General features: G+C 31.4%; 2 protein-coding genes across 4 annotated transcripts; both read left to right on the forward strand.

The window, feature by feature from the left end:
- The first annotated feature begins 33,486 nt into the window (after positions 1–33,486).
- Positions 33,487–49,175, forward strand: LOC100242290 (U-box domain-containing protein 35). 3 transcript variants are annotated; one of them, XM_002266937.5, is made up of 10 exons: positions 33,487–33,725; positions 34,302–34,556; positions 35,290–35,411; positions 35,495–35,616; positions 41,984–42,180; positions 42,761–43,071; positions 45,691–45,792; positions 46,544–46,972; positions 47,449–48,192; positions 48,743–49,175. In XM_002266937.5, the coding sequence occupies exons 2-10, from the start codon at positions 34,355–34,357 to the stop codon at positions 48,926–48,928; spliced, it is 2,415 nt and encodes an 804-aa protein (XP_002266973.2). In that variant the 5' UTR covers positions 33,487–33,725; positions 34,302–34,354; the 3' UTR covers positions 48,929–49,175. The 3 variants fall into 3 exon arrangements, with proteins under 3 accessions (XP_002266973.2, XP_010662270.1, XP_010662271.1); XM_010663968.3 differs by having other exon boundaries at positions 33,544–33,725; positions 34,321–34,556; XM_010663969.3 differs by lacking the exon at positions 34,302–34,556 and having other exon boundaries at positions 33,546–33,725.
- Positions 49,176–57,260: 8,085 nt separating this feature from the next.
- LOC100264454 (acid phosphatase 1) lies at positions 57,261–66,465 on the forward strand. Its single transcript, XM_010663970.3, has 3 exons — positions 57,261–58,060; positions 59,776–59,985; positions 66,170–66,465. The coding sequence occupies exons 1-3, from the start codon at positions 57,669–57,671 to the stop codon at positions 66,345–66,347; spliced, it is 780 nt and encodes a 259-aa protein (XP_010662272.1). The 5' UTR covers positions 57,261–57,668; the 3' UTR covers positions 66,348–66,465.
- The last annotated feature ends 5,624 nt before the right edge of the window (positions 66,466–72,089 follow it).

Below are 72,089 nucleotides of genomic sequence, written 5' to 3' on the forward strand. Positions count from 1 at the left end.
AGCACTCCTTTCAGCTTTAAAGAGCCTATGAAACGGTATATTGTAGATGGAGACTTGGAGTCAGTTCTTCATGTATGAAACAATGATGGCAATATTATGCAGCAGTGGCTCAGGACCCAGAACTTGTTCCTATGTTGTGTTTAATGGGTATAAAATTTAACTTACGGGCCAAAATATGCAAAGACAAGAAGGCTACTTGGTTCGAAGACCAGAAAGTAGTCCATAGGTTAAGTAGTGGAAATGTGAAGCATGTCGAGAGGCAGCTGGGTTGCGTTTATACTATTGTTCTCACGAGTTTCTCATGAACCAGTTCTTGTGACCCGTGACAAAGGATCTTCACTCATTAACAGGCTGCAAGTGTGGACGTTGTTGCTTACCTTTTGAAGAACGATATATTAACTTTAGAGGCACTTTTCAGAGAGATGGGGATGTATTTGCCCACTACAGATAATATAATCCGTGCAAGAGATGGACTGGCAGATTGGAGAGCTTTGTGAGGTACACTCATTGGTTGCTTGGCATTAATGAAGGAGAGCAGAGCTGCATGGAAGACTGTACAGTCGCTGTTTATCCTTGAATCTGGAGAGCGGAAATGCCATCATAATCTGTAGGTAGAAAAGATGAAATCAGAGATGCTCAACCTATAATTCCAGTTTCAGAGGATGAGCACCAATTCGAACCGTGGTAAAACTTCTCCCAGGAATGAAAATCTAGAGAAGGCATTGATGACAATTACTTGTACTGTCTAGCTTCACATGACTTTTTAAAAGAGGAGGAAAGGCTTTGTTCCTGACCCAGGTTCTTCTAGCCTAATGAGGCCTGAGATCCACGACGAATCTCTGATTCCAAATGCCAACGACCGGTCTTGGAGTGCCTTCAAACCAGGGGTAATTCATGTCTTAGTAACAGGAAGTGCTGGCTATATTGGTTCACATGCTGCACTACGACTTCTCAAGGACTCATACTGTGTAACTATAGTGGATAACTTCTCGAGGAGAAAATTAAGTGCCATTAAGGTTTTACAAGAACAATTTCCTGAACCTGGGAGGCTTCAATTTATTTATGTTGACCTGGGAGATGTAAAAATTGTAAACATGATATTTTCAGAAAATGCATTTGATGCTATAATGTATTTTGCAGTTGTTGCTTATATTGGAGAAAACACCCTTGAACCTCTCAGGTATTATTACAATGTTACATCAAATACGTTGGCAGTATTGGAAGGTGATGACAGCCCATGGTATAAATACATTAATATATTCTAGCACATGTGCAACATATGGAGAAGCTATGAATTTTAACCTGAACAATTTCAGTACAGCAGTTAGATTCTGTGGAAGGGCCTGGCAGTGAGTCTTTGCAAGTGTCATTTGATTAAAAATCACGCACAAGTAATTCTGAAGCCTCAGTTCACAAGGAGTTACAGTGGATATCAATAACTGAATTCAAATAACCTCCCGTTTAGGCACCAGAATCTGCATACAAGGGCAAAAGCTGAGACACCCTCAACTTCTAGGTTGGGAGAAGTGGTGAAATCATTTGTGAAGTATCTGAATTTGAGTGTGGGTACAGTCACTGGTAGGTCTGATTTGGTTGAACATGGTGGGAAGCCAAGGTTGGATGATAATTGCAGGGATGATGATCAGCATGGTTCAGTTAGATCGATTGGTGTAGGGATCAGCAGTGATGCTGCTAATATTGGCAGTGAAGTACCAGAAAATTTGGTTGGAGGTAGTTGTGAAGAGGATTTGAAGTATTTTCATGATTATGATATTGGATTAAGACATTCTCAACAGGAATCTGATAAGAAATATACTGATAGATCAAAGAGGGTTAAAAGAGAACAAGTACCTGTGATTCTGATAAAGGAGTAATGAGAAATGATAAGGGTGTGTACCCAGGTGAAAAATCACCCAGATAGAGAATTTTCATTCCCCCTCTTCTGAGAAATGGGCAGTTGGTACAGGCAAGCTCTAGTAAATCTTTATGGTCAAATAATTGCAATGCTCCTGCCAGTGATGAAACCGAGGATTGCTTGAATGCTTTGATGAGGAATTTTGACATGCTTGCTTCATGGAGGCGGAAAAGCAATGATTCTTCACCTGTCAAGAGTTCTAAATACGAAAATAATGCTAATGTTGTTAGATCAGAGAACTCTTCTCCCTCAACTCTTTTTTATTATGGTTACAGTGAGCTAAAGTATTACGTGAATTTGGAAGAAAAGTGGAGAAGATGGAAAAATTGGGCCAACAAGATTTGCTCTCAGGAATGCGTGAAGCAGTATCCAATGAGAACCTTAGAGCAATAGATTCTAATATGCAGGCAGAAAAACTGAACTCAGAAGATGCAGCCAGTTTTAGGAGTTAGCGGATAAATTTTCAAACCTAAACTGGATCAAGAGCCGAATCTGTGGAATTTAGTTGTTGTTGATGTGATGCACAAGGCTAACTATGCAAGCTGAATTTGTCACTTATACTAACCTAATTGTGAAGCCAAAGTTACTGCTGTAGAAGGTCAGTATCAGATTGGAATCTACACTGTACGTCAAATTCAATATGGCGAGGAGATCACCTTTGATTATAATTCAGTCACGGAGAGTAAGGAAGAGTACAGAGTTTCTGTTTGTTTGTGTGGCAGCTAAGTTTGTCGAAAGGAGTTATTTGAATCTAACGGGTGAAGGGTCATTTCAAAAGGTATTGAAGGAGTGTCATGGAATCCTGGATCGTTATCAACTGATGATTGAGACTTATGAATTAAATGTGCATAGACTTGAGAAGGCTGCTGCTACTTTTTAAAGATGCTGACAGTGTCGTGCTTGAGAGGCTTGCTCAAGATGAAAGAATGTTTGAAGTACAGACCAGGCTGCACATTAATGAAAATGCTGATGCTAGTTTGAAGACTGGTATTTGTGTATCAAGAATCTGATGAGGAAGAATATAATCAATTCGACGAGGAATTCCCTCAAGACAAGAACTTAGCTAGTACAGATTGTGAGGAGATTATCGAGGAAGTGGCAGAAAGGATTGAGAAAGATTTGATTCTTCTCGCTGCCACTATTGTTGAAGACAAACTCCGAAATGGGGTTCTTGAATGCATTAACAAGCTTGCACAAGCTGGAAGGAAATTATGGGTTCTGACTGGAGATAAGACAGAGACTGCAGTAAACATCGAGTTTGCCTATAGCCTGCTGAGACGAGGAATGAAGTGAATGATAATAAGTTCAGAAATTCCAGGAATTAAAGCACTGGAAAAAGCAAGGGATAAGTCTGTTGTCAATAAGGCAGCAAAGGCAAAGGAAGTCACTCATTTATGCTCTGGAGGAAGACATCAAGGACATTGGTTGTGCATCCGTTATCCACCATCACTCATCACCTAAACAGAAAGCATTTGTTACAAGGCTGGTTGAAGTAAAAACAGGGAATTAATGCTGAAGCTCTTGGGAGTAAATCTGAATGTAGGGGGATTTCAAGGAATCAGAAAAGGCCTAAGAATGCAGTGATGTAAGGTACTTGAAAGCATGCAACAGAGTAAAAAGGGGAATTTAAACAGAATAACAGCAGCACCTGCAATCACCAGCAATGCAAACTTAGCTGTACTCCCAAGCTCCAGTTCATCATGGCTACCTTGCTACACACACCCTCTCCCCTATTTACTTCTGTGATTGGGAACTTACTGTTTTAAATTGAATTTTTGAACCATTGTTCAACTAAACATTCCCAGCTTTGAAAAATCCATCTTAGGAGCATCTAGGTGTAAAATCCCAATTTTAACATGCTATTTGCTGCCATTTTCCTCCGGGCTTGCACTTTCACTATTTTCTTTTATTTTCAACTATTTTCATGATTTTCTCGATTTTCTCAAGCACGAACAAACTCCATAATTCCAAGTCATGGAATTTATGGAATCAACTCGTGCGAAATTAATCAGGGCTTTGGTGGGGGCCCGACATTCATGATATCCTCTTCAATAGTGTTTGTTTGACATTTGATTAATTGTGCTTTCTCTTTGAGATACGTGAGATTATTATGCACCTATTATTAAGCAATCTTGTTTCCCATAGTGGCGTTTTAGCTTGCTATCCAGGTACGCTCCTTCACACCTATTTTTGAGAATACATGATGTGATTTTTGGATGTCTTGATATATGCCTGATTTGCTTGAATAAAACAAATGTTGTGTGCTACATTTCTACACTAACTTTTATGTTTTATGATAGCGCTTGAAGAGCGGTTCAGGTACGCACCTTAACTCTCCTTTATTGCAATTTGATTGTGTTTGGCATGCCACTCTCTAAAATCACCTAGCCTATGTAGGTATCTATAATTAATGGATTAATTGCCACAATTCCCTTAACTTTGTCAGTAGAGACCTTTTTAGGGCTTAGAGGGGTGCTACCTCCTAGAGGTACCTTCCCAATAAGTAACCTGATCCCCGGACCAAGACTTGGGTTTTCAAAGACACGCTTTTCCAAAAATTATGGAGTCATTTTTTTTAGGGTTTTATTTCTTGTTTTATTTTCCCTTCAAAAATAAAAATAAAATAAGTGGCGACTCCGACTTTTCTAAAAATTAATTTTTCACAAATTAAAAGCGAGTCTCGCTGATCGAGTGGGGACGCACGTGAAAAATGCGGGATCACAAAGGGATTTGGGGTAAATCTCACTATCCATTTTGTTATGTTTTGGAAAATATTTTTTAAAATATCAATCCATGTAGAGTGTCTAGTTGGACGGTGACATGTACATGAGTCATGTCATCGGCTTAAGTAAACAGCTGATTTGAACCTTGCTTATGTGACTTTTCCAAGCGGCTTATCCAACTAAGAGAGCTGTTAAAGTATCGGAGGGCATTTTTGGAAGGGCCTCAACATCACTATTATAGTATATGAAAGACCATTTATTTTCCCCAAAATCCCTTAAATTTGAAAAGTAAAAAAGCAAAGTTTCTAAAAGGCAAAATTTTACCCCTTGGTGTATGGTTACATAAATTTTCCAAAAGTATTTGTGTAGAAATAAGATAATTACCATACTTAAAAATTAACTTTATTTTATTAAAATATGTAAGTATAAACTAAGTTTTAACATTTCTATACCTTTGTTTTTTCAAAAATTACTTGATATAAGATGAGAAAAATATTGATGGAAGATGTTTTCATCCAAAAATATTATGTTGCATGTTTCTTAAAGATAGAAATTATTTTTTGAAATATGTGATTGTATTATTCTTTTAATCAAATAACCCTAATTATAATACATTAATTATAAATTAGAAAACTTTGGTTGGTTGAAATGGGTCCATTTTCTTCTTTTCTTATTTAATATTTTAAAATTAATTTTTTTATTTTTTATATCGTCAACAAATTTATGCAATAAATTTAAGCCACAAGATTATGTTTGACCATAAACATATTCCAAATGAAATACTATCAACTAATTTATTAAATGAATTTGAGTCATAAGATTATTTTTTACCGTAAACATATTCCAAATGAAATACTATCAACAAATTTATTCACTGAATTTGAGCCATAAGATTATGTTTGACCAAAAACATATTTCAAATGAAATACTATTTCTTCTCTTAGAAAAAAAAAATATATATATATATATATATATATCTTCAAAAGAAATACTATTTTTTTTCTAGTAATTTTATGATTAGTGGCAATTTTTATACCAAAAATGTCAATTTAGAAAAGTTTCCATTTATAATATAATCTAAACCTTTAACTACTAAAAAAATATCAAAATTGTTAAAATTGTATTAATATACAAGATTATATATGCTTTGGGATTAGATATTTCAATGAAATTGATCCCACTAAGAAAACAAACACAATTAAAAATGATTGAAAAGGATGGGAAAGTGTGGAATGAAATTTTGGAAAACATAATTCTTAGAAATTTCAAAGCAACTCATAATAAATTTAGTTACCAAAATCTCACAAAGAATCAATCAATTGTCTTTGATTGTGAAAGCCAGGAAATTTAATCAAGGTGGAGGATTTTATAATCAATATGCATTAGGATGACTATCACCTTTTATTTTATTTATCATATGAGTAGTTAAGTGTGGATTGAATTTCATTTTCATATTTCATCTTCAAAAATCATATTCTAGCTTGCTTTGGTATTGGGAATTATTTCTAAGTTAATATTCCAATGTTTACTCCAATAAAATTGAAAATCAAATTGTATTGAAAAACTAGTAAGGTTTGTATCTAAGACTTTCTTTTGTAATATGTGTCAAAGCTATTTAACAATTTTTTTTCTTTTTTTCAATCAATCAATTTGGTTTTCACGACATTGCTGCAAAATATTAAAATCATGGTATTTGGTTGATGTTATTTTCATGAGATACCTAATGACAACTACATAAACATTTTTTAAGCATGGGTGTTCATTGCTTTTGCATGATTGAAAACCTAATCGCTTTATCATCCACTATTAAAATAGATGTCTAGCTTCACAGCAAAAAGTATCATAGTAATTCGAATTTTTAATAGGTTGCAATGTTAAATGAGATATAGAGAATATTAACAAATATATTATTTAACTTGCATGGTTTATTACGGGTTAAATTAAGGTTAGGATTGTTTTTTATTCATTCTATTAAGATTTTTTTGAAGCAATTAACCAAATGGACTAATATTAATTTTTTTATCTTTTTATACTTGATAAAGTTGGCTTATATTTTCATCTGTTTATATTTTCTTAATTTCATTGTTGAATTTTGTTCTCTCTTTCCTTTGTTCACACTTAGTGTCTCGTTCACATTCATTCCTTTCATTTATGTCTTTTTTTCATACTTGTTTTCTTATTCACATTCAATTTCTTTCTTTTCCTCTATAAAACACTCAATTTCTTCTTCACATCCATTCCTTTCATTTATGTCTTTTTTCATGCTTAATTTCTTATTCATATTCAATTTCTTTCTTTTCCTCTATAAATTGAAACGTTGAAGGTTTTATTTTTATTATTAATGGTGAAATGCATCATATAAATAAATAAATATACTTTATTTTAAAATAAAATATTAAAATAATATTATTAAATTATATTTTTCATAAATGTTGTATCTAGGATATATAAGGTAGGTTTGTTTATTTATTAAATATGTTTTCAAATTAGATTGTAAAATTTACTTTCAATTCACTAATGATAAAAGGTAAGATGAGAATATAGGAATTATATAAATAAGTTTACAAATAAACTCCTTTATATAAGACCCAAATAAAACAAAATAATATATTTTTTTATCAGAACCAATATTTATAGATTATATTTCTTAAAAATAAAATCAACCATTTATCGAAAAATAAAAGTTTTTCCACATTACTTTACAAGTACCCATGGGCCCTCTCATAATAAAAAAAGATATTAGAAAAGTTAACAACAAATCATAAATTTAATGGAAAGATGCTCTAAGAATTAAGTCACGTCATAACAAAAACTATCTTTACAAAAAACAAAAACAAAAAAATCATAAATTCAATGAAGTGATGTTTTGAATATTTGATGTCATCAAGATCAACATTATAAAGTAAAACATTATCATGATATTTGAGAACATCTAAAAGATATCAACATTACCTAGTTAATTTTCTTTATCATTATTTGGTTGTATTTACATAATGAATTTAATGATTCCTACGGACCAATTTAATGATTCATATGTGTGTGTGTGCACGCATGCGTGCGTGCACGTGCGCATGTTAAAATGCAAATAAGGAATAGTCATATCTAATAATTGGTTGTTAAAATAAAGCTATTTCTATTTCTATTTCATTTCATTGTCTAAACATTATTAGTTTTCAATTGACCATGTACATAGCCATAGTCGGTCCAAAAGCTATGCCCACATGTCCAAGAGATATTATTTACATAATCAAGAAATGGAAACAAAAAAAAAAGATATGAAATTTATTTTTGGGATAGTCAAGAAAGGAAATTTGATTAATGAATTAGATTTTTAGACTTGATAATATTTATCATGCCACATCAATAGCAACTACCCTTATTATTTCCAACAACTAATGAATTACCCTTGAAAGGTTATCATTTAACAAACCCCAAAGGTCCAAAGTCATTGGGACTAGATTTAGATCTACTCATTACTTTAAAATTAGCTTCTCATGTGCTCCTGCCTACATGTTGTTCAAAGTAAAGAATTTCTACACAAATGTAAATATTTTACTACTTCTATTTTGGTTTTCAAGTATCATGTTTTACTTCTCTCCCAAATCCATAACTACCTTTTCAATAAGCTATTTTTCCTAATTTTTTTCTAAATTTTGAAAATGAAAAATTTTATTTTGACCATTAACATGGTGTGCTTGTAGCCTCCTGATTAATAGGCACCAAGAAGGTGGTATCATCTCCATAGAGAAATATATTTCAAGGCCACAATAATCTTTCTTAGAAATAAACCATGTAAGAATAAACAATTACCTAGGTATCAAGTGGGTAAATTTTGTAGCTTTCCGCAAATACTCCTGAGATTTCTCTATTTGCCTAAAGTTCCTTAAGAGCAAAAACAACCCAAACTACTCATGAAATCTAGAAGATGATGTATCATGTCTAAAAATGTTACTGCTAGTGAAGACTACAGTAACAACTTTAGACAAATCCCCTATCTATTGAAGGCATGTGCTTAGTAGTAGGAAGATCACAACTAACATGAGCCTAAACTAAAAACAACTTCAACAAGAGGGGAAATGGGTGTCATGGATCAATTCAATTGCAATTTACTATTAAAGTGGTTTTGGATGATGTTAATGTTGGAGAATCACAAATCATACAAAATGATTATAAAATCTAATCATCTAAATAATATGTACACCAAAATCTCATGTTAAATCTATACGATAATAATAATATCAAAAGACATACCTAAATCCATTGAGATTATGTACTTGGGTCTTGTCTTCCATGTCTGAAACGAATATTGCAGTCTTGAAATCACTCATTGATGGGATGTGAATAATTAGCAATTTTTCTATCTCCTCTCGTTTAAACTAAGGACCATAACCCTATTTATACCCCTTATTATTTTATTTTATTTATTGGCCCATCATTAATTAATAAAATAAAATTTGTCTTTACACATTACAAAGCCCATATAGTATATATATATATATATATATATAGATGCTTTAAAGGCCCATCATTAACTTAATTCATCACATTTAATTAGGCCCAAAAATAAGATAGCTTAATGTACAATGTGTTAATATGTAGGCCCATAATTACCAAAATATCTAACAATCTCCCACTTGGGCCACATATATCATTAAACAATTGAACATTACAAAAATGAGTTTAACATTTGCTAACTTAATTGTAAGCATCTCAAAACAATCTAGTCCATCAATTATACCAATATAGAACCAGAGCAATTTTGGTTACATGTTTCGTAACTAGACCCATCAATGATCACCACATTCATACAATCAACGACATAAATCAAGCATGGATGTGTAGCATGGAAATTTCATGTAATGTGATCTTATATCATGCCTATTTCTAACTCATCCAACTTTATAACTCAAAAGAGTTCAACACACTTTCAAACTTTATGCAAAACTGCAATGGAAATAATATAACTTTATTTCAGAGTTTTCAATAAGCAAAACAAAAATAATACTTAAATCTGATCATAAAAACATGTCATTAACTAATGATCATCAATTAAGAAGCTCCCACTACACAAGCATATCACCAAGATGAACCACACCCATACGAGCCATATGCTCATGAAACGCTTTAGGTGGTACACCTTTGGTAAGCGGATCACAATCATGAAGTTTGTACTATAGTATGTTCAGTAGACAGCTGAAAACTTTGAACTCTCTCCTTAACAACCAGAAACTTCAAGTCAATATGTTTTGATTTTGATGAGCTTCTGTTGTTCTTAGAATATAATTTTGTAGCTTTGTTATCATAGTTTATCCTTAATGGTTCCTCAATGCCATCAATAATACAAAATCCAATGATAAAATTTTGCAGCCATATTGCTTGGTTAGATGCCTTATAACAAGTTATAAATTCTGCTTCCATGGCGGAAGTAGCTATAAGTGATTGTTTAACACTCTTCCATGAGACAACTCCTTCAACTAACATAAAAACATAGCTAGAAGTGGATCTTTTGCTATCAATGCAGTCAACAAAGTCGGAGTTGGAATACCCTATGATCTCTAAATGATTAGATCTCTGATATGTGAGCATGAAATCTTTTGTTTTCTATAGATACCGCAAAACCTGTTTTGTTACCTTCCAATGGATCATTACTAGGTTACTTAAATATCTGCCAAGTATACTAACTATGTATGAAATATTCGAACGCATAGAACTTGAGCATATATGATACTCCCTACTGTTGATGCACAAGGGATGTTCCCAATCTCTTTCTTCTCAATTTTGTTCTAAGGGCATTTAAGCAAATTGAATTTATCATCCTTAGCAATGGGGGTATCTCTTGGTACACAATCCTTCATGCCAAATCAACTAAGCAATTTATCAATGTATGTCTTTTGTGATAAGCCAAGAATACCACGAGAACAATCTCGATAAATATGTATGTCTAACACAAATGATGCATTGCCCAGATCTTTCATTTCAAAATTATTTGAAAGAAATCTCTTAGTTTCATATAACAGGCCTATATCACTGCTTGCTAGTAGAATATCATCAACATATAACACTAGAAGAATAAATTTACTCTCACTGATCTTTTGATAAATACATTGATCAACAATGTTTTCCTTAAAACCAAAAAAGGTAATCACTTTATCAAACTTTCAATACCATTGATGAGATGCTTGCTTTAAACCATGGATGGATTTCTTTAATTTGCATACCAGATGTTTTGACTCTTTGGATTCAAAATTCTCTAGTTGCACCATGTATATGCTTTCTTCAATGTCACCATTGAGAAACGTAGTCTTCACATTCATCTAATGTAATTCCAAATGCCATAATGATTCTAAAAGATTCTTTTATTGAAACTATAGAGAAAGTCTATTTATAATCAATACATTCCTTTTGAGTGGAACCTTTGACTACTAGATGTGCCTTATATCTTTCGACATTGCCTTTTGAATCCTGCTTGGTTTTATAAATTCATTTACAACCAATCAATTTTGCTCCTTTAGGTAATTCGATAAGATCCCAAACATCATTGTCTTTCATTGATTTCATCTCATCTTTCATGGCTTCTATCCATTTATGGGAGTTTACACTTTGTTTGGCTTTACTGAAAGACATTGGATCATCTTCTAGTCTCATATCAAACTCATGTTCTTAGAGATACACAATATAATCATCTGGAATCGTTGTTCTCCTCTCCCTAGTGGATCTTCTTAATGGCACTTCCAATTGAGGTTGTTGTTGTTTCTCCTCGTGAATAGGAGAGGATTCTTCATTATGAGTAGGAGGTAACTCAGGAGTGTCTAGATTTTTTGGATTTGCATCTTGAATAATATTAGGCATAGTTACCTAATCATTTTCAATTGCAACTGTAGGAATAATAACATATTCCTCTTCAAAGACAAAGCTACTGAGTCCAGTATTCCCACCATATTCAACATCCTTAATGAATTTAGCATTGCTCGTCTCAAAAAAAGAATTGCTCAAGGAATCATAAAACTTAAAACCCCTTGACCTTTCTGAGTACCTAATAAAGTAGTAGCTTACTGTTCTTAAGTCTAGTTTTCTTTCATTAGGCTTATATGGCCTTGCCTCAACTAGGCAACCCCAAACATGAAGATGCCTAATACTAGGCTTCTTTCCAGTCCATAGCTTATATGGGGTTTTAGCTACTACTTTGCTTGGAACTCGATTAAGGATATAAATTGAAGTTTTTATGGCTTCTCCCCAAAGTGATTCTGGCAAAGAAGAATTATTTATCATACTTCTTACCATCTACTTCAAGGTTCGGTTTCATATCTCAGATTTACCATTTTTTACTTGAAGTCCCTAACATGGTGTATTGAGGAACAATGCCTCATTCTTGTAAGTATCTCACAAAAGGTCCTGGACGTTGTTCACCTGATCCATCCTATCTACCATAGTACTCACTACCACAGTCAAATTTAACGGCTTTAATTTTTCTTCCAAGTTGATTTTCAACTTCAGCTTCATAGGATTTGAAAACAGCCAAATATTGAGACTTCTCACAAATCAAATATAGGTACCCATAACATGAATAATCATCTATGAAAGTAATAAAAAATGTTGACCATTCCAAGAAGTCGTAGGGAATGGACCATAAATATCAGTATGAATTAATTCCAAGACACTTGAACTCCTATTGGCACCAATTTTTCTGACATTTGTTTGTTTTCCCTTAATGCATTCAATGCATATTTTCAATTCCGAAAAGTTAAGGGAATCAAGAATTCCTTCTGACATAAGTCTTTGAATCTTTTGTTTAGAAATATGTCCTAAACACTTGTGCCACAACATGGAAGAATTCTCATCAGTTAACTTACGATTTGTACCACAATTACTTGCATGCAAGGATTCATAAATATGTGAGACATTAATATCCCATTTATATAGATTATCAACCGAAGAATTTGTACCAATCATATTTAAATATTGAAAATGACTCTTTTTCCATTTCCAAATGAACAAGAGTAGTCATATTTGTCCAAACGAGAAACAGATACCAAATTTCATCTAAATGACAGTACATAAAGAGTCTTATCTAAATCCAAATAACAACCAAATTCCAATTGCAATCTAAATAAACCAATCACCTCAACAAGAGCTTTGTTGCCATTTCCCATATAGATGAATCTTTCAGTATCAATTGGCACTCGTCTCCTTAGACAACCCTACATTGTCACACTTATGTGAGTAGTTGCACCTATATCTATCCACCAAGTGTGATTTGGTATTAAAGCCAAATTAACTTCAGAACAAACAAAGTTGAGAAATTTTACCCTTTTTTTACGAGTCATTTTGTATACTTAGGACAATACTTTTTCACATGTCCATCTTTCTTGGAAAAGAAACAAGTGATGACCTTATCCTATTTTGTTGCACCTTAAGTTGTGAGGTCCCACTGTCTGTAGCTCCTTTTCTTTTTCTGTTACTATTCCTTTTCATTTTCCTATTGGCAACATTGTCATGAGAAGTAGTAGCTAAGTGAGCACTTTTTATATTTTCTTGTTTCAATCTCTCTTTCTTTTGCACACATTGAGCAATGAGCTCATTAAGAGTTCATTTTTCCTTTTGAGTATTATAACTTATCTTAAAAGGACTAAATTATGTAGGGAAAGAGATCAAGACTAGGTGCACAAGGATGTCATCAGACAACTCCAAATTTAGTGCCCTCAGTCGAGTAACAAGATTAGACATTTCCATAATGTACTCTTTTATGTTCCATTTGCCTTTATACCGCATTGAAACAAGCTTAGAAAAAATGGTGCTTGTTTCGACCTTTTCAAATCCAACGAATCGGTCTATTATTTGGCTTAGGAAACTCTTAGCATTTTCCTCTTCATACATTGCACTCCTAATGGTATTTGGAATAGAGTGCTTCATGATCATAAGACTCATGTGATTAGAATGCTCCCACTTTTCAAAGTTAGCCCTTTGTTCTGTAGTATTGTCATTAGTAAGGGCAAGAGATCGTTCAATCTGAATCGCATGGTCTAGATCCATATACCCAAGTAAAATAGTAATATGTTATTTCCATTTTTCGAAGTTAGTGCCATTAAGCACTGGAATGTTGTTTATGTTGGCAAATATAACGGAAGCATTAACTGTATGCAAAATAAAATAATAAGCTCACAATAAACAACAATGTCATTTACTTTACGCATATAAGAATCAACTATATGTATACATATGACATAAAAGCAATAAGATGGGCTTCTATAATATACCTAACATAACATTGATATTTAGTCATTGGACAAAAAAAACAATTTGAAAATGGTACTTTTATAAAATAAAAATAAAAAATAGTTAATAAATATTGATAACAAATCCTACCAATAATATGCCTATCTTTGGATCGACTTATTGCATGTATGGGCATCACCAAAATATCACATATTTACTAACACAAGTGTCTAAAATCTAGCAAAAAATAACCTTCCTTTAGGTCGATTATTTGATGCATAGATTTAGATACTATTCATAGAATTCCATAATAAAATTCGCATACTTCAAGATAAATAAATTTACATAATAGAGGTCACTTTAGTGACATATAATTTCAATTTAATTTATATTGAAATATTGGATTTTAAACATGCAAAGGTTTTTTTTAGTCAATGGTCAAAGTCAATAGTCAAAAGCCAACAGTCAAATGTCCAACTGGGTCAGTCAAACAGGTCAGTCAAAGGTCCAACAAGGTCGATCAAATGGGTCAGTCAAAGGTCTGACCCTACCCATCACTTGACCCAACTTAAATGGACTTGGGTTCAACAATCCAAATGACCCAATATAATGACTTAGGCCCAATGTCCAAATGACCTTATTCAAAGACTCAGGCCCAATGTCCAAATGACCTTATTAAAAGACTTAGGCCCAATGTCCAACTAACCCTATTAAAAGACTTAAGCCCAATGTTCAAATGACCTTATTAAAAGACTTAAACCCAATATTCAAATGACCTTATTAAAAAACTTATCAAAAAGTAACAAGATAATGACGAAAAAATGGGTCATTGTCACCCAACCACTTCATCTTTATCCCTAAAATTCTTAAAAAACACTTATATTTTATCTTGAAAAATATGCAAACAATTCGAGAGAAAATATTTTTGATAAAAATATTGATATTTATTGGAAAAATAATTTATACAAAATATTTACAACAGAAAATTTGGGGAATCTAGATTAAAGAAAATTTTCCTTACAACCAAACACAAAAAAAAAAAAAAAAAAAAAATGGTAGATGAATGAATGGAAATCAGATTAAAAAAAAAAACTCCATCCACCATGAAAAATATTTAATTAAAACCTAATAGATTTAACAAAAGTGACTTTGATACCACTTGTTGGAGAATCACAAATCATACAGAATGATTATAAAATCTGATCATCTAAACAATATATACGCCAGAATCTCATGTTAAATCTATAAGATAATAATAATATTGGAAGACATATCTGAATCCATTGAGATTATATACTTGGGTCTTGTCTTCCACGTCTGAAACAAGTATTTCAACCTCGAAATCACTCACTGATGGGATATGAATAATTAACAATTTTTCTATCTCCTCTCGTTTAGACTAGGGACCATAACCCTATTTATACCCCTTATTATTTTATTTTATTTATTAACCCATCATTAATAAATAAAATAAAATTGGTCTCTACATATTGCAAAGCACATACAGTTCATATATCTAGAGATGCTTTAAAAGTTCATCATTAACTTAATTAATCATATTTAATTAGATTAAAAAATAAGATAGCTTAATATACAATGTGTTAATATGTAGGCCCATAATTACCAAAATATCCAACAGTTAATTGGATATGTAGTTTGTTCACTCTAAATTATAGTGGAAGAGAGTTAAGTTGTTTATTAATATTTGGTAGTGTATTCAAGGTGGCCCAGAAAACAATTGTTTTTCCATTCTAGAAATAAGAAAAGATGCAATTGTTACAACAAACTTTGGAAAACAAAAAAGAGTTTATGTACATCAACTTCATTATTGTTGTCATAGTCACCACCAACCTTGAAAATACTAAGAGACTACATGTGTTCCAATTCAAATTGGTTTCCTTGCATTATCCATCATCATTGTAGTTGAGCAATCGGCAATGCCCAAAAATCCATAGAACCATTTCATATCATCTCACAACCTAATTTCTTTTCTAAATAGGTTACAACAATGAAACGATCAAGAAATAAGAGAAAATGGAGCAAAGAATTATGGATTTGAAAAATGGTTCAGCATATCGACAGTTGACCTCAAAACATTCAATTTATATGGCCAAGAAGATACAAAAAGGGTTTCTACACCACAACAACAGTATACAGTAGGTATTGCATGTGAGAGAAAGTCACATAAAACATAATGGAACTTTTGTCTTAATTGTAGGAGGGACATGGCATGGTTGAGTGCTGATGTGTAAGAACTGAAGTATGAATTTCAGTATTTTTTTAATAGCCCCCCTCAAATGAAAATGGGACTTTGTTACACCAAGTTTGGACCTGAGATAATGATGTCGAGTGACAGCTAAGACTTTGGTTAAAAAATATGCAAGTTGATCATAAGATAACACATATCTGACTTCTAAGTCTTATTGAAGTACTTTGTTCCTTACAAAATGAAGGTCAATTTCTAGGTGCTTAGTCCTTGCATGACAAATTGGATTAGCAGCCAAAGAGCCAGCACTCATACTGTCACACCAAATTAATGGTAGGAAAAGAAATTCTTAACTCTTTTAGAAGGTATTGTAGCAAAGTTAGTTTAGCTGCTACAAGGGCAAAAGATTTATACTCAAATTATGTGCTAGACGGGGACACCACATGTTTTTTAAATGACCAAGATATCAATGAATCACCAAAGTAGACACAATAACCACTAACCGACTTTCAATCATGTAGATAGAAGCCTCAATCAACATCTACATAGGTTATTAAACCAAGTGTTTTACTTGGTTTTAGGTGAATGCCACAATCCAAACTTCCTTTAAGATACCGCAAGACTCTCTTAACTACTTGCCAACCCACCATAGTTAGATTTTGAATAAATTAGTTGAGCTTGTTCATACTATAGAAGATATCTAGTCTGGTCAAGGTTAGGTATTGTAGAGTACCAATCACACTTCGATAGAGAGTAGGATTTTTCATCTGTTCATTTTATTTCTCTTGACTTCGTCTTGATGGTATCTCTCCAACTGTCATTAAGGTTGGATAAGGTTTTACATTTTCCATATTGTGTTTCTTAAGAAGATCAGTCATATATTTCGATTAATTGAGGTATAATCCTGTTGCATCATGATGTGCTTCAATGCCCAAAAAATAGTGGATATGTCCTAAGTTTTTCCATGCAAACTCTCTATTGAGGTTACTTGTAAGTTTGTTCAACAACTCATCATTCCCTATTAGTAAGATATCATCAACATAGACCAATAAATAAATGGTCTTTTCATTTGAGTTGAAAATGAAGAGAGATGTGTCAGACCTTGAGTTTTGAAAACCTCACTACATTAAAGCAGCTCTCAATTTATCACACCATACTCTAGGGGCTTGCTTCAATCCATTCAAAGCACAGTTGAGTTTGCACATATAATTTGGTTTTAAAGGATCAATATATCCCTCAAGTTAGGCCATTAAACTACCTCTTGAAAAGAATCATTTAGGAAAGCATTGTTTACTTCTAATTGTCTAATGTCCCAATTTCTTGATACAGCCACTATTAACACTACTCAAATGGTTGCAGCTTTGACCACTAGGTTAAATGTCTCTTTGAAATCAATTTCAAGGGTTTGGTGGAACCCCTTAGCAACCAACCTAGCTTTGTATCTTTCTACACTTCCATTAGGATTGATTTTCAGCTTGAATACCCATTTGTTTCCAATTATATTGTACTGTGGTAAGGTACAAGGTGCCAAGGATGATTTCAAAACAAGGCACCAAATTCTTCTTCCTTTGTCATCTTCCACATTGGGGACACCAAAGCATTTTCCACACAAGTTGGTTGACTATCAATTTGAAGGATATCATGTGGCTATTTTGAAGAGTTCATGTGGTTGGTTGCATAAACTTTGGGTTTAAAGATGCCACTATTTGACTGTGTTTTCATAGGATGTTTAGGTTCGTTTTTTAGAACTGATGAAATTTGAGATTTTGGTGCTCCAATTTGTTCAAGGATGGTTGGACTTGATAGAATTGGTGGTTGACTTGGTGTGAAAGATAGTGAAGTGGTCACAACTTCCAAATTTTGAGAGAATAGGTCATTGGAGTTGTAGTTGAAGGTTGGCTCTCAACTCTTGGAGCTGCAACCGCAGGTTGGCTCTCATTTGTACTCTCCTCACTACATATTGAATTCTGAATTGATTTTTCTTTAGGTTCTAATGATGGGCCACGTTTTAAACTATTTAAAAATTAAAAAATTCAAGGATGGTTGTGCTGAGGGGCTCAACTTTTCAGTTCTAGGAAAACCTCCAAAATAAGGAAATTCATTTTCATTGAATGCAACATGCCAAGAGATATAAACTTTACCACTAGGATGAAGACATAGGTACCCTTTATGAGAGTTGTTGTGGCCTAGGAAAACACACTTGATTGTGTGAAATTGGAATTTAATGGATTGAAATGACCTAAGATAAGGGAAACAAGAACATTCAAATGTTTTGAGAAAAGAATAATTTGGTTTCCTTTTATAAAGCTTTTCTAATGGGGATAAAAACTTCAAAATTGGTGTAGGTAAGTGATTTATAAGGTAGAAAAAGGTTTGGAAAGCCTCCCACCAAAATCTCAAAGGAATAGAGGCTTGAGCAAGAAGGGTTAAACCCATTTCTACAATGTGTTTGTGTTTTCTCTCGGATTTTCCATTCTATTTATGAGCATGTGGGTAAGGATGTTGAAAAAATATTCCATTATTCTTAAGATAGTTCTCAAAGGGTCTATACTCACCATCCCAATTTGATTAGAGTTTTTTTTATTTTAGTGTCCAAAGTTTTCTCAATTTGGTTTTTGAAGAGAATAAAGGAGCTTAGAGCTTCAACTTTAGTTTGAAGAGTAAAGACCCAAGTGTACTTGGAAAAACATATATGAAGTGTATGTAATATTTGTATCCTAAGTTTGAAATAATTGAAGTAGGGGCCCATATATCTATGTTGATCAGCTCGAGAGGTGAAGAAGTTTTAGATGAAGAAGAGTTGTAATGCATAGCATGAATTTTTCCAAATTGGCAGCATCACAAAAGTTGAGTTTTCCATTGATTGAAGTATTTGGATTACAAGATTCTTAGACATGACTTGTGACTCTACTAAAATGATGACCTAACTTTCTATGTAAGACATCGGGACTAACTGAAATAGAGGACACATGACATTGGGAATCAACCCTTCTTTTTTACTTAACTAAATTTAACCCAACAATAGAACTGACTAATAGATTCACAAAAGAATTAGCAGCTGACTTTGTATGATTTGTAGTCTCAGGAATATGCAATTTTTACAATTCATCTTCAAGTTTCCCTTGCAGCAATACTCAATTGTTTTCTTTGTCATTCAGCAAACATTGGAATGAAATTCAACAAACACTTTGTTATAAGTTGTTAAACGAGAAATACTTAACGAACTCTTTTTAATCTAGGGAACCAATAACATATTTCTCAAATAAAGCAGTGAAGATGGAGAAGGTATTTCAATATAACCAACATGAGTAATAGGAAGTTTATTACCATTGCCAACTGTAAGTTTGTCCTCACCATGGTAGTTAGATTTCATAAAGAGGTTGCTAAGTTTAGTAGTAACATGGTTGGTGGCTCCACTATCAGCATACCATGACTGGTCAAAGACTGGTTCAAGTGTGGCAATGAATGTAGAAGCTTGATTGTTTTTAGGAGCCTAGAAAGCATGATCAAAGTGATAATAGCATTGAAAAGCAATGTGCCCAACTTTTTTGCAAACTTGACATGTCGGCTTCGAATTTCCTCGAGCACCTCATCCATGTCCACCCCAACCTCCTCTGAATTTGTTTAGTCCTAGACCTATGCCTCTTCCATTTTTGTTTTGGTCATTGTTACCTTCAACCTTCTTATTAGAGACATAGCAAAAGCATTTGAGAGATCCAAAGTTGTTGCAACATTCATTTGATTTATACAACTCTTATGGTTCAGTAACAGAGCTTGAGCTTCTTTCTAAGTAGCAAACACAATTTTGGAAGTAAGGTTAGCCACTACAGGGTCATATTCTAACCTAAGACCAACTAAAACATGAAGCATGAGGTCCTCATCTATTATTAGATATCCAACAATTCTAAGATTATCAGCAAACATCTTCATTTTGGTGAGATATTTGTCCATGGACAATGACCCTTTTTGGGTTTTCTGGAGCTGAGTTTTTAATTGTAAAACTTTAGAACTAGCTTGGGATGCATACACCATTTCTAGTGCCTTCCACATCTCACGATGTTGTTGAGAGACCCACTACCTTAAGTAAAACACTCTCAGAAATAGAGGATAGTAGCCAACACAGTAGTCTTTGATCTATCTGAACCCATTTCACATAGGCTAGGTTAAGGATGAATTTGGTTTCATCAGACTTCTCCATTGTAAGGATAATCTTTTCTAAAATGGGTTGTGTTCCAAATAAATAACCATCGAAATCATGCCCTTTTAAAGTCAGGATGATAACAGGTTTCCATAAAAGAAAGTTATTTCGGTCTAGTTTTATTAAAAAGTTGAAGCTCATGGCATTCCCAAACAAAAAGCTATTGTCATCAATGAAGGATTGTAGGAGATTAGTGTTGAAAGCTAATGGAGTTGAATCTCCTGCTATCACAGATGGAAAAGGAGACAAGGATGGTAACTTGGCCATAATTTAATTTGATGGTGCTTGAACCTTGCTTTAATACCAACTCAAGAAATAAGATAAAATAGAGCAAAGAATTCTGGTTTTGAAAAATGGTTTAGCATATCGACGGTTAACCCCAAAACATTCAATTTATATGGCCAAGAAAATACAAAAGGGTTTCTACACCACAACAACTCTATACAATAAGTATTACATACGAGAGAAACTCACACAAAACACAAGGGAACTTTTGGCTCAATTGTAAAAGGGACATGGCATGGTTGAGTGTTGATGTGTAAGAGTTGAAGTATGAATTTCAATATTTTTTTAAATAAAGACTAATAATATAAAAATTCTAGTGCTAACAATTTCAAATTCAAATCACATGATCAGACATTAATGTGTTTCCCTTCCAAAACATTAATTTTGTTACACAAACACAATGAAAGATGCTATTTTCAAGTTCAGATGACACAAGTGAAGAAATCATACCGTCTCATCTGAGGAAACCATCCCCTTGTAGAATAAAAATCAACCATTTATCCATTGGTAAGAAACAAATTGAAAAGGCGTATGAAACTAGGTTGGGTATGGTGAATTTTAGTAAAAATTTTGAGAATAGGCAACTTAATAAGTACAACCTTAAAACCTCATCACAAGAAAAAGTAGTCATGACCATTAGCCTTGTATCCTATAACATAAATAAGGGTAACTGACTAAAAGACAAAGACCATTTCCAAGTCATGCTCAACCAAAAAACATTGGACAAATGCAAATGAACCAGAATCAATCCATGAAACAAAATCTTGGCTTAAAAATGAGTATGAAAAACATACTTGAGCCATTGATCCTTTGATAATACGATGGAAGAAGGACCCTTAATAATGCAGTGGCTTTCTAGTTTTGGGACTAATTCTTTTTTCGCCTAAAAAATACATGGCAAAGAAATCAAACAACTATTTTTTTTATAATGAATATCACACTATTCATTGAAAATTAGGCCCTACAAAAAAAATTATAAATGAACTTCTAAATTTAGATAGAGTAATCCATACAAGGAGATCTACAAGAAAATGAAAATAGAGAATGCATATAGAATCATCAATAAATCACAAATTAAATACCACAATGCTATAATATGTGTTATAATCATAAATTCATAATAGCAAAAATAATCGCTACAAGTAGAGAAAGAAAAGGTGCAGTTCTTATAAATACTTGTTCACATATATATTACATGACTAGAGTGCATGAAAATTTTATGTGATCTCAGGAGCAACATCATAGAACAGTTGTAAACCTCCCAAAAGAAAAACAAAAAGTCAATTAAATGTCCATGGTTCACTATGGGGAAAGATAGCAACTATAGAAGCAAATATAAAAAATTTAGCACCAACTACATAGAAAAAACTCAATTGATATTCTACTTATCATATTGGAACAAAAGAATACCTCAATACCATTATTTCAATCGAATTTCCATCAGTAGACACATCTAGATAGAAACTTAACTCAACCCTAATCGACAACAATTTCCACAATACCAAACTTTGGCTCAAACAAAGTCAAATAAAATTATCCACACAGACTTCAGAACATCAACCTTCATCATTTCTAGCTTGAACAAGACCCAATCAAACTCCAAAAACATATTCGTAGCATTAAAACACATAACCATAAAGAGATATAGAAATCATTCACCAAAACCATATCCAAAAAAAAGTAATAAGAAACATAAAAAGCATAAAATGACATAACAAAAAATAAACACATAGTGAGCTTTGTCTGATCAATCTCCAAACCATTCAGAGCCCAAAGATAAAAAAACATCCAAACAAAATTGGAAAAAGAAATGAATAAAAAACAAAAACCCTAACCCTCACCTACATTATTCAAATTGCTATCACTTGTTTCATATTCAATAATAAAAAAATTGATGATTCAATGGAGAAAATATTTCTCTAGTGGAAACGAAAATAGGAATACTTATGTAAACCCTAAATGGAAAGAGATAAAAAAAAAAAAAAAAATAGAAATAGAGTAGTGTCTAAACCCTAATTTGTGATAGAAAAATAGTAACATGTAATTACACTATTTATTTTAGCCATCCATGGTCACAATTAAAAATCATTAGAGCTAGTGGTCTCATGTTTTACCTTATTTATAAAGAATTGGCACCATGGTCATGACTTAGTAGAGGCAAACATCCAATTAAAAATCATTAGAGCTAGTGGTCTCATGTTTTACCTTATTTATAAAGAATTGGCACCATGGTCATGACTTAGTAGAGGCAAACATCCTCATAAGCAAAACTATACACCCTTTTAGTTGTCTGGCCCCTACTAAAGCTCTATGACTATCTCCCTTTTTTCTTGTAGTGCATCTATAGAAGCCATTACTAATTCTGATCTTCCATTCACCGTATAATAGTTCTATTTTTTCCTTATACACTATCCACATCTACTCCAACTCATTCCATAACTTTGTAATTAATTGATAAGATTATAGAGCCAGGACTAGGGCCAAGGTAGTGACCAAGTTAAGGATGAGGCAAAAAATGTGAAGATCACGTTCCTGCGCTCATTTTGATAATGTAATGTAAGTGGGTCTTAACTGCATATTTTGAACACAATTCTAGAGTAAATAACACAAACTTATAATTGAAACAATACTACGCAATCTTTTCCAAGGTTTTATCAGGTAAATGAAGAACATAAAAGAATGATGAGAAAATAAAACAAAGGAAAACAAGGAAATGGTGCAAAAACAAGGCATCCACTAGGGATATGCAAAGTAGGCAAAGCCCTGGCAAATTTTCATAATAGAAGCCTATGTTTTTCATTCTAAACCTGCCCGAACAAACTCTAGGTGAATTTTCTAAAGCTTAAATCTGAAAAAAATAATAATAAATAAAAATAAAAAAGCTCATTTTGTGATTTTGCTAGTTGTTCAAGACTTTAGGCTTTATTGTGTGGTCTATAATTTATTTATCTTAGTTTTAAGTTTCTTCTTCTTCTTCTTTTTTCTTGGATTAATTGTGAGGGTTGGAGGCTTGTCAATGGAGAAACTCTAAGTCCATAATTATGATAAAGGATCCCCAACTAGGAAAAAGACCCATGGATATCCTTTCATTAGGCAACAATGTATTAGATTCATTTATAGTTCTAATGTTCAATGTTTTCATTTTTATTTTTTTTTTATTTCCTTTTGTTTATCTTCAATGTCTTGCTTAATTTACTTCTTGTCAAATACTTGTTAGCATTCTAAATGACTAGTATCAGGTGTCTTTAAATTATTGTGTTTTTGAAACACTAAATGTTTTGGATTTGATTCACTTTATTTGGTTTAAACATTTTGATTTAACAATGTTGAAAGCTTTTGCAAGAATTGAAAAAGCACTTTTCAATAAAAGGTTAAAACTAATATATCATGTGTTGATCAAGTGCATTATACTCCTAGAAGTTATTATCAAGAAGCACCAATCCCCTAATGTATCAAACCTCTAACACTAAAATCCAAATTTTATCTTCTTCTTGTTTTCCCTGCATTGTTCTCATCTACCACACAAATAAGATTACCATCATTAAGTGACCTTCACCTCTTGGAATCTTTTTTCATTCCCTCCCAAGCCACTAGTAGTCTCTATGATTTTCTTAGTGAATTCGATACTAACTTGACAACCCTATGCTACTTGGATTAATACATGATCCATTATACAATTTGGAGTGAGTGGAGAGATTCGACAAGGGCCCTTGATGTGAAATACTATTTACATAGGACAAATTTAGGGATTGTTTTTTTGTGATAATTATGTTTCCATGCATGTATATGCTTTATAGTTGATGTTAGTTGTGAATGAAAGTTGGAATAAGTCACTCGAAGTACATATATGTTGTTAAACATAAAACATTTTAGAGGGTGTTTGTTTTTTTTGTCAAAAGTAATTTGTTTTTAAACTTTAAGTTGTTTTTTTTTTCAACTTTTTCATTATTTATAAATTTTCAATTGAGACTTTTTCTAAATGGAAAAAGTAACATATTGTTTTTTCTTTATTTTTAATATCTAATAAAAAATAAAATATTACAAAAACAAACATATAATACTTAACACTATTAAGCACTATTTAGTTTTAAATTCTATTTAGAATTAAGTAAAAAAGTAAACTCCACCTTCCAATCTGATTGACAATGATTTTAGAAAATACTTTTAACCTAAAAAATGTTTTAAAAAAAAATGTGTTTGACAAAATTTAAGAAATATTTTTAAAAATCTAAAAACTCATTTACAATATCAAAAAATCATTTATAATATTTTTTTTTTTAAATCACTTAATAAATTATTTTCTTAAAATCAATTTTACATAAAATGTTTTTATTAAAACATTTTCAAATATACTCTTAAATAGTGATTAGGTTGAAAGTTATGTGGTATTTGTTTTTTTTTCTTAATTTGAAATATAACTTTGCTACTTAATAGTATTAAGTATTTTGTTGTTTATTTTTGTAGTATTTTATTTTTATTAAGCATTAAAAAGTAAAGAAAAACCAACATGTTATTTTTTCCACTTAGAAAAAGTTAAATATTTTGATTTTTTCTATTTAGTAAAAAGTTTATAATAAATCATAAAAAAAAAATAGAAAAACAAACCATTTAAAGTTTAAAAACAAATTGTTTTCAATAAAAAGTTAAAAAAACAAACACCCAGTTGTCCAAATTGGTTGATTGCCACAAGATGAATATTCTGAATAACTCTTTTTTTTAAGTCTTTGTGCAGTGGTGTTTGAATTGCCACGTTGGGCTTGTGCTCCTTGAAATATTCAATGATGTTTGAAGTTTTGAAACTTCATTGATGGGTTCTATGCAAAGTTCCTGCCCACATGGATATATTTTCATACTTGTTAATTGTCTCATAGCCCACTTGGGGCATATTCCAAAGCAAGATCCATTTTTTTATGCCATACTTACTGTCAACATACATAAAGAGCCTTGATTTGATAATGCTAAGGGAGATGACCAAACGTCTTTCCTAACTACTTCCAAAAAATATTTATTTATCATCCTAACTTCAGCTCACTCCATTCTCATTTTTAAATTTTATTTTGACAATGGCCATGGACTGTATCTTAATCTTCTCAAATTTAAATAGGATAAACATTTTTAATTGCATCTATCAATAAAATAAATTTATTAAAGTTACATTTGTTTCTCGGAAAGTACTAAGGAAAGAAAAAAAATACATTAAAAAAATGATTTTTTTATGTTTTGTTTTATTATAAAAAATATATAAAAGAAAGTCGAATATAATTAATATTATTAAGAAATTTTTATATTTTAAAATTATTTAATCTTTATAAAAAAAAAAGAGTTAAAAAGGTGAAAAAAATTTTGAAGTAGTATATAAAAATAATTTATTAATTTTAAATTTATTTTTTTATTTTTTATTTTACTTTTTCTTTCTATTTTCTTTCTCATACATATTCCTTCAAACTTTCAAAGAGTCAAACATAACCTAACAAAAATCAAATATGAAAAATTACATGGCCATATGACAAACTCTTTCTCACCTTTTATTATCCTGTCTCTTTGATTCTTTTTCCTTCTTTTCCTTCATTCAAAGTCATTCTTGAAATTTGAATGAGATTTAGAAGGCACTTGTTTTTTTCGCTTTTTAGTTAAAGTAATTTATTTTCAAATTTTAAGTCATTTATTTTTTTATAAAAAAATATAAAAGAAAGTCAAATATAATTAAAATTATTAAGAAATTTTTATATTTTAAAATTATTTAATCTTTATAAAAAAAGAGTTAAAAAAAGTGAAAATAATTTGAAGTGGTGTATAAAAATAATTTATTAATTTTAAATTTATTTTTTTATTTTTTATTTTACTTTTTCTTTTCTTCTACTTTTTCTCTCTATTTTCTTTCTCATACATATTCCTTCAAACTTTAAAATAGTCAAACATAACCTAACAAAAATCAAATATGAAAAATTACATGGGCATATGACAAACTATTTCTAACCTTTTATCATCCTGTCTCTTTGATTATTTTTTCCTTCTTTTCCCTCATTCAAAGTCATTCTTGAAATTTGAATAAGATTTAGAAGGCACTTGTTTTTTTAGCTTTTTAGTTAAAGTAATTTATTTTCAAATTTTAAGTCATTTATTTTTTATAAAAAAAATATAAAAGAAAGTCCAATATAATTAAAATTATTAAGAAATTTTTATATTTTAAAATTATTTAATCTTTATAAAAAAGAGTTAAAAAAAAGTGAAAATAATTTGAAGTAGTATATAAAAATAATTTATTAATTTTAAATTTATTTCTTTATTTTTTACTTTACTTTTTCTTTCCTTCTACTTTTTCTCTCTATTTTCTTTCTCATGCATATTCCTTCAAACTTTCAAAGAGTCAAACATAACCTAACAAAAATCAAATATGAAAAATTACATGGGCATATGATAAACTCTTTCTAACCTTTTATTATCCTGTCTCTTTGATTCTTTTTCCTTCTTTTCCCTTATTCAAAGTCATTCTTGAAATTTGAATAAGATTTAGAAGGCACTTGTTTTTTTAGCTTTTTAGTTAAAGTAATTTATTTTCAAATTTTAAGTCATTTATTTTTTATAAAAAAATATAAAAGAAAGTCCAATATAATTAAAATTATTAAGAAATTTTTATATTTTAAAATTATTTAATCTTTATAAAAAAGAGTTAAAAAAAAAAGTGAAAATAATTTGAAGTAGTATATAAAAATAATTTATTAATTTTAAATTTATTTCTTTATTTTTTATTTTACTTTTTCTTTCCTTCTACTTTTTCTCTCTATTTTCTTTCTCATGCATATTCCTTCAAACTTTCAAAGAGTCAAACATAACCTAACAAAAATCAAATATGAAAAATTACATGGGCATATGACAAACTCTTTCTAACCTTTTATTATCCCGTCTCTTTGATTCTTTTTCCTTTTTTTCCCTCATTCAAAGTCATTCTTGAAATTTGAATAAGATTTAGAAGGCACTTGTTTTTTTAGCTTTTTAGTTAAAGTAATTTATTTTCAAATTTTAAGTCATATATTTTTTTACTTCTTCATAACTTATTATAAATTTTTTAATGAATAAAAAAAATCAAAATATTTAGCTTTTTCTAAATGAAAAAAATATTATATTGATTTTTCTTTACTTTTTAATATTTAATAAAAATAAAATATTAAAAAAAACAAACAATTTAATACTTAACACTATTAAGCATTAAAGTTCTATTTAGAATTAGATAAATAAAACAAACACCACTTTAGACTATACTTGATTTCCGAAAAGTATTAGGAAGAAAATATGTTTAAAAAAATATATTTTTTTCATATTTAATTTTACCATGAAAAAAAAAACAAATATAATTAAAATTATTTTTTAAAAAAAAAATTGTATATTGTTAAATTATGTAATCTTTGTATAAAAAAATCAAATAAATAAAAATATTTTTAAAAATAAAAATAATTTATTAACTTTAAATTTATTTTTTATTTTCTTTCCTCCCATTCGACGTGTCATTTTCCATCAAACTTTCCCATAAGCAAACATAGCTTAGCAATGACGAACTTCAAATGATACCAAGCCATTCAAAACTACGTATCCTCATTCAAAGTTTCCACAAAACGACGACTTTGAAAACTACCTCGGAAAGTTGTAGGAAGGGACATTAATACAATAGCACATGTGGGTCTCTTTCAAACATCTCTACCCACATATATTACTCTATTTCATTATAATTTTATTATAAAATTTCACGACGTCTCTAAGATATTATCATGTTCCTATCATATCATTTAAGTTTCAACTATGGAATAGTATAAGTCTTTATTATCTGTTTAAATTTCAACCATGGAATATTCAAATTAGAAAAATTGAACATACCAAATACCAAAAAATAAATATTAATTTCATTCGTCTTTCCAAAATTTTAATTAAATACTTCTTATCTTCATAAATTTAAAATTTCATTATATATTTCCCTTATTTTGAATAAAATAGAAAGTGAGTGAAAATAAAAAATGAAAAAGATAAAAAAAAAATATTTAATAAAATTTCAAATTTACAAGAATCAAATGTATTTAACAGAAAACTTACACGAGATGAATGAAATTATCCCAAAAATAAAAAAACAACGGAGATGCTCACTCATCCATATTCAAATGAAATTGGAAAAAAAAATTGGAAAAAATGGGTTTTGGCTCACTAATTTGTATATATATATATAAAAGAGAAATCCAATATTTTATAAATCGGTTTTATCTTTGTCCATTTAAAATTATTTTAAAATATATGTATTTTTTCACAAGTCAAATAATTATTTGCCAAAATAACTTTTTATTTATCAAGTTAATAACACCAATTGATAATTTTTGTTATCATGAAAACTAATTTGGGATCAATAAAATATGAAATTTTAAAAATTAAAAATACAATTAAAACTAAAAATATAAAAATTAAATATTAACTTTCACTTCACTAAATCATACTAATAGAGAATATAGATTTGAGAAAGATTTGAAAATACAAAGGGAGTCGATATTTTATTTTTATAAGTTTTTCGGTTCTAATTGTATTTAATTTAATTTTTTGTTTTAATTATATTTAATTTTTAAGTATTTTAGTTTTAATTGTATTTTTAATTTTTAAATTTTCTATTTTTATTGTTGATGTCAATTAACAAAATTTTTATTCAAAAATTTTTTTTTTTTAAATGAGAAGATGAGTGAATTTATATAATACAGATATAAAATCATTATTAATTAAAGAATTAAAAAGATTTTATTTATCACTTGAGGATCCCTTTTTTTTTTTTTTGATAATTTTATTTAACATTGTTAAGTAATAGGGTATTTTAAGAAATAATTATTTGATTTATAAAAAAGTGCACTTATTTTAAAATATTTTTAAACGAATGAAGATAAAATTGATTTATAAAAGTTAAGATTCCTTCATATATATATATATATTTCAAATTAGTGAGTTAAAACTCATTTTTCAAAAAAAAATTCAATATGGTAATAAAAATTATTATTTAGTAGTAAAGATTAACGAGAAAAATGTTTATTGTAATTTTTTTATTTTTTTCTTATGAAAAGAGACTATGAAATAGGATATCTATAAATTTGATTGAAAGATAAACAACAATAAATCAAACTTTGTAACATTTTTAGGAAAATTTGACCATCAAATGATCAACTTTATAATGTAAATATGTTTTTTAACTAAATAGTTTATTATTCTATTTGCTTACCAATAAATATGAATGCAATTGTAAATATTTAGATCTTGAGATAATTTCTAAACATCCTCTATTAATAACATAAAAGAACTAGAAATATATTTTTTTTTTTATTATAACAATCTATCATTATATTTTAGTCACCTTCAATCTCTAGGTTTAAAAACAATATTTTTGAATCATTTTCAATTTTTAAGTTTAAGAACTCAATGTTCTTGCCCGTTAACAAGTCATCACTTAAAATTATACATTCCGCAATAATGATTGAAACATTGTCAATATGTCTACTTGCAACAATTTTTACAATTCCATTAGAGTTTCTAATAATCCAACTTGATGCACTTTTATTCTCTACCCTTAAATCATCAAAATTTAATTTGAATTTTTCATTTATTGAAGATATGAATCGATCATACAAACCTAAAGATTTGGAAACTTTAAGATAGCTTTTTGAACAACAATTTGAATCTTCCTAAACACTATATGATTTTTATGATTCTATACATTCCATAAAATAACGGTAATTTTTTTTCATAAAATGGTTGAAAATTGTGGTGTTAATTTTATAATTTTTATATACCATTTCAAGCCAAGAAAGCTACCTTCATGGGAAAGAGGCATAGGTTTATTGTAAATATTAATTCTAGAAACAATGTGGGAAAATTGAAGAGGAATGAAGCAACTACTATTAATAAGTTGGAAAAAAAAAAATTGGAAATAGAGATATGGGAATTATAAATTTATAAAGTTGTTAAGGAAAATATTTAAAAATGTGATTTGTCCTTTTGAAATTACAATATAAGTTTGTTTGACTGTCTGCACTTTCAAAGTCCACTGGGTCTTACCTAACATAAGACCAAATGAAGTAAGCAATAAAAAATAAAGAGCAATATATTAACAATGATTCCATATTCATGGACCCCCTAACCAAAAAAGAAAACAAAATCATTAGAATAATTGTACAATGAAATTGACAGATGAATCACATGATCCAGAGTGGATGGGGGGCCTTTTGGTTTGGCAATGGAGAAAAGTCATGGAAGGAGAAGGGGAAGGGGGGAAGGGGAAGTAGGTATAACTGATAAGGAGAAATTTGACCTGGTCTCTCGTGCGTATACAAACTTTACACAAGACTGATAGTGATGACTGAGGACCCAACAAGCATTTAAAACATTCACCCACCCTTCTCTCAACTCTCAACATGTTCACATTTTCCCTTGCCATCTGCCATCTTCTAGAAGACATCGCTTTTCTTGCCAATAAATTACTTTATATTAACATCATACTACTTTTACAAAATAATTATGAATTATATATATAAAGTAAGTTTTTTCCTTTAAGATTATTGAAAAGAAATTTATAAATTTCAAAATTCTTCTACTTTAAGGCTACAATTTAGAATATGATAGAATATGACATATATATTTTATGATATTATATCTTGTTGTATAGAAAATATATATTCTGTGATATGATTTTTAAATGGATATAATATCTTATGATATACATATCATATGGATATGATATTTTAAAATAATATATCTAATTATATGTGTTATATTATATTTATATTTAATTTTAAAAATGAATAAAAAATGGAATATATATTATTTTCAAAATTTAATATAAAAATTGTCACATTGTAATATTTTTTATTTAAAAAAAGTCTTTTATATTTAATAATATTCATGATTAAAATATTTAAGCTTTATAAATAATTTTTTTATATTATGTTATTCAATATATAAAAATAATTTATATATCATATATTAATATTATGTTATAAATATTTTTTTAGTTTTTCTTTTTTAATCATAATTTAATTTGTAATAAAAAAAAATTATTTTACAAAATGAGTGTATAAAAAACTAAAAAAAAACTGATAAAAGAATAAATTTATGATACATAAAATACTCATATCTTAACATAAGATATCATATATAAAAAGGATAAAACAAAATAAAATTAGTAATATATCTTTAACACTTATCTTATCTTATGTTTGACTGAACAATGAAATAGGATAAGTATAATGAAATAGGATAAGTGAACCAAACATGAGATGAGATATATATTATCTATCATCTCTTATCTTATCTCATACCATCACCAACCAAATATGACCTAAGTGTTCTCTTATCCTATCTCATACCATCACCAACCAAATATGACCTAAGTGTTTTACAGATATGCTAGTTCGATCAAATGATTTCTCAAATAGCTTAATATTTTACAAGGTTTTGTCTTAGATAAGCAATAAAGTCTTTGACAAACATTAAATTTATACTTATGTGATGTTTAATTTCTATATTTAAGGCTAGAAGAAAATGAAATAGAAGTAACTAATACTGCATTATAATAATTAAATTTTATATTTGACTGAAAAAAGGGATAATTAGGATATTTCTAAAAAATGAATGAAATAAAATCTTTCTCCCATCACATTTGAAATATATATATATATGTCTTTATTTCTTTGAAATACCAATGGATAGAGTAATAATTTGTGTTGGTAGATTATGCTTGTATCCCATCAAAATTTTGATACCCTATTAAACTGGTTAATTCAAATGCAACACAAATAATAATCGAGTTAAAAACATAAACTCAATTTTGACCTAATTATTAAATAGACTATATACGATGTAATCTATTTAATAATTAGATACTGTTTAGTAAGTAGATTGAGTCAAATTATGTATAAGTTTATAGAATTAACTCGTATGACTTAATTGACCTATTTATCTAAAATCAAATTTGAAATGAATTAAATAGATTATAAGATTGACCAAAATAAAATTTATATATTAAATGGTTTCACTTAAACATGATTATACACTATCAAAATCTATTGATTTTGAATTATTCAAAAGTATGATAAGCATATTTAACCCAAGCTTAAACTGAAAATTGATAATTTAACATAGAGCTTGGATGGGTTTGAGTCACCTTTTTCCAACACATTTTAAGAGTTGGATTTCACCCTTAAAGGTTGCTTTTAGCAGGGCAAAGAGACAGCGGTAATGCAAAGACAATGGGATCAAGTCTTTCACATCAACTCTTCTCACATGCCATCACACGCCTTTGTTTTCAATTGGCCTAGAAAAGTAGACCATAGAAGGTGCCAAAACCTAGTGGGTCAACTCTATTAGCCACCAATACAAAAATCCAAAAAAAAAAAGTCCAAGTTGCCCCTTTTTTCAAACAAAGAAACTGAAATTGAATTTTGATTCGCCTTTTATACTAATGATTGCAAAATATATTTTAAAATATAATTTATTTGAATAAAAATTAATCATTAATATAATAAATTTTAAAACCTTTAGATTAGCAAATTAATATCTATCACGAAACATGGCATGCATAATTTTATTTTTTACTCAATTTTCTTTCCATTATTTTATATTTTATCTTTTTTTTATATATATATTTATCTCTTTTTTTTTATCTTATTTTTTTATACCTTGAAGAAAAAATAAGAATGGAAAAATTTGTTTTTAATTCCATAAATTCCTAGTTGGTCTCCTGAAAATAAGAGTCAACCGAATCCTAAATCAAAACAATTCGATGAAAATCATTTTCGGAAAAGCCCCGAAAGAACCTCCAATAAACCCAACTCCAAAGGATAAGAATAGGTTGAAAACTTGAATACGAGAAAAATACATTAAATGTAGCTTTCAATAGATGGGGCCGCTCACGGCAAGGTTGCCTGGAAGCCGAGGGGAGTAAGGCGTGTGGAGCCCTTATGCTTCACGTCAGCACAAAGCGCCTTGTGCTGAAACTTCCCAACTAACTTGCATTGTTTAAAGCCCACCGAAATCGTCTCTTTTAAATGTTTGGGAGGTTTTGGGGGTGGGAAAATAATTGGCTTTTCTTGTTTCTTTGTATGGTGTTGTTTTAAGGTTGAAGATTGATGGGTGTTCTTGATTTTCACATGGGTTTGCAGTTGTAAACACTTGGTATGGTTTGTTTCTGTTTTGCAGTAATTTTTTTTCGTTTTTTTCCTTCAAATATTCTGTTGTTATTGTTTGAAGTTTGAAACTTCACTTCTGGGTATTTGAATTTCAGTGCTTTTTTCCCATTTGATCTCTCTCTCTCTCTGTTGTTGGTTTCTGGGCTGCGCTCAACTTTTCCATTTGTGCTATATGAAAATTGGAAGTATATTGTCTGGGTTTATGGTTCTTTGGTGTTATTTTAAAATTGGAGTGTATTTACATGCTAATTCAGTTTGGGAACATCGTAGTTGTACTCTCCTCAAAGCTCCATCTATTCATTTTCTTCTCTCTCCAATCAATTCTGCAATTCCATCCTGTGTTGATTGCTTCTCTTCCTTGTGCGGTTGAATTCGCTTCGCATGCTTAATGACATAATTTTGTGGGATTTGGAACTTTGAGATGTGGGATTATTGGTAAAAAAGGAAAAAGTAAAATTGCAATCTAGGAATCATGGCAGCCTTTTGTTCTAATGCATTTCTGAGAATGAATATGGATTTTGTTGGATATTATAAGTGGTAGGATTCTGACATTTTTTATTAGAGTTCCCTCTTCATTTTAGAGAGAACTCCTTTGTAGATTGAGCTATTTGAGTCATGGAGGCTAAAGAAATTATTGAAGAAAAACAAGAACTTGCATTGGCGCTTCCCTTACCTTCCACCATTGCAGTGGCTATCAATGGAAAGAAAAAAAGCAAATATGTTGTTAGGTGGGCATTAGAGAAGTTTGTTCCCGAGGGATTGCATATGTTCAAGATGTTACATGTCCGTCCGAAGATAACCTCAGTCCCTACGCCGAGTAAGCTATCCCTCTTCAAAATAATCATTCATCTATACAAAAAAATTTGCCTTTGACCAAATTCTAAATTTATTAGACATGTATACAAAAGCTTTAGAGGAATAAGAAAGCACAGACATAAAATGTTTCTTTAAAGAAATTAGAGCAGGTTAGGCCTCTGCTTTTGTTAATAATTGCTGGCATGTTGTATAATTCGATCTGTATTCCATAGATATACTTTTAATTGCATATATCATGACACCTGTGTTTAGTTATTCGTGCAAATGTAGTTTCAAAATTGCTGTTTTTCAAAAAAAAAATTTAGAAAAAGGGCTGACATGGACTAAAGATATTCCCCACCATGGGTTGTTCTTAGTAAGTTTAGCATTCAGAAACCATTCATGCAAACTTCTTTTTGCTTGGATAACCAGTCTTTACTTGATACTGTAATCTTTTTTCATTAAAAAAAGCATTATATAGCAGTCCCATGAGAGTGAGTCAGACTGTATGCTGGAAAATAGTTTTGGGTTTTGATTCTTGAACACATTGGCAGCAATGCATTTTGACTTTGGAATTTTACTAGAAGGATGCACATTTGGCATCTAAGTGGTTCAATTTCTCCAGTAATGACTTTTAGAGCAAGAAATGTGGAAGTTACTTAATTCTAAAAGTCAGAATGAAAAAGTAAAAGATCATTGAGAATTTGAACTTGCCTTAATTTTTCTCTGGTCATTTTACATTGTTAACCTTCCAGTGGGAAATTCGATTCCTCTTTCACAAGTGCGAGATGATGTAGCAGCTGCTTACCTGGAAGAAATGGGATGGCAGACAAGTGAAATGCTTCTTCCTTACAAGACAATGTTTTTGCATAAAAAGGTTGATAGTTTGCTTGTTGAAAAGTTGATATTGAACAAATCCCATGAAAGACAAAAGCTTACTTTGAACGATTCTGAATGTAGGTGCAAGTGGATGTTGTTGTGATTGAATCAGATGATGTTGCAAAGGCAATAGCAGAGGAGATAGCAAAAAGCACTATCCATAAGCTTGTTATTGGGGCTTCATCTAGTGGCATGTTTTCAAGGTAAAACAGCATGCTGTATACTAACCCTTGCTTATTTTAATTTAATATTCAAGATGCACTATCTCTGTCAATGTATATAATACTCTCATTTGGCTCTCTGGGTTGAGAAATGAGATCCCTGCATAATTATAATCAGGTTCCACTTCAGTTCGAAAGCAAATATGCCTTGAAGCAGGCAAAATATTAGGGCTGTCTTTTGAGGTTTCATTTCATTATGTTTTATGCAGCTTCTAAAGGTTCAAACCCATCACATAGAATGATCGATTAAAAAGACTGGGCTGCATCACCACAGTTAATGATAGGGATCTTTTATTTGAAGCAATTCACTTTTCCTCAGCAATTAACTTAATATGGGCAATGCTGATTTGTTAGGATGAATAATTTTTTTACAAAGCATAACAAGAAATCTGCACAGGAATTCACGTAAGCAAGTAGTTTTAGAAAATATCTATTTGTTGTTTTCACCTGTTTTTTAAAGGCTGTATAAAAAAATAATGATACAAATATGAAGAATGATTAAAAATAAAACACTACATATGAAAGTTCTTTTTAAAACATATTTAAAAACATAGAAAATAGGTTAAAAACATTTCAAAAAAACTTCCCAAACATAGCCTATGTGATGTAAGTGTGTTGAAATAATGCCAAAGTTAGGACTTTAATTTAGGAATAAAAAAGGAGAGATCATTTAGGATATTTCCTTATGATTTAGTTTCCTAATTTTAGGAGAGAATTAAGCTAGATTGATTGTTTCTTATTCAGTCATTTGTGTATATATATGTGTATGGTGTGTACCGATTCATTATCAATAAAGGAGTTCAGAAATTCTTCATGGTATCAGAGCCAGTTTTCTGAAACCCTAATCCCTTCTGGCCACCTCTTATTCAGGCCATCACTCATTCCGGCCAAATCTTTCTGGCCATATCTCAATCCGATCATCTCTCTCTCTCTCTCTCTCATTCCGGCCATCAGTCCCTGTTCTCAGAGCCAAGGGAGAAAACACTTTCCAGTCAGTCGAATAGTCGTCAGAAAACACTCACCGCCGGCAACTTTTCCGGCGAACTTTTCCGGCGAACTTTCCGGCGACGGTTTTTTTCTACACCGCAAGGAGCGCCTGGAGGAGATCTCCAATTTGTCCCAAAGCACCGGAACCAGAAACCCATCCACGCGCCGCCCACGCGCGTTTTTCCAGCCGGCGACTGCATCTCACGCGCCGGCGCGTGAGGGCGCGTGAGCCACTTTCCGGCGACGCGCTTCCTCCTCCAGGCTCGCCTGACGCCGACCAGCCACCCTTCCTACCTGTTTGTGCAATCCGAGCCCTGCACGTGCCTCTTTTGGGGTTCTTTTGCTTCCGCGGGCCCTCTGATCAGATTTTCCGGCGTCCTTCGGCTATTTTTTTCTCAACTCCAGTCCCTGCACGTGCCTTGAAAAGTGTTCTTCTACCTTTCCGGTCCATGACAAAATACGGAATGGCATCATCACAAGTATCCAGCGTCACGTCACCAGAATCAGGGGGCAGATCTGAAATTCCAAACCTTGGTGGCAATGATTCCTCTCCTATTCTCATCACAGGACACAAATTAAATGGCCATAACTATTTACAGTGGTCACAATCTGTGTTGCTGTTCATTTGCGGTAAAGGAAAGGATGAGTACCTCACTGGAGAAGCAGTCATGCCAGAAACTACAGAACCGGGTTTCAGGAAGTGGAAGATTGAAAACAGCATGATCATGTCATGGCTTATCAATTCCATGAACAATGACATAGGCGAAAATTTCTTGCTGTTTGGGACTGCAAAGGACATATGGGATGCAGCCAAAGAAACTTACTCAAGTTCTGAAAATACTTCAGAACTGTTTCAGGTTGAATCAGCTCTACATGACTTCCGCCAAGGAGAGCAGTCAGTTACTCAGTATTACAACACACTCACAAGGTATTGGCAGCAACTTGACTTATTTGAGACTCACTCATGGAAATGTTCGGATGATGCAGCAACATACAGGCAAATTGTGGAACAAAAGAGACTGTTCAAGTTCTTCCTAGGACTAAACAGGGAATTGGATGATGTTAGAGGCCGAATCATGGGCATTAAACCCCTGCCAAGTCTCAAGGAGGCTTTTTCAGAGGTTAGACGTGAAGAAAGTAGAAAGAAAGTGATGATGGGATCAAAAGAGCAACCTGCCCCAACATTGGATGCCTCTGCCCTTGCGGCTCGGTCATTTAATAGTAGTGGTGGAGATCGTCAGAAACGGGATAGGCCTTGGTGTGATTATTGTAAGAAACCAGGCCATTATAAGGAGACTTGCTGGAAACTTCATGGCAAACCTACTGATTGGAAACCAAAGCCACGGTTTGACAGAGATGGCAGAGCACACGTGGCTGCCAACTCTGAGAGCACCTCTGTTCCCGAGCCGAGTCCATTCAACAAAGAGCAGATGGAGATGCTACAGAAATTATTAAGCCAAGTTGGCAGTGGCAGTACTACCGGTGTAGCCTTCACTGCTAATCGAGGAGGAATGAGGCCGTGGATAGTAGACACAGGTGCTTCTGATCACATGACAGGAGATGCTGCCATTCTTCAAAATTACAAGCCAAGTAATGGTCATTCATCCGTCCATATTGCTGATGGTTCAAAGTCAAAAATTGCCGGGACAGGTTCTATAAAACTTACTAAAGACTTATATCTTGACTCTGTCCTCCATGTTCCAAACTTGGATTGCAATCTTTTGTCCATTAGCAAATTGGCTCATGATCTCCAATGTGTTACTAAATTCTATCCAAACTTGTGTGTTTTTCAGGACTTGAAATCGGGGAAGATGATTGGCAGTGCTGAACTGTGTTCCGGGCTCTACCTCCTTTCATGTGGCCAATTCTCCAACCAAGTCTCTCAAGCAAGTTGCGTACAGTCTCAGAGTATGTCAGAGTCTTTCAATTCTGTGTCAAATTCTAAGGTCAATAAAGATAGTGAGATTATAATGTTACACTATCGCCTTGGTCATCCTAGCTTTGTTTACCTTGCAAAATTGTTTCCCAGATTATTTATCAATAAAAATCCAGCATCTTATCACTGTGAAATTTGTCAGTTTGCAAAGCATACTCGAACAGTATATCCTCAAATCCCATACAAACCTTCGACTGTTTTCTCTCTAGTACATAGTGATGTGTGGGGTCCCTCCCAGATAAAAAATATTTCTGGCACTCGATGGTTTGTGACATTCGTTGATGATCATACTCGGGTAACATGGGTTTTCCTTATGAAAGAAAAGTCAGAGGTCGGGTACATTTTTCAAACCTTCAATCGTATGGTTCAAAATCAATTCAATTCCAAAATACAAGTCCTCAAGTCAGATAATGCAAAGGAATACTTTACTAGTAGTCTCAGTACTTATCTTCAAAATCATGGCATTATCCACATAAGTTCTTGCGTTGACACCCCACAACAAAATGGGGTGGCCGAACGCAAGAATAGACATCTCTTGGAGGTTGCCCGGTGCCTTATGTTTTCCTCTAATGTTCCAAACTATTTCTGGGGGGAAGCTATTCTCACAGCTACCTATTTGATTAACCGTATGCCATCCAGAGTGCTTACCTTTCAATCCCCACGTCAACTTTTCTTAAAACAGTTTCCTCATACCCATGCCGCCTCTTCTGATTTACCACTCAAAGTATTTGGTTGTACGGCATTCGTTCATGTGTATCCTCAAAATCGTAGCAAATTTGCTCCTCGAGCAAATAAGTGCATTTTTCTAGGGTATTCTCCAACCCAAAAAGGGTACAAATGCTATTCTCCAACCAACAAAAGATTTTACACCACCATGGACGTCTCTTTCTTTGAACATGTCTTCTTCTATCCCAAATCTCATGTTCAGGGGGAGAGCATGAATGAACATCAAGTTTGGGAGTCTTTTCTTGATGGTGTACCTTCTTTTCACTCAGAGTCACCAAATCCTTCCCAATTCGCGCCCACTGAGTTGTCCACACCCATGCCGCCATCAGTTCAGCCAGCCCAGCACACAAATGTTCCTTCTCCCGTGACCATCCAGTCTCCCATGCCTATTCAACCTATAGCCCCACAACTTGCTAATGAGAACTTACAAGTTTACATCAGGAGGAGGAAAAGACAGGAATTAGAGCACGGATCACAGTCAACATGTGGCCAATATATTGACTCCAATTCAAGTCTTCCTGAAGAGAACATAGGTGAGGATAGGGCTGGAGAGGTGTTAATTCCCAGCATTGATGATTCTACTTTGCCAATTGCATTGAGGAAGGGTGTTAGGAGATGTACAGATCATCCAATTGGGAATTATGTTACGTATGAAGGGTTATCACCATCTTACAGAGCATTTGCTACTTCTCTTGATGATACTCAGGTTCCCAACACAATACAAGAGGCATTAAAAATTTCAGAATGGAAGAAGGCAGTACAAGATGAGATTGATGCACTTGAGAAGAATGGGACGTGGACTATCACAGATTTGCCGGTTGGGAAGAGGCCTGTGGGGTGCAAGTGGATTTTCACCATAAAATACAAAGCAGATGGATCAGTCGAAAGATTCAAGGCTCGTTTGGTAGCTAGAGGGTTTACACAATCCTATGGGATAGACTATCAGGAGACTTTTGCTCCTGTTGCAAAACTGAACACTATCAGGATCCTTCTCTCATTGGCTGTCAATCAAGATTGGTGCTTGCAACAACTGGACATAAAAAATGCGTTTCTAAATGGGGACCTAGAAGAGGAAGTCTACATGGAAATACCACCTGGTTTCGAAGAAAGTATGGCAAAGAATCAGGTTTGCAAACTCCAAAAATCATTGTACGGCCTTAAACAATCTCCTCGAGCCTGGTTTGATAGATTCACAAAAGCAGTCCTGAAGCTGGGCTACAAACAAGGTCAGGCTGATCATACTCTATTTGTCAAGAAATCTCATGCCGGGAAATTGGCCATATTGATAGTCTATGTCGATGATATTATTCTATCTGGAAATGATATGGGGGAGTTACAGAATTTGAAGAAGTATTTGTCAGAAGAGTTTGAAGTTAAAGACCTTGGAAATTTGAAATATTTCCTTGGTATGGAAGTGGCTAGATCAAGGAAAGGAATCGTAGTCTCTCAAAGAAAATACATACTCGATCTTCTTAAGGAGACCGGTATGCTTGGATGCAAACCAATTGATACTCCTATGGATAGTCAGAAGAAACTTGGTATCAAGAAAGAAAGTACACCGGTAGACAGGGGGAGATATCAGCGGCTTGTCGGGTGCTTGATTTATCTCTCACACACTCGGCCAGATATTGGCTTTGCAGTGAGTGCTGTAAGTCAATTCATGCACAGCCCCACTGAGGAACACATGGAAGCAGTCTACAGGATTCTTAGATATTTAAAAATGACACCAGGGAAAGGCCTATTCTTCAGAAAGACAGAGAACCGTGACACTGAAGTATACTCAGATGCGGATTGGGCATGAAACATCATTGACAGGCGGTCCACTTCCGGATATTGTTCTTTTGTCTGGGGAAATCTTGTTACCTGGAGGAGTAAGAAGCAATCAGTTGTAGCCAGAAGTAGTGCAGAAGCTGAGTACAGAGCTCTTGCACAGGGAATCTGTGAAGGGATTTGGATAAAAAGGGTTCTTAGTGAATTGGGACAAACGAGTTCATCTCCAATTCTGATGATGTGTGATAATCAGGCAGCTATAAGCATAGCAAAGAACCCCGTGCATCATGACAGGACCAAGCATGTTGAGATTGACAGACACTTTATCACAGAGAAGGTGACTAGTGAGACGGTCAAATTAAACTATGTTCCTACCAAGCACCAAACCGCAGACATCCTCACCAAAGCTTTACCTAGGCCTAACTTCGAAGACTTAACTTGCAAGCTGGGATTATATGATATATATTCTCCAGCTTGAGGGGGAGTGTTGAAATAATGCCAAAGTTAGGACTTTAATTTAGGAATAAAAAAGGAGAGATCATTTAGGATATTTCCTTATGATTTAGTTTCCTAATTTTAGGAGAGAATTAAGCTAGATTGATTGTTTCTTATTCAGTCATTTGTGTATATATATGTGTATGGTGTGTACCGATTCATTATCAATAAAGGAGTTCAGAAATTCTTCAAAGTGTCTATAGTTTTTTATTCTCTCTTGATTTTCATCTTGAATGCTGTTGTTAAGGAGATAACAAATTAACAATTATAGGAAAGCGAAGGGAAAAAAAAATAAATTCTGAGAATTGTCATATTTTAAGATTAAATCTGAAGAATCATCTGTTCCGTAACCTTTGTATGTTGTTATTTATTTATTTATTTTTATTGTTTCTCCATGTTCACACAACTTGCTTGTTAACAACATAACAATCACAGGAAAGTTAAGGGACAAAGTCTGTCTTTGAGAATCTCAGAATGCACTCCAAGCTTCTGTACAGTCTATACTGTTTCAAAAGGACAATTATCCTCTGTGCGCCCGTCGGATTCAGATAAAAATGGAAGCATTAAAGAGGACAGTAGTGATGCAAGTTCTACCACCAGTTCTTCAAGTCACACTTCCAGCCCACATGCAGGTGTTTATGTTTCTCAATTTATAAATTGAGCTACATCTACTTAGTGATGAATGTGTGTGTGATTTTATCTGTGTGTACAAATGCACTTTCTTCTGTACATACTCATCTTGCAGCCCCTGGGTGAAACCTGATCATTCCTCACATGATAGCGGTACCTAGAGAGTGTTATCTAGTTTCCATTATGTGTACAAAATATGTAATGGCCAAATTGTCTAAGTCATAATTAAAATACAAGAGAGTGACTGAGCTATCCCTAAATGCTACTGGCATGGTGCAGTTTTTCTTAGTTTTGCTAAGACTGCATTATGTGCTACAATTATTGTTTATTTATTTATTTTCCCTAGAAGCAGATATGATTGACCTCTAGAGAAAATAAATTATAATGAATCCAATGTATGTTACAGTTTGAGAATTTTTTTCTTATATTAAGAAATTACCTTGGGCAATACTTAAGAAAAATACACAATTTTATTTTGATCTAGGAGTTTTTGCTGTAGTTTCAAGGCTAACAAATTTGGGCAGGAAATCATTTGTGTTGAAGAGAGTTTTAATGCTTCTCCCTTTTTGTTGACTGAGACAGGTTCTGCAGCTTCATATTCTCATTTTCATTCTCCTTCACTACCAATGCAACGCTTTCAAGCTCTTTCAACTATTAACCGGACCCTTCTCCATACAAGAACAGGTTCAATTGAAACCAACTCTTCTAGACGTCAATCTCTGGATATCAGGGAAGAGGAGAGTTTTATGAGTCCATGCCCCAGTAATTCAGATATTGGTTATGCACCTAGTCAGGTTTCTAGTGCTAGAAGCTTCTTGACAGACGATCAATCATGGATTTCTGATCAAGCTTCCACCTCAGATGCTTTTACAGAGTCCTCGTCAGGAAGTCAGGTAACTTCTTTTACCATTCCTCTTGACTTATTTTAATGATATTTTCCGTGAACTTGCATTAATAAAGTATGTTTGGTTGGAGTTGCTCATGAGCAGCTTAATCACACCAATAAATGCTTGTTTGCTGATTAGGATTTTGGAATTGTGTATTGGTAGGGAATTCTTAGTCAGTAATTGATTTTGAGAACGAATAGAATATGATTACTGTATATTGAAAGTTTGACAATGGTTGTTAGGGTATGCAGACATTTTGTATAGTTAGAATTAGTTAAGAACTCGCATTCATCCAGAAATTCAAAGCCTTTCCACATGACTAATATGATTCCAACTTGATGCTTGTGTTTATTCTTAAGTGAAAAAGCCTTCTGCTTTCATGATATCATGCTTACCATGACAAAAACATTGTTTCAAAGTTTACACAATAAAAAGCACAGATTTTCAGCTAGAAGCTGTGCCTAAATTTTTTGACCAGAAAGCTGTGCCTAAATTATTGGGACTACTTTTGTTTTTGATGATGTCAAGTACAGCATAGCATGGGTCTATGTTTCCATGCCTACATGTAATCTAATGCAATTCATATTATTGAGAATCAAAACATAAATTCACAGAGAAAATAAGAAAGAAGGGAGATCATTGTTTTCAATTTCAAATCCTGGGATCTGTCATGATAGTTCTTCAGTCTATAAGAAATGAGAGAATAATATGTTTTCATTAAGCATTAATCTGATATTACACTAGGAGGCCAATTCATACACACCATAAAATCTTTAAAAAAATATTAAAAACCTTAGAAAAAAAAATGCTTACTAACAGTAACATACTAAACTTTAATCACTCAATTTTAACTACTGAAACTCTAAATAAAATAAGAAACTCCCAAAAGCAAAAATTTAAAAATTTGAAAAAAAGGAAGTATCCCAAAAGTTGTGGTTGCAGGGTATCTTGTCCTATATCAAGCTCCACCACTTCGAAAAGAAATGTCCTTGAGTAATTACTGAGGTACTAAAGCCTTCCCTTCCAAACTTTATTTTCCCCAGATCATATAGCATGGAATTTCTCTTCTTCGGTTTTTAATTGGTTTGAAAGACTCTTCTAACAAGAATTACGGAACAAACTATTGTTTTTAACCCCAACAAAGTAAATACATTGTGATAAGTTGGTTTTTTGGATTATCAACTGGATTTTAGGATTACTAACTTATGTTAACCTTTGACAAATTCTTTCTTTAGTGAATCTTTTCTTCCAATAGGAACTTCTAAAACTTGCTCCATACGTTGTGCATTCGATCTTCTACTTCTTCTTCAATAGGTTCTTCATCAGCAACTTGTGTCTGAAATCTGAATTTGATTTGACTATTTATGTAAACCAAAATTTCAAAAAAAACAAAGACAAGAAACGGAGAAACAAATATCAAACTTTTGTTAATTGCCAAAAAGTGGAGTACAATCTATGAAACTATTCTTTCAACAAAGAATATATCCTCCAATTTTTATTTATTTTTTCTTCAAAGAATTTGAATAGCTTGTTTTTCAACCAAGGATAAGATGTTCTCTCATTTTGTCAAAAAAATGTTATGGATGTGGATATTCTGCATTTCTCTTGGCTTATTAGATTGTAGCTTTGAGCCCGAATGCTAGAAGTGTGAAACCTATGGAGATTGTAAATCCTACAGAGCTCCAACACAAACATAACATTGGAGTTTCCAGTGTTGAAGAAAGTTATTCAAAAATTTTGAAGCTTAAAATCTGACAAAGCTCTCTCTTTTTATGTTGTTCCTGTTTTTCCTGAGGGCATCTTCTATTTATGGGAGTTGATGAGAGCGTTTCCTGACAAACCATCTTGAGTGATAATTATTCTTAATTATTATTTAGAAGGATAAAACCTTATGGTTGGGAAAAATGCGTCTGTTTGATTGAAGCAAATATCTGTATTCCTCTGCCGTGAGTCTCATATGCCAAGTTATAATATTTTATTTATAGAAAGTTTATGACTTGACAACTTCTATCATGACATATGGTCTCATTTGATTTGCATTTACATCTTCTTTCATGTGCACTGACACACCTAAACCCTAGAGCCTATTTGACAATTCTTGACTTGGCCACAGTCAGAAACAAGTTTTGAGAATGTGGCAATGTATAATTTCTCCACAATTACTATACTTTCTGACTGTTGCAAATTGAAAGTGTCTCAGATTAGTTCACCTCCTAAAATCAGAGTAATTCCTGCGTCAGTAGAAATTTAATTAAGAGTAGCCTATAGAGACTCAGCTATGAGTCTTATGACTATTAAAACCTAAAAAAAATGAAGAGAAAAAAAAAAGAAAAAGAAATAAAAATCCTAAAAACTGGAAGTTCGAAAAAAGGAATAAGATGTTCCAGAATTGGTTACTTGGCTGGGGTATTTTGTCAAACATCGACAATCCAGAACTGCTTATCACAAAGAAATGGTTGATCTTAATAACTTGAGATCAGTAGTGCGCTTATGGTGTGTACAAATGTGCTTATGTGTACAAATTTAGATATATGTCTAATTTATTGTTCAGAAGCTCAGTGCAACCAGTCGAAAGACAACTAGGCATGTTACAGAAATTTAATCAAGCTTCACTTGTACGTGCAGGTGAATATAAATTTTGAGCTAGAAAAACTGAGAGTTGAACTTAGACATGTCCGAGGGATATATGCAATGGCTCAAAGTGAGAACATTGATGCTTCTCGGAAGGTAAGTTTTTCCTTTCTGCAATGAAAACTAGTGATGAATAAAAATATGCAAACTTCCTGAGTGGTGCCGTTTTTTTCCTTTTTCTTTTCAGGAATTCCCAAAATATTCATGATTACTTTATTCAGCACACTTCAATCTTTGCTTGTAATCAGTCATTTGCTAATTATTTAATAATGTTTATCTAACATTTTTTTGAATTGCTTACAAATTTTTCAATAATTCCATTATTTGTTTTTTGTTTTAACATGCACTATTTTTCCCTCCCTCAAAACCATTTTTCATTTATTAGAATTGCTACTTAATTTCTTTCCAAATATGCCATCTCTAGGTTCTTGATGATATTTCTTTCTTACTGTTTTCCAAATTAAAAAAATTTTGTTACATCAGCTGATTCATGAATAAAAAGTTTGTTAGTGTTGTTCATATGTTTACGATGACCTGACTGGGCAATCGTTCATGAAGATTACCAGTTCTATAATGGTACTAATGCCTAGTATGCCTGACCATCCAAAAGATTGGCTGCTACCTGTTTGACCTATAGGCCCCAGTACATCAGCTTGTAATTGATAATAACCTGATTTAAGAACTGTTTTTGGACCATCACCACCAATATATAACACCATAAATTTGGGGACTGGACAAAAGACTAACAGTATCAGTGCTACATGTGCCAGTTTTACAATTAGAATCCATTCAGACTCCAAGACTAGTCTTGTAGAGAAAACAGCTAATGTTCTTGCTTTCCAATCAGCTAAACGATCTAAGCAAGCGCCGATTGGAGGAAGCAGATAAGCTTAAGGAAATTAAACTCAAGGAGGAGGAAGCCAGAGAATTAGCAAGAAAAGAGAAGGAGAAATATGAAGCTGCAAAAAGGGAAGCCGAGTACGCAAGGGAATGTGCTGAAAAAGAAGCGTTACAAAGGAAAGAAGCAGAGATCAAAGCCTTGCATGATGTCAAAGAGAAAGAAAAGCTTGAAAATGCACTTGTTGGTCCAGTGCAGTCATATCAGGAGTTCACATGGGAAGAAATTGTGTCTGCTACCTCATCATTCTCTGAAAACCTTCAGATTGGGAAGGGGGCGCATGGAACTGTCTACAGGTGCAATCTGCATCATACAACTGCAGCAGTGAAAGTTCTCCACTCAAAGGAGGGTCATAGAACCAAGGAATTCCAGCAGGAGGTATGATATAAATACTTAACTAAATGTGTGTTTGTTGAGTTTGTGTTTTCTGCTTCTAAGCTAAGCAAAAGTCTTCTGAGACATACTATTTTTCGCTTAAGTTTGCATAGTCTCTAGCTTTTCCAGCTTTGATGGTATTCCTCTGGTTTTAGGTCAGAATAACCAAAACTGTCTTCAAAATTGATCTTAAGGGGACTGTAAGTCCTCTTTCAGCATTTATTTTGGGGCTCACTTCAGGTGTCCCATTTTTCTCTGTTTGTTTGATTTCCAGTTTAGGAAAGGTGCATACTCATTATTTCATAAAAACCATTGCTCTTTTGGCAATTCATTTACTTTGCTTTTAATTAAGAGATGATGGATGCATCTCTTCATATCATGTGGTGCAAAGCCATTGTGAACCAAATTTGTATGATAGTGAACCAATGGTTACTCAGTGTTTGAACAGAACACTTATCTATGTTGTCTTTGCCTTTCAGCTTGATGTATTAAGTAAAATTCGTCATCCTCATCTGCTGCTTCTTCTAGGCGCCTGTTCTGATCATGGTTGCCTAGTGTATGAGTACATGGAAAATGGTAGCTTGGAAGAGAGGTTGCTGCAGAAATATAATACAGCCCCAATTCCATGGTTTGAGAGATACCGAATTGCTTGGGAAGTAGCCTCAACCCTTGTCTTTCTTCACAACTCAAAGCCTAAATCAATCATCCATCGTGATCTGAAACCAGCAAACATCTTGCTTGATCATAACTTGGTGAGCAAGATCGGTGATGTTGGCCTTTCAACAATGCTTAATCTGGACTCTTCTATATGCAACATAAACACAGGTCCTGTTGGAACACTTTGCTACATAGATCCTGAATATCAACGGACTGGTTTAGTCTCTCCAAAATCCGATGTTTATGCTTTTGGGATGGTGGTTTTGCAGTTGCTGACTGCAAAACCAGCAATAGCACTAGCCCACCTGGTGGAAACAGCAATTCAAGATGACCAACTAATGAAGATTTTGGACCCAATGGCTGGGCAATGGCCAATGAAAGAAACAAAAGAATTGGCTCTATTAGGATTAAGCTGTCTAGAGCTTCGCCGAAGAGACAGGCCCGATTTAAAAGATGAGGTACTCCCTGCACTGGAGCGATTAAAAGATGCTGCTGACAGGTCCCGAGATTCAGCTCCCAAGGTTCAGTTGGCACCTCCTAACCATTTTGTCTGCCCAATACTTAAGGTATGTATGACCTTACAATATTTCAAAGGGGAAAAGTCTTTTGAACTGATTGGTACTTATTAGTACTTGGCATGTTTGGAGTAGAAGAAGATTGATTTTGTTTTTATTTCTGTTTGTCTGTGCATGCACAAAACTCTTCTACCACTTGCATGTTATGAACAGAGAAAGGTTGGTCTATTATTAGAGTATTGCTTGTCGTGAATAGGGGTTCGATCTATCTATCATTAGAGTATGTTACTATTTGGACTTAGAGGAAGAACATGTATTGGAAATCACTTTATGGCACATAGGTTAGCTGTAAAACCCGATTTGATATTAACTCGGGTATGTGTAGATTAAACCCTCTTGCTAAGCTTTCTTTTGTTTTAGCAGCTTGAAAATGCCATGTCTCTTTTGGCAACCATGATGCCATTGTATCAAGCAACATCTATTCATCTCTGTGTGGGTTATATTTTTATTTGAATTGTGATGAAGATTTGACTCCCTAGGCTTCTCTTTTCTTTTTATGTTGCCTAATTTGATGTTGTAACTTGTACTTCTGGTGTTACAGGATGTAATGCATGACCCTTGTGTTGCTGCGGATGGATACACCTATGACCGAAGAGCAATAGAGAAATGGGTGGAAGAGAATGACAACTCGCCCATGACAAATTTGGCTTTGCCAAATAAGAATCTAATACCCAATTACACACTTCTTTCTGCAATTATGGAATGGAAGTCCCAAAGCAACCAATAATTTTTGGAAGTTTTAGAGTCTGTTGAAGTGATTCTAGGAAGCACTTTTAGCTTTAAAAAGTGTTTTTAAAAAAAGGTCAGATATCTGACAAAATTTAGGAAACACTTTTAAAAATTTGAAAAATTATTATTAGTGTTAGAAATCACTTGCAATGTTTTGTAGAAAAACATTTAATAAGTGGTTGTTTTGGAAACACTTATAGAGAAAATATTTCCATAAAAAATACGAAAGGTATTTTTAGTTGCTAGTTTTGGAAATCTTTTTTCCTTTTTTGTTTGTCACTTGATTTCTGTCCCAATTGTAGATAATTTAAAATAATATGAGGTGTGAATAGTGATATTATGTGGAGTAGTCTTGAGGATGTGGATAATGAATGGTCAAGTTAGATGATATTTTGGTAACAATGTTCATGGAATCTATGAATGTTTGAATAGTGAAATGGACTGTATTTATTGTTTATTTTAATAGTATAATAAAAAAGTATAGTATGTTTATAATTAAAACAAAATTGACCAATTGTGTTTGTTTGTTACCGATATTTTTACATGAAATTTAATTAAATAAAAAGATTTATATTTGTTTATTATTATTATTATTTATTTTATTTACTCTATTAGTTATTTTAATAATGCAATAGAAAATTTTAATATATTTATAATTAATAATGGAATTGATCAATTGTGTAACATTATTGGTAAAAAAAAAAAAAAAGAGGGCCTTGTACTATTATAATATTATTAGTAAATATTCATTTTTTTTGTCTATTTTAAATTATTTTTTTAACTATATGTTTTCATTTTGTAGAAAATTATTTTTATTTTTCTTAAGAGAATTTTGTACTTACAAAATGTTTTTGAAAAAAATTAGGGACTTGTTTGGTAAATATTTTTTAAAACAATTTTGAAAAATAAAATTTGAGAATAGTTTTTTAAAATTATTCTTTAATTTTTGTATAACAAAAGTCTATTTAGAAATCTAAAATGTGCTTAACATGTTTTTATTATTTTTAAATGTGTTTTAAAAATAATTTTTATATTTAGTATTTTATTTTTAATAATTTTGCATATATATAATTATTTCTTAAAACAACTCTAAAAAAACAAATAAAAAAATAAAAACAACTAAAAGATGTTTTCTAAAAACATTCTCTTTTCTGCTCTTAAGAACAGAAAATAGAAAACAAATTTTGATTGTCAAATGTGGTTTTTGTGTTTTGGAAAACAGAAAACCGTTTCTTAAAAACAATTCCTAAACATGCTATAGATGTTTGACAAAATTGAGGAAACAATTTTAAATATCTAAAAAAATCACTTATATTGTTCAAAAATCACTTATAATATTTTTTTTTTAGAAATACTTAATAGATAATTCTCTTAAAAACATTTTCAGATTAAAATATTTTTACTAGAAACACGATCAAATGCACAATCTCTACAGCTATTTGAAAACATTTTACCATTAAAAACCTATCCAAGTGGAAAAGAAAATGATAATCCATGGAATAAATTGAGGAATAGAGTGAAAGAGAATAACACAAGCAAATTATAGAAAAGAAGACAAAAGGAAAAAGATGATATCAAAAAAGATTAAATTATAACTCTTTTAATCAAATCCAAATCCTATCAAATTTCACCTTTTTTAAGCAATTAAAAACTTAATTCTTCCTCCAAATCCTTTTAAACCGTTTTTGTTGTGAATTTGTAGACCCCCCCGAGAAGCACAGGGCTTGTCTTTGGCATGATTATTTTTTTTTGCTGTTCTTCTGACTCCTCTGAAGTGGGCTGCTCTCGGGCGGTAGATGGGATGGGGGTACGGAGATGGCTTGGAGGAGAAGCTAAAAAAAAAAGAAAAAGAGGAAGGAAGAAAAAGGGGGATGCTTCAGCTTGAGGGGGGCGCCAGAGAGGGAGAAGGCGAGACGGAGCTTCTCTGAGGAACTCAGGTATGGCCATATTGGATGTTTTTGCTTCCTGATTTCCTTTATTTTCATTTTGTTTTCACTTTTATTGTTCCTTCTTTGCCATTGCTGGTCTTGGACGTCTTTTGTTGAGGATTGGACTTTGTTGAGTCTAAGCTGGCTTCACTTGCTCTGTTTCTGCTCTCCTTCTCCGTTTCCTTGTTCTCTCCTGTAAACCAGTGAGGTATCAGATTGTTTCATTTAATTTTGATATTCATCTAATCGCATGAATGCTCGTTGTTCGTCCCACCTGCCGGGTACAATAAGAAGATGAAGTTAGCGCGACTTAGGAACCTGCTCTGTTCCAGAGGGCCCGTCCAAAACTTCCATGAAAACCCGAGACTCATGACTGCCGAGAACCTCACCCAACATATGCCCATCATCAACTTCATCCACGTGCAGGGTCCCAAATCCAAAGTTAAACACCCTTCATGCCTTCACCACATTAAACATCTTTTTTTTTTTTTTTTCTTTTTCCACGTACCCATTTTCCTCCATTGCCCCGTTCCCATCCTTCACGCCTCCACCACCCTGAACACCCCTATAGCCACACACACCTGCCACCTAACAGCCAAGGTTGGACCGCTCGGTCCAAAAGATCCTGAGGTGGCTGTCTTTTGGCTCTAAAGCCACCTCGAAGGCAGCACTCCCGTCTCTACCGCCGCTCCGGCTGCTGGTGGTGCTCCTGCTGCTGCCGCCGCCTTTGTGGTGAGGAGAAGAAGGGGCATGCGGATGCGCCGGGAAGGGGATGCCGTCGGCTGCCGTTTCTTTGGCAGCTGTGTTGACGTGGTGGCGCCGCCGCTGCCGCCGCGGGGAGGAGGCGAAGATGCTGGAGCCAGCACGGGGGAAAGAAGAAGCTGTGGAGAAGATGAAGAAGATGAAGTTTTGTTTATTTTTTTTGGGCTTGATTAGGCTTGGGCCTGAAGGTTGCTGATGAACTTGGGCTTGGTTAGGTTTGGGCTTTATTAAGGTTGCTGATGGACTTGGTGAACTTGGGCTTGATGAAGATGGGGTTTATTGGTGGGTTTAGGCTTATGGGCTTGGGCTTGATGGATGCATAATATTATTATTATTATTATTATTATTATTATTATTATTATTATTATTATTGGTAACGAATATTATTATTATTATTAGCAAAATATTATTATTATTATTATTATTATTATTATTATTATTATCATTAACGGATATCATCATTATTAATTATTATTATTTCTATTAATAATAATAATAATAATAATAATAATAATAATAATAATTATTATTATTATTATTATTATTATTATTATTATCATTGTCATTATCATTATTTGCTTAGTTTTTCAAATCTTATCATTGTTATTATTATTATTATTATTACTCATTCGAATTTTTAAAATCTATTTATTATTATTATTATTATTAACTCAATTTTCAAAAAATCTATTTATTATTATTATTATCATCATTAATCCAAACTTCCAAAAATCTCATTATTATTGTCATTATTAACTCAATTTTCAAAAATCCATTTATTATTATTATTATCATCATTAATCCAAACTTCCAAAAATCTCATTATTATTATTATTATTAACTCAATTTTCAAAATCTATTTATTATTATTATTATCATCATTAATCCAAATTTCCAAAAATCTCATTATTATTGTTATTATTACCTCAACTTTCACAATCTTATTATTATGATTATTATTATCATTACCATTGATTAAAACTTTCATAACCTTATTATTATTAATTCAAACTTTCTAACTTCCAATTTCCAAGCCCAATTTATAAAAATTCAACCTTCAAATAATACTTCAAAATTCCGATCTTTAAAACTCAATTTCGATTTCCGAAAACTCTCATACTCACTTTAATATATTTAATTATTGTTATTTTGATTATTTATTTCAAAGCTCCATTTTTAAATCAAATTCTCTAAAACTTTTGATTCTCCGAATTAAATTCCTAATCCCAAACATTCTCATGTTCCCACTAAATTATTTGATCATTGGTATTTTATTTATTTATTTATTTCAAAACTCCATTTTAAATCAAATTCTCTAAAACTTCTGATTTTCCGAATTAAATTCCTAATCCCAAAAATTCTCATGTTCCCACTAAATTATTTGATCATTGGTATTTTATTTATTTATTTATTTCAAAACTCCGTTTTAAATCAAATTCTTTAAAATTGTTGATTTCTGAATTAAACTCCTAATCCCGAAAATTCTCATGTTCTCATTAATTTATTTAATCATTAGTATTTTATCTCCATTTTAAATCAATTCTTTAAAACTTCAGATTTACAAGTTAAATTCCTAATCTCGAAAATTCTCATATTCACATTAATTTAATCACTAATAGTTTGTTTATTTATCTTAAAATTCTATTTTAAACAATCCTTTAAACTTTCTGACTTCTAAATCTAATTTCCAATTTCAAAAATTCCAGCATTCCCATTCATTTGTTTAATCATTATTTTCGTCCTTATTATTATTAGTTCATTTATTTATTTCAAAATTCCATTTTTAAACATTTTTTCGAATCCCAACTTTCGAACTTAGTTTCCGATTTCTAAGATTCTAATTTCCTTCAAGTTTGACATCCCAAAATTCCAACTTTTAAATTTAATTCTCAAGACCCCAATCTTCAAATAATTTTCGAGACTCCAATTTCCAAATAAATTTCAAAAATTCAATTTTCTCTCTAACAGTTTTAATTCTCTTCGGGTTTCAAATAACCTTCGTTTTCTCTTGGTTTTATATAAACATGAATGCTATTTTCATAATTCCAGAATAATGGGATTTGTGATATTAATTCCTGCAAAAATGAATGGGCTTTGGTGGGGGCCCACCATACGTGCTTTCCTCGTGATTGATGGATCTGATTGATTGATCGACTTGGCTATCATACATGATTTATTTATCCTGCTCTCCGACATGCATGCTATTATTTCTTACTTGTGCACTAACCTCTCTCTTGATAGCGCATGGTGGCTCGTCGCCCAGGTACGCACCTACTTTCACTCTGGTGATTGTCCAAGCATATTTTGATTCTCACGTGTGCATGATTTATTCTGGGTACTCATTGATCTACTCGTCCATTGCCATGATTGCTTCATTTTATTAGTAGAGACCTGTTTTTAGGGACTTAGAAGGGTGCTATGGTTTTTACCGTACCTTCCTGATAAGTAACCTGGCCCCCGAACCCGATCCGGTTTTTCACAGACCACCTTTTCCAAAACAAGGAGTCACACCTAGGGTTTTCCTTTCTTATTTTGTTTACCCTTTAAAAATAAAACAAAAATAAGTGGCGACTCCAAGTCATTTTCAAATAATCAATAAAAAATCAATTTTTCGAAATCACAATCGAGTTTCGCCATCGAGTGGGAAACGCATGAGCCGAAATGCAGGGTCCACAGAATTCCATTTTGGATTTTAGAATTTCAAATCATTTTTTTTTTCTCGTTCTCATCTTAATCTCCCCATTCCAAGCACAATATTAGAGGACCTTTAATAAAGGAGTTTAACAAATAGAATGAAGTTAAAATTGTTATAGACAAAATAAAAATGGAATCAGACACATTCTCTCTTAGAAACACCTTAGTAAAGCATGCTAAGGGGATAGCTAAGCTAAGTTACAAATACTTTTTGGTGGTGTTTGTTTATTTATAATTTAATACTAAATGTAATTTACTTTCAAATTTTAAATGATTTATTTTTAAATTTTCTTTTAATTTATTAATTAATTTTTAATTTTTGTATTAAATAAAAAAAATCAAAATATTTGACTTTTTATTGAATGCTAAAAGTAATTTTTTAAAATAAGTAAAACATAATCTCTCTATAACCTTCACCCTATTAATACTAAAAATTTAATAAAAATAAAATAATAAAAAAACTACTTTATAATGAATAATAATTAAGTTTTATTTAAATTTAAATAAAAAACATCACCTTGATGAATATATTTTTCCCACATGATGCTTTTGTTTTTTAGAAAAGTAGGTTTTGACTCACTAATTTAAAAAAAATATAGAAAAAAAAAAAGAACTTGAACTTTTATAAATCAGTTTTATCTTTTTTCATTTAAAAATATTTTAAAATACATGTACTTTTTTCATGAGTTAGAATTATTTCCTAAAATACCTTCTTACTTCATAATATTAAATAAAATTATAAAAAAAATTAATTTATCATTTTAATTTGATAAAAGTATCTTACAAATAAATATGTCTTAATTTTTATTATAAAATATAATATACAAATTATTTTTTTTTTAAAAATTCTAAGATATAAATAAAATATTTTTAATTCCCTAATTAATAATGATTTTATATCCTATATTATATCAATCCACTCATCTTCTCTCTTTTTTTTTTTTTTTTTTTTTAATAAAATTGAATAAAAATTTTGTTAGTTGGCCTTTTGGTATTTGGGCATGTCTGCTAATTTTCCTCTTGTATGTGCTCATGTAGACCCTTATCTTCGATCCTAGTTTACATTTATCATTTTTACATCCTTTTTTAGCTCTTTCGTCATCCACATGTCTTCCACCTAATGTTTATCTGTCCACATTAATGGTTGCAATTTTAGTCTAAACAAGTACCAATTTTGGTCAAAACAGATAAGGAGAGTACAAAATTTGAATCTGCAAAAGGTATAATCGGTTGCGATGAGTTTGACGGGGACTTGGGTGGCAACATATATGGATATGAAGGAGTGAGAGTGTTTTCAAATGGGTCAAAAAGAGGCAGAGGCGGTGGTTGCTTGTGTTTTTTGGTCGGCCATGGAAGAAGTCTTTGGAGTATGAAAAGCTCTACACCATACAATTCAGGGTCAAAAAGAGGCAGAGACGGTGGTTGCATAGAGAAATTTGTAGAATAAGCACTTTCATTGATGTGGTTTTTACCTTATCTATGGTTTTATTTTCAGATTCATTTTAAGCATATCAAGGTATTTATTTGTTGATAATATTTATTTCTCTATTATGTATTACTTTCATGCTTTCTAATTTATAATAAATGAACAAAATGTTAGTTTTTAATTTTTTTTTTAATTATTTTGGATAATTCATCAATTGTTTATTAGTATTATTAGATTAATTTTTAAATAGGATGATTTTTAAAAGTTATAAGTTACTTTAACAAGATTATTTATACATGTACACAAATATTTTTATTAAATTATTTATATTAGTGAAGTAAGTATACATTGGTATCATTATAAAAAAAAAAGAGTAACTTTCACCGTATTAACAATTTCTAAATTAAATTTAAAATAATAAAACTTATTTCTTCAATGCAAATTATGCAATTTTTTGAACATAGAGAGAAAAATAAACACAAAAAAAAAAAAAAAATCAAAAAATAATATAAGGTAATATACCCTTAGCTTATAGAAATATTTTGCTCATATATTTTTTAAAACATCTTTTTCTATTTCAGTTAATACCTTTTAAAATATGTGTAACTTTTCTATAAATAAAAAAAAAGGAATATAATCCAAACTATTGCAAAGACAAGTAAGTAGTTAATGATCATAATGATGCCCTCCAAACTTTTGTAAAAAAATAATTAAGTTAATTATTTCAAATGATACATCCATGGATTACAAAACATATAGATTATAACACAAATATGTTTGTTGTAATTTTATATTCCATCTATTTTCTACAAATATAATGTAATAATAAATATTTATTTAAATAATTAATTTCAAAAGTGATAAACAACAAATTCAAATATATGACATTAAAGATATGTTTCACATCTCACTTAATTACTAAATTATAAAAAAATATAAAGAATTTAAATCAATCTAAAACATCATCTTATATTAAAATAATATATTACCAAATATCATATATTACTATAATAATATACAATAATATATTCCATATATCTATTTATAATTATTATTTACCTATTAATTAAATTATAAGTATGTTACATCATTTTTTATATTATTTTAATCCATATAAAATTATTTATAAATAATTTAAACTAAATAAATTTAAATTTACTCACAAATTACCTTTTAAGATGTTATCTCAATTATTCCATATATCAACAATCATTTACCTATGTACATCCCACGTGATTTCTACTAGTATAATAAAATGAGAAGATATGTGCCTTTATTTTTAATAAAATAAGAAATAAGAAAAATTAATGATATCCCCTTATTATAATAATCAGGTAAAGAAAATACGTACCATTTAAAATTATTTTTATATACATAATTCAGAACATTTATAAAAATCATTATTACCACTTTACAAAAATAAAATTTTCTAACAATATAATAAAGTTAAGAAGCCTAGTATTCAAATGAGTTGGTCGGTGGTCGGTGGTCGGTGGCAGGTGGCAGGTGGCAGGTGGCAGGTGGCAGGTGGCAGGTGGCGGAAGGGGGGGAAGAGCAATCCGAGAAACCCTCTTTTCTATCCAATACTGAGCCTTCCCTCCATCCACTGCCGCGATTGCCAGCTACAAAACTTTATTACTTCACTCTCACGCATCTATCATTCTCTGAAAAAGTACTCGCTGATCTTCCCAAGTAATCCATTTTCTTATCATTCTCTGAAAAAGTAGTCGCTGTTCATCCCAAGTAATCCATTTTCTTATCATTCTCTGAAAAAGTAGTCGCTGTTCATCCCAAGTAATCCATTTTCTTATCATTTCTGAAAAAGGGAAACACCACCAACCTGTCCGCGGAATCTGATTCCCCTTTTACCTCCTTATAAAAACCCCAATTATCTCCCAACTTTCCTTTCCCAGAATCCGTTTTCCATCATGAATTCCCTTAGAATTTTCCTTCTTTTCGCCCTGTTTTCCATCTCACTTTCCCACGAACCATTCAACTCCCACCTCCTCCCCAGGCCTCTGATCCTCGAATATCCCCAGGAATCCAGTGAGGAAATTCAATTAGAGTGTACGAGTTGGAGATTTGGAGTTGAGGCCAACAACCTTGGTCCGTGGAAGACGATACCTGTGGCGTGTGCGGAGTATGTGAAAGATTACATGACGGGTAGGGCTTATGAAATCGATCTCGAACGAGTAGCGAACGAGGCTGCCATTTATGCCAGGACTGTGGAATTGAGTGCGGATGGGAACGATGTTTGGGTGTTCGATGTGGACGAAACGTTGTTGTCGAATCTACCGTATTATGCTGAGCATGGTTATGGGTAAGATTCTTCTTTGCCAGTCTGTTTGGTTGAGAAAAAAAAATATAGGATTTTAACTTTGTTAGGAACATGTCTTTTGGTTGTTGAGATTAGGTAGAGAGAAAGAAAGGAGTTTATTGGGTTGCTGTAATACTCCAAATTAATAGGTTTAGCAATTATCTCCTCGGATCAATTTGGATTATAAATTTCCGAATCTAGTGTAATGGCTATGATTTTTCTTTGCCTATCTGTCTGGTTGTGAATAAGAAAAAAAAGGATCTTCTTAAACTTTGTCAATAACATGTTCGGCTGTTGACAAAAGTTGGGAAGAAGGAAGAAAGGGGTCTATTGGGGCTTTGGATTTAGAACTGAATTGGGTTTGAAATTCTTTAAATTATGGGTTTAGCGTTTAGTTCGTTGGCTAAATTTGGATTGTGAATTTCCAAATATAGTGTGTATTTCTACTTTTGTTTCAGCAGGTTGGCTTCCCAGAAATTTGCTGAGCTTTTGCTGGAAGGATAGTGGAGTTTGTGGAAGGTGGAGACATGCCCTTGGTGCCATGGCTGCGACTGTGAGATGCCAGTAGGTCAGGCTTGGGGACAGGCGTGAGTTCTGTGTAGAGATAGGATCCTTAAGGCTTCATTTTGATCCTGGAAACTGCAAGTGAACAGATTAGGAAAAGGAAAAAGGAAAGGGAAGAAAAATCGAAGGAAGATAAAAATTAAGTTTGACCTCAACCAATTGTTTCTCTACTTGTTTTCCAACTTTTTTTACTTTATAATTAGAGAGTTGAGAGTTTGAAAATGTATGGGTTTTACAAGTAATTTTCATTATATTTTATTTTCCTTTATATTTTCTACTATAACAAAACTAAAGAACTTGGCATTCTTTTTTTCTATCCTATTTTTTCTTTCCCTTCTAGCTTTTGAGATCCAAAAAGAGGATCCATTTTAGATATTGTGAAGAAAAAAGATTATAATTACTTTAAAATGGATCCCTTTCTCAAGCTATTTTTGCTTTTAGCTTTCCTTTCACTCCTTTTGAGATCTAATAGGAACCCAAATATCTTCCCTAGAGATTTAGGAAACAACGCCTATTCTTTCTTGTTTGAATTGTGCTGACTTAGGGATCTGAAGTCCCATCCTTGTTTATTGGAATAATGTCAATTTTGGGGTCTTGAATCCATTGTAAGTTAACCAAAGTCTGAATCAAATGATGAAACTCTCATCTGAAGAATGGACCTAGATTTGGGGGATCAAATCCCTTCCAAATCCATAATCCAAACATAACCTTGGATTGTTTCAAACTTTCAAACTTAGTTAAGGACCACTTTGTTGTTGCTGATAAAAGATCATAAAAGTTAGGAAATTATAAGGGAGATTATAGTATTGCTACCTGGTTTAGGGACCCTGTTGGTTACTAAGAAAAGGAATATTACAGTTGAAATTTAGAACTATGAACTTCAGTAATTACCTGCTTAGTTGCTAAGAAAAAGTAAGTTAAGGGAATTTTAGCTTTAAAACTGTTGTCTTTCAACTTTTTGGTCCTGAGAAGAAAAAGCCTCCACAAATCTGAGGCTAATGCAATTGGACCTATTCAGAGCCTTTTGTTTTTTGAAAGGCAAAGCAAGTCAGAAAAGAAATGAAAATACATATTCAATCTTATTGGGTTTTTATGGGATGGGTGTTTGAATGAAATGATTTATTTCTGATGAGAACTCTTGTGTGACTTTGTAGTTTGGAAGTTTTTGATGAAATGGAGTTTGCTAAATGGGTTGAAAAGGCTACGGCACCTGCTATCGGGTCTAGTTTGAAACTTTATGAAGTGGTTCAAAGTTTGGGCTTCAAGACTTTCTTGCTCACTGGGCGCAGTGAAAACCAAAGGAGTGTCACTGTTGAGAATTTGATCAATGCAGGATTCCAGAACTGGGACAAGCTAATATTGAGGTGAGTACAATGCACACATAACTATGGACATATAGTTTGAACCTTCCCTTCTTCTTTATTTTTGTTTTGAATGTTCTTTTTATTTTCATGAAGTTTTTCACTTCGAATTGGAAACCTATCTCTAATCGATACAGTCTCCTCCTTAGTATCAGGAATGGCCTTTGCACTAACAAATATCAAAGATCTAGAATGTGTAATGCAAATTCTGTTGTTAACCATTCTCTTCTGTACCTAGTACTCTCACTGGACATTTTGGATTTGACATGATCTTATTAATTTATTGAAAGAATCATAAAAAGAAAAAACAATTTATTCAACTATAAAGTAAAGTACAGAAATTCTTAATGATTTTTATTTTTTGTATTTGTAATTTTAAAAATATTAAGTACAGAAATTATGATTTTTATTTATTATATTTGTAATTTTGAGAATATTAAATTCAGTCAAGTATAGAAAAACCCTTGAAGTTCAGATGACACCAGATTATACATCAAATAAACACAAGATATGATATCAAACAAAGTTAGCTGAGCGAAGCTGAGCAAAAACAATCAAATAAGGAAAGATAACAAGGTTTTTGTATTTGTGTATAAAAATTACCAAAAAATTGGCATAGATACGTTGAATCATTTTCAAGATGAACATCCTTTATAATTGTGATGGCCTATAGTGAAAGCCGGAAGAAATATGAAAAAAAAAAATTGAATTCTAATTCCCAGTGAGTTTTGATTTGCCAGGGATAGTCATTAATGTACATCTGTGAATCTGTGATAGAAGAATTGATGAGGATTTAAGGATATAGTTACTTTAAGGCTATGTTTGGAACTAAGAAGCCATGGAATGCTAAAAAATTGGAAGGGATATCAATCTTTGTGATAGAAAGAAGGAAGTAAGAAAAAATATATATATTGCAAAGTGTGGGGAGTTATAAATCTTGAAAATCTTTAATCTTGTTTAAAGAAGTGAGTTATGTTGGCGAAAGAGCGGAGCAAAATGTTATTGGGTTTAAACTTATAATATTATTTTTCTCTTTCATTCCCCTTTTCCTGGCAGTTTATGCGAAACAAAATCACTAAATGACTACAGTAAAAGATTTCCATTTTCCTTGAGGGACTGTCTTTCTGGTTTTCTATTTATCTTGGAACTAATGTTTTGCTTAAAAGTTTCCTCTTTTCTTCTTAAGCAGGTTTTTTTGGTCTTTTGTGCCCTATTTTCCTTCTGACTTTCTATTTATCTTGGAAATCATGTTTTATTTCAAGTTTCTTCTATTCTTCTTTATCAGGAGTTTTGCTTATGGGTGCCTTATCAATGCATGTGTTATATATAGTCTCTCTCTCTCTCTCCCAGCCAGCTAATGAAATCCTTTCATGTTAAAAAAAATCACATAAATTTCTCTGATTATCTTGCATGTTGCATTTGAAGCACAAATTTTGTTTTGCACCATGTACTCTTTCTCTCTAATGAAATACTTGCTTGTTAAAAAAATTCACATAAATTTCTTTCATTATCATGATGGGTTCATTTGAAGAACAAATTTTGTTTTTTACCACGTAGAGTGAATCACACCTAATAGATGATTATCTAATCTTCAGAAAGGCAGAAAATTTGACAAGGCATTTGGCGCCCCTTTTTTTTTTTTTTTGGATAGGTAAATTTCTGCCCCATTGGAACTTGAACCTAGAACCTCCCACAAATTCTCCCCAACCCTTTACTACTTGTCTAGGCCTCAAGGGCAGGACATTTGGTGCTTTTTCATAGCCCTTTCTGTCTTTAAGGTTATATTTACCTCAAACACAGAATTTGAAAAACTCACAAGTTGTATTTTAGTTTATCAGTTCTATCAATTTGGAGTACAAGTATAGTTTTGGTTCTCAAAGTTTAGTATATCAAACCTAAATGTAATAATTTTTGCTTAGAATGGTGTGAAAACTGGAGGGAGAAACTTTAAAGGGATTTTGAACAATAAAGTGCAACTTGGGACTTGTTATTGTCTCCTAGCATTTTTATCCATTCTAATGTATTTGTTAGGCTATGGGCTGAGGCATGACAGGACATCTGATATGATAATACAGTGCTATTATTGATATATTCATTGCATGCAACAATTAGATTTGAGTCTGCATCATCGTACACAATTAAGAACATAGTAGCCTTTATTCAAGACACTAGTTTTGTCTTTTGTCTTTTTTCTTTTTAATTTTTATGTATGCAATTGCTTTGATAATTTTCTTTTGCCCATTCCTTGGTGAATGTGTGTATGGTTTCTAATACATTCACATTAAATTATTAGTTATGTTATGGTCAAGAAAACTAACTAATAAGCTAGCATAAAACCATCTCAAATGTATTAATTAAAATTTACCACCATTTAAGGTTTTGATAACTAAATTTGATCAAATTCTAGGTGTAGAACATAAAACTCAATAAGGAATAAACAAAATGCAACCACATGCTATATCTCTGAAGAATATAAATTCTGTGGTTGTCAATATGTGTAGCCTTCTGTTGAGACGTAGGTGTGATAGTCTATTTAGGGTCTATGCTTCAAACTTTGCCATGGAAAAAATTGAAGCTTAGTTGAAGTTGGGCTTGTAATTAGTTTGACAAACTCAACTCAATTTTTAGGTTATGTTTGGTTGGTGGGGTAGGATATGATAGGATATGTATATCCTACGATATCATATCCCATTAGATAAGAAATGCATATCGTAAGATATGATTTCTAATTAGATGTGATAACAATGGACATAATATCCTGAGATAACATATACCTATAAAAAAAAATATATATCTTAAGATAACATATCCAATGAGATGTGTTATGTTTCTTTTATATCTAATTTGTAAAATGAATAAAAAATAAAATAGAATATATATTATTTTTTATTGTTTAAAATAAGGATTATATTGCAATCTAATATTTTCCATTTAAAAAAAAAATATATAAAATTTTTGTTACATGTGACAATATTCATGATTAATATATTTAAACTTTATAAATAATTTCTTTTAATGTTATGTTATTCAATATATAAAAATAAAATACTATATATATATATATATTAAAGAATACATATATTAATATTATTTTACAATATATTTTATAAATATTTTTTAGTTCTTTTCTAACCACAAATATAATTTTCTAATAAAAGAAATATATTTTTCAAGATAAGTAATATGATAAAAATTAAAATTTGGATAAAAATAAATAAATTTATGATACATAGATATGTATATCCTACATCTTATCTTAGGATTAATATATTCTATGTAAGATGGATATAAAAAAAATATGGATATTATATCTCATCACTTATGTTATCTTATATTTGATTGAACATAGGATAGAATAAGCGGTAAAATAACTTATCTTATTTCATCACCAACCATGGGATTGAATATGTTATTACCTCTATGTTTGGTTGACAAGATAGGATATGATAGGATATATATATCCTAGGATATTATAACAATAACCTAAGGTAACATATCCAATGCAATATGTTATTTTATACTTATATTTAATTTATAAAATGAATAAAAAATGAAATGGAATATATATTATTTTTTAATATTTAAACTAAATAATATATTTCATTCCAATATTGTCTATTTAAAAAAAAACGAAAATTATCTTATGTTTAACAATATTCATGATTAAAATACTTAAAATTTATAAATAAAAAATTTGTATATTATGTTATTTAATATATAAAAATATTTTATATATAATACATATATTGATATTATTTTAAAATATTTTTTATTTCTTATTTTTTAATCACAAATTTAATTTTATTATAAAAAAATTTATTTTGAAAAATAAGTAATATAAAAAAGCAAAAAATTTTAAAAATAAATAAATTTATAATACATGGGATATATATACCATATGTCTTAGTTTAAGATTAACATATCCTACGTATAAGGGATATAAAAATGAGAATAGATAATATATCTCACCATTTATCCTATTTCATGTTTGGTTGAATATTAGATAGGATAAGTGATGAGATAAGATATGTTATCTCCTCTCTTATCTTATCTCATACTATATCTAACTAACCAAACATAGTCTTATTCTATGTTTAATTGATATGATATCCTTGGATATTAAATCCAAAGAATATGATATCTTAAGGTAATATATCTAATGAGATATGTTATGTATTGCTAATATTTAGTTTATAGCATGAATAAAGAAATAAAATAGAATATAAACTATTTTTCAATGTTTAAAATAAAAAATTATAGTGCATTATAATTTTTTTATTTTAAAAAAATATGAAATTTCTCTTATGTTTAACAATATTCATAATTAAAATGTTTAAACTTTATAAATAGTTTTTTTTATATTATAGTATTTAATATATATATATATATATATTAATATTATTTTACCATATATTTTATAAATATTTTTTTAAGTTTTTCTTTTTAAACACAAATAAATTTAATAATACAAATTTTTATTTTGCAAAAGTAATATAAAAAAATAAAAAAAATTGATAAAAAGAATAAATTTATGATTCATGGGATATGTATATCCCATATCTTAGGTTGGGATTAACATATCCTATATAGAAGGAATATGAAAAAGGTAGAGGATATATCCCACCATTAATCCTATCCTATGTTTGGTTAAACATAGAATGGTATAACTTATCTTATCCTATCATCAATCAAACATATACAATATTCCCTTTCTTATTTTATCTTATACTATATCCAATCAACCAAATATAGCCTTATGCTTTAAGTTGTTCTCTCCTCTTGATTTCAGTCATTTGAGGCATATCCTGGCTTATTGTTCTATGTTAATCAGGGCTTATATTAGTACACATATGCATCCAGGTATCATCACAGTATCTCTGAGACATAGCAATTTAGATGTAAAATGCATAAAATTGGCTGGGTAAGGTCAACATGGATAGAAAGCATTAGGAAAAACATGTGAAACCTTGCCATTTATCAAATTCTGACAACAATTTTTTTCTTCAAAGAAGTTTCAGAAAACATTGCTGGTAAGAAATTATCCTATTCTTGTCAAGTTGCCATTCTTTTATGCCTTGAATGTAGGCCCTTCCAGTAGGGACTGATACAGATCTGAAATATTTTAGCTGCCAACAAATCAAATTAGAGATAAAAAATATTTCAGTCTCAATATTTTCAGATTATTAGTGTGCATATTCACCAAAAGATGATAAATACAGACAAATAAGTGAGCATATATGCCCCATGTTCCCATGCACATAAATATGTTCTTCCTTTTTACAGTTATTCAGATTATGCTGTGACTCCTGGCCACGTCAACCATTGGCTGGAGACAGCAGCGGAGCCAGAAAATTGATTTGGTTGGGGTGAGGGGTCAAGATCTAGGAATTCATTTTAGGGGGCAAAAGTAGATAGGACTGTGTAGCCCAGTGGTAACTGCAAAATCTTGTGCGATCCTTTGGAATGGGATCAAATCCCCCTTTATATGTGTGTGTCCATATATGCAGATAAGATGCGTTTGAATCAATGGCATTGGAATCTGATTTATTTACTGTTTGTTGGACCCAGTTTGCTAGCATTAATATATCATGGAAGCCAAGCTACCATGCTGGTAGCTTGGTTCATAGCTCCAGTGTCATTTGTCTCAGATGGTATGTCAATATACACCATAAGTGGTTCTATTCTAGATGCTACTTTTGATTGGACAGCCTGCAATGGCAACCTTCTGATGCATGTGCATACGCGTAACATCATTTATAATTTAGATGAGTATGCTTTTGTATTGTATGGATTGTCAAATGATAATTGTAGTTTGATTTTCTGAAAGATGTATGGTTTCTCATGAATAGGATAATCTCATTATTGCATGTGATCTTGATTAATGCTTCTTGTCTTGAGGCCCACATCAATGAGATTGTCTGCAACATGATCATCAAAGGTTGTTAGGAGTGAATATCAGAAAAGTAGGAAAAGAAAAGAAAAAAGAAGGGAAGGAAAAATAACTCAATCATTCATCATAAAAGTTAATTTTTGTGACGTCTCTTCATGTTGGTTTCCACTTCTCCTATTCCTTTTCACATGTTACCTAAATTATGACAAAGGGCATTGAGATTTCTGAATGAAATTTCACTATGATATCCTGTTAGATCAGTGTGTTGAGATTAAATGTTGTTTTCATACTATGCAGGGGGTCCAATGACCATGGAAAACAGGCGACCGTATATAAGTCAGAGAAGAGGAGTGAAATGGTGAAGGAGGGGTATAGAATTGTGGGGAACTCTGGAGACCAATGGAGCGACCTATTAGGTTCTGAAATGTCTCTACGGTCCTTCAAGCTTCCAAATCCCATGTATTACATTCCCTAATTAAGGGTAAATCGTTCCCACTTGTTTTAGTTTGATTGGCTACTTGTAGACTGCATTTGTAAGGATATTCACAATTTACAATGCCAATAAAAGTTAATACAAATTTCAATTATGCCAACACTCTCTCGGGTTCTCCCTCTCAGTCTCTCCTTTTCTTTTGTGAAATGGGCATCTCTATTTTAACAGCTAACAATATTCGCTAACTCTCCTTTGAAAACTGCTAGCTTTTGATTTTTCTTTTTCTTTTTTTGAGAAAGTAACAAATATTTTTGTCCTAAAAATTGAGTATGTTATTAAAAAATAATCAAAAAGCATAATTTCAAGACAATTTCGGTGTTTCGTTTGGAAACTAAAAATGTGTTTGACAATGATTCTGGAAAGCGTTTATAATATTTTTAATACTTGAAAAATAAATATTTTCAAGGTTAGAAAATTTAAAAACACTTCTCATAATGCTTATAAAAAAAAAAAAAAAACACTTCTCATGATTACTATCAAACACACTTTAAATGTATTTATCTAAAAATCACTTTTATTTCTACCAATAAATAAGTTGTTATATTGTTTGCTATTTTGCTACTTTAGTACCATTTCACATCTCCTTCCAAAAGAAATTGAAGAATTTCTTGGGAATCTTGTAACATCTATTCATTATTCTCTTTGGCAAATTGTTATAACTCCATCTTGTTTGAATCCTACTGAGAGATCCACTAGGGATAAGAAATTCTAGGCTATTAAAAAAGACTTCAATTCTCCTAAGGCTAGCCTTAGATGACTAGCTATTTCTCTTTTCTTGCTTGGGCATATTGGCAGTAGCTAGACGGGCCTTGACAGCTTATGAGTGATAGAGATGGACTAAGAAAGCAATGGGCGGTGCTCAAAAGTCCACTAAGCTAACGCTTTTGAAGCTCCATGAGATGCACACCCTAAGCCAACACTTTTCAACCCTCATTAGGTAAAGTAACAATACAAAACTTTTTACCAGAAAGAATCTTCAAATTGTATTGACACTCAAACAATTACAAGAAAACATTCTCTGCATGAAGTCATCAAGGAAAGTTGTGAGAATCTTGTTCAAAGAAGACTTTGGGCATAATGTGATTAGAAAACATTCTCCACATTTTTTAAGTTAAATGTTATAAGAGAGCCTATTAGAAAATACAATCAAAATCAATCACAATGTGATTTTCTATTTTGTTTTAGTAAATAAAATTCATTACAAAATACAAATATAAAATATATTTATGCAGAATAAAAATGTTGATATAACAAATATGTCTCTCAAAGTACTAAATAATTAAATTCTTCTCAATAAATTAATCATCCACAACCTGCAAATCCATGAAAAAAAAAATCCAATACTAAAGGAAAACAATTGCATAGCATATTTAAAAAAGGGAATAAAAAATGAATCAAAACAACGTCACCTATCACCATTGTGATCATCCCTTCATTATCAATCCTTAAGCATCGAATCCGAACATCTTTAGCAGAAGTTGATAAAGAGAATTTGGAATGATTAAGGTGGATACTTAAGGGTTTGTTTGACAACTATTTTCGAAAATAGTTTTTTATTCTCCATAATAGGAAAATAGGAAAACATGTTAGGAAATCAGAAAATTGTTTTCTGTTCTTAAAAATAGAAAATATAATATTTTCATATAATATTTTTTTTAGTTCTTTTTACTTAATTTTTGAGGGTTGTTTTAAAAAATAATTATATAAACATATAAAATGATTAAAAATAAAACACTAAATATAAAAATTATTTTTAAAAATATTAAAAACAAGTTAAAAACATTTCAAGTTCTCCAATAAATTTTTATTTTACAAAATATCAGAGAATAGTTTTTAGAAACTATTCTCAATTTTATTTTTTATTTTTTCAAATTGTTTTAAAAAACAATTACAAAATATGGCCTAAATATCTTTATCATGATTCTCTATCACTTGATAAATTGATGCATATGGATGATGAATATCTTTGGATCTTGAGAATTCTAAGTTTGAAGAACCTTATTTTTTTTATTAAAGTATTTTGTGGATTAATATTTTGAATTATTGGAAAATAAGGATGGTGTTTTGTTATGATTATCCTTATTGTTTATAGCTAAGGACGAGGGATTAACACAAAAAAAATACATTATTTTTGTACTTAAAAAATATGGATTTTGTCACTACTTTCAAGTGTTAATCATATCCTTTTAGCATGAATACATACTAATTTTTTTTTAGAGCATTAATGTGTGTTTAAGTGAAAAATGTAGTTAAAAAGAGGAATGAGGAATCAGGGAAAAGTGATCACAAGGGTTAGATGGGAGGCCAAAGAAAATGCCAAAGCATTCATTTGAAGCTCCAAATAGCCAGTGGGAGGAGATAAAAGCTTATCATTAAGAAGGGTATAGTGAATGTTTAAGGAGTGTAGAGGACAATCACTCGTTCTCTAGAAAATGATCAAACAGTACAGGGGGGAACAACACAACAAAGACGAACGATCACATGTTCTAGGTTAAATGATCAATCATCCTATAAAGAATGGTCAATCATTCTATAGTAAATGAGTACCAGAAGGGAAGGAAAACAAGAGAAGACTATCACCTAAACGATTGGTTTTCTTGGTAAAATTTTGATTATTTTTGGCTTGTGAAGTGCTTATCTCTCTAAAGAATAAATATTTGAAAGAGTAGGAGAGTAAAGGTTTGTCCAATCCGTGTAGGGATCCAAATTGTAGCCTAGTGTAATACTAGAGTCAATCCGCATGGAACTCCATTCCTTGGTTGGTTGTCAAAAAATCTAGTTTTAAAATCAGCCAAATGTTTGTAGATAGATGAGTTGAAGTATTTGTTGAATAAGAATATAGCAGTGATGTGAGTGGAAGTCAAATGATATACACCTGTTCATTAATTTGTCCTCTTCTCTAAAGTAAGGCCATCCTTTGCGATCCTTTGATCTTTAGAGAGGCTTATTTAGTAGGTTTAATTAAGCCAAGTGATCGGATTGCTCTGTTGTACCAAAATACTTAAACTTAATTATATGGTAACTCTCATTAGGAAAAACCAGAGAAGAGTTGCTATAGATTTTGTAATATTCTAGGTGTCATCCTCAGGGACTAACCTATGAAAATTATCAATATTAGGTCAAATGAGTTGCTTTTACTTAAATCATAAAATGAAAATTCTATGTGAATTTATTTTTATGAAATAGAGTTGAATAAAAAAAAAAACATAATAATGTTACAAATATTGATTTTTAATTCAAATGATTCGAGTTTAGAGCTTTCCACAATCTAGCTTCTATAGAAGCTAGAGAGAACAAAGGTTTCTTCTTAAATATGATGATCTTTAGGTTTTGGGGATCCTTGGTCATTCATGATTAACCTAAGCTTTATAACTCAATATTGCATTTGAAACTTAATTTTTGCCTTTTCAAATTAGATTCTCAAATACCATCAAGTGAATGAAATTGATTTCAGGTTCAAGTCTTTGCTTTTCACCCATTTCTCCTCCTTATAGCTTTGTCTTATGGTAGATAATGATAGAGAAAACTGAGACGACTAATGATCAAAGGTTGCCAAGAATCATTAGTATTAAGTAATAATCTATTGTATCATTCCCTAATCTAACTAACATGGAGATAACTAAAGATTCATTAATTGTATCTCAAACTATTCGTTAATCTCATTGTTTTAATTATTTATCCATTATCCCTGTAAATTTCTAACCCTTAGATATTCATGCCTCATGCCCCAAAATGGATTGTTAACCTCTCATAAGAGTAATGTCACATTCACAATCCATAATAGAACTAAAAAGACATATATTGAATCATGAGAAATTAAAAATAATATATTAGGTTAAAGTGAAAGGGAAACAAACTAAATTAGTTGTTTTCTTCCATAAAAAGCTTTAAACTTCTTTGTCCCCCCAAAACCTAAAACTAAGAGAATTTATATAATAAACTCAATAACCTAACATGTGACATACTTCGATTGCTCACTTATTATAAAGAAAAGTCATAAAAAAAATCTAAAAATCATAAAATATTACGAATTTTAAATGAGTATCATAAGTTGTTTGGAACTAAGACCCTAGTGTAAGAGTTTGGCGGCTTTGGTTTGAAAAGCCTTGTTGATAGTGGAACCTTCAGCTTATGATTAAAGTGAGAAAAGAGTGTACATAAGTCAGGTTATAGTAAACCATTATAAATCATGTTTGCTTACAATTATTATATTTGTATTATTATTTGTGACAATTTACATTTAATCTTGTTAAAAATTGAAAAAGAAACCAACATCCAATCACCCCTCCCTCGTCTCTCTTAGTTGTTTATCTTAGATTGGCTTAATATAGACTAAACAAACATACTCGATTGATATACTTATTAGTATAATATTCAACTATAAGTCCTATACTATACTATAACTTCAATAATTTCCATTAACTCGTGTATTCAATCATTGCATGTGTAACAATACTAAGATTTTTATAAAATACAACTCATGATCTATAGACCACCAAAATATAAATACATGCATCCTCATGAAAACTCGCTTTTCATCCATAAATTTTTTTATAAAATTTAAGTTTCGTAATTATGGTCTTCCAAATTCAACTATAGTACCTTTGTTTCACTAATTTCTATATTGCAATCTAAAAGGCTTGGTACAAGGAAAAGTGCAAATCAAAGGATGGTGAAATATTTAAGTTTTTTGGTATCCTAAGGGAGTGTTTGATAAAACTTAATACTTATTACTTAATGATTTAAGTTGACTTTAAGTTAAATTATATTTAAGTTATTGACTTAAAACCTATTACTTAATTCTTATTTTAAGTATTAAGGTTATTTGATAAAATTAACTTAAAACTTATTTAAATTATCAAATTGATATATTTGTCCTCATAAATTATAATTAGGTCAAAGGAAATGAAGTAACAATGAAGGTTATGAAGTAGCAGAGGAGATCATGGATGTAAATAGGGTAAAAAGGTAAAATGAATTTGCAGACTTAATAATAAGTTAATTATTGGCTTTATATTATTAATTTTATTATTAATATTATTGATAGAATTAATATTATATTCGAGTTATAGGTATAACAAAAATGCATTGATCTTACCATATTAATACTTTAAATACATATAATACATTAAGACATAACCTAATTTCATTTTTAATTTTTCTTAAACAAGCTGTTTTAGAGAATTGCCCTATACTCTTTAACATTCCATTTACTACAAATTAATCTTAGAAGTCATTTTTCTATTAGGTTTATGATTTTTGTTATAAAAATAGTTACTAATAAGAATTCATCTTCTACATATTGTTAATTCATTGAGATGATTTATTAATTTCGACACTCATATAATAGGATAAAACAAAGTTTTTAATGCTATTAGATTTATTCTAAATTGTTGGTATTTGTAGACCCCTCTTGAATCGGGGGATTTTTCTCACACCTGGGAAGAGCTGGCAGCTTGTTTTTGCAGTGGGGACCGATTTCCGGAAGAGCCAAGCTGCATGGGATGCATGGCTGAGAAGACCACCACCTTGCCATGGTGGTGGTTGGGACGACGACATATTTGTTGAACTAAGAACAGTGAAGCTGGTAGCAGATGTGATGTCACGACCCAAATTCCGGGCGACCCAAAATTTGGCCCGTGACCCTAAGGGTTTCTCTTATTCCACGTTGGCAGTCAACTAAAACACTCTTAAATTTAATTTTTTTTTTCACATATAAGTCCC

This window comes from Vitis vinifera, chromosome 16 (genome assembly GCF_030704535.1).
Source record: "Vitis vinifera cultivar Pinot Noir 40024 chromosome 16, ASM3070453v1".
NCBI lineage: Eukaryota > Viridiplantae > Streptophyta > Magnoliopsida > Vitales > Vitaceae > Vitis > Vitis vinifera.

Coding starts and splice junctions, on each gene's coding strand:
- LOC100242290 (XM_002266937.5), top strand. CDS start 34,355: ATGGAGGCTAAAGAAATTATTGAAGAAAAACAAGAACTTGCATTGGCG. Junction 34,557..35,289: donor AACCTCAGTCCCTACGCCGA/GTAAGCTATCCC, acceptor TTAACCTTCCAG/TGGGAAATTCGATTCCTCTT. Junction 45,793..46,543: donor ACATTGATGCTTCTCGGAAG/GTAAGTTTTTCC, acceptor CTTTCCAATCAG/CTAAACGATCTAAGCAAGCG.
- LOC100264454 (XM_010663970.3), top strand. CDS start 57,669: ATGAATTCCCTTAGAATTTTCCTTCTTTTCGCCCTGTTTTCCATCTCA. Junction 58,061..59,775: donor TATGCTGAGCATGGTTATGG/GTAAGATTCTTC, acceptor GTGACTTTGTAG/TTTGGAAGTTTTTGATGAAA. Junction 59,986..66,169: donor TGGGACAAGCTAATATTGAG/GTGAGTACAATG, acceptor CATACTATGCAG/GGGGTCCAATGACCATGGAA.